Genomic DNA, 72,089 nt, shown 5'->3' on the forward strand with positions numbered 1-72,089 from the left:
TACTTTTCTAAGAATTTGTCCATTTCTTCCAAGTTGTCCATTTTATTGGCATATAGATCCTGATAATAGTGTCTTATGATTCTTTGAATTTTTGTGCTGTCTGTTGTGATCTCTCCATTTTCATTTCTAATTTTGTTGATTTGATTTTTCTCCCTTTGTTTCTTGATGAGTCTGGCTAATGGTTTGTCAATTTTATATACCTTCTCAAAGAACTAGCTTTTGGTTTTGTTGATTTTTGCTATGGTCTCTTTTGCTTCTTGTGCATTCATTTCTGCCCTAATTTTTAAGATTTCTTTCCTTCTACTAACCCTGGGGTTCATAATTTCTTCCTTTTCAAGTTGCTTTAGGTGTAGAGTTAGGTTATTTATTTGGCTTCTTTCTTGCTTCTTGAGGTATGCCTGTATTGCTGTGAACCTTCCCCTTAGCACTGCTTTTACAGTGTCCCATAGGTTTTGGGTTGTTGTGTTTTCATTTTCATTTGTTTCTATGCATCTTTTGATTTCTGTTTTGATTTCTTCCGTGATTTGTTGGTTGTTCAGCAACGTGTTGTTCAGCCTCCATGTGTTGGAATTTTGAATAGTTTTTCTCCTGTAATGGACATCTAATCTTACCGCATTGAGGTCAGAAAAGATGCTTGGAATGATTTCATTTTCTTTTGAATTTACCAAGGCCAGATTTATGGCCCAGGATGTGATCTATCCTGGAGAAGTTTCCGTGTGCGCTTGAGAAAAAGGTGAAATTCATTGTTTTGGGGTGAAATGTCCTATAACTATCAATTAAGTCTAACTGGTCTATTGTATCATTTAAAGTTTCTGTTTCCTTGTTAATTTTCTGTTTAGTTGATCTATCCATAGGCGTGAGTGGGGTGTTAAAGTCTCCCACTATATTTTTTTTATTTTTATTAGTTGGAGGCTAATTACTCCACAACAAGTCTCCCACTATTATTGTGTTATTGTTAATTTCCACTCTCATACTTGTTAACATTTGTCTTACATATTGTGGTGCTCCTGTGTTGGGCGCCTATATATTTATGATTGTTGTATCTTCTTCTTGGATTGATCCTTTGATCATTATGTAGTGTCCATCTCTATCTCTTTGTACAGCCTTTGTTTTAAAGTCTATTTTATCTGATATGAGTATTGCGACTCCTGCTTTCTTTTGGTCTCTATTTGTATGGAATATCTTTTTCTAGCCCTTCACTTTCAGTCTGTATGTGTCCCTTGTTTTGAGGTGGGTCGCTTGTAGACAACATATATAGGGGTCTTGCTTTTGTATCCATTCAGTCAGTCTTTCTCTCTTGGTTGGGGCATTCAACCCATTTACATTTCAGGTAATCATTGATAAGTATGATCCCGTTTATTGTTTTGGGTTCGAGTTTATACATCTTTTCTGTGTTTCCTGTCTCGAGAAGATCCTTTAGCATTTGTTGGAGAGCTGGTATGGTGGTGCTGAACTCTCTGAGCTTTTGCTTGTCTGTAAAGCTTTTGATTTCTCCTTCATATTTGAATGAGATCCTTGCTGGGCACAGTAATCTGGGCTGTAGGTTATTTTCTTTCATCACTTTAAGTATGTCCTGCCGTTCCCTTCTGGGCTGAAGAGTTTCTGTTGAAAGATCAGCTGTTATCCTTATGGGAATCCTCTTGTGATTTATTTGTTGTTTTTCCCTTGCTGCTTTTAATATTTGTTCTTTGTGTTTGATCTTTTTTAATTTGTTTAATATGTGTCTTGGGGTGTTTCGTCTTGGGTTTATCCTGTTTGGGACTCTCTGGGTTTCTTGGACTTGGGTGATTATTTCCTTCCCCACTTTAGGGAAGTTTTCAACTATTATCTCCTCAAGTATTTTCTCATGGTCTTCCTTTTTGTCCTCTTCTTCTGGGACTCCTATGATTCGAATGTTGGGGTGTTTCACGTTGTCCCAGAGGTCTCTGAGATTCTCCTCATTTCTTTTAATTCTTCTCTTTTCTCCTCTCTGTTTCATTTATTTCTACCATTCTATCTTCTACCTCACTTATCCTATCTTCTGTCTCCGTTCTTCTACTGCTGATTCCCTGCAGAGTGTTTTTGATCTCATTTACTGCATTATTCAGTATATATTGACTCTTTTTTATTTCTTCTAGGTCTTTGTTAAACCTTTCTTGCATCTTCTCGATCCTTGTCTCCAGGCTATTTATCTCTAACTCCAATTTGCTTTCAAGATTTTGGATCATTTTCACTATCATTATTTGGAATTCTTTATCGGGTAGATTCCCTATCTCTTCCTCTGTTGTTTGGTTTGGTGGGCATTTATCCCGTTCCTTTACCTGCTGCGTATTTCTCTGCCTTTTCATCTTGTGTATATTGCTGTGTTTGGGGTGGCCTTTCTGTATTCTGGCAATTGGTGTTTCCTCTTTATTGTGGAGGTTCCTTGCTGTGGGTGGCGTTGGACAGGTGGCTTGTCAAGGTTTTCTGGCTAGGGAAGCTTGTGTCAGTGTTCTGGTGGGTGGAGCTGGATTTCTTCTCTCTGGAGTGCAATGAAGTGTCCGGTAATAAGTTTGGAGATGTCATTGGGTTTGGCGTAGCTTTGGTCAACCTGTATATTGAGGCTCGGGATTTGTTCCTGTGTTGCTGGAGAATTTGTGTGGTACATCTTGCTCTGGAGCTTGTTGGCCCTTGGGTGGTGCTAGGTTTCAGTGTAGGTATGCAGGCGTTTGATGAGCTCCTATCGTTTAATGTTCCCTGGATTTAGGAGTTCTCCGGTAGTCTCAGGATTTGGACTTAGTCTCCTGCCACTGGTTTTCAGTCTTATTTGTACAGTAGCCTCAAGACTTCTTCATCTATACAGCGCCAATGATAAAACATCTAGGTTAATGATGGAAAGTTTCTCCACAGTGAGGGACACCCGGAGAGGTACACAGAGTTACGTGGAGAAGAGAAGAGAGAAGAGGGAGTTAAAAAGCTGACCAGGAGGAGCAGAAGGGGTATCAAAAGGGGAGAGAGCAAGCTAGCCAGTTATCGCTTCCCTATGTGCTCTCCACAGTCTGGACCCCTCGGAGAGTTTCACTGAGTTACACAGAGAGGAGAAGAGGGAGGAAGGAGACAGAGGCAGCCAGGAGGATCAAAGGGGGAATCAAAAGGAGAGAGACAGATCCAGTCAGTAATCAGGTCCCTAAGTGTTCTCCACAGCCTGGAACATACAAAGAGATTCACCAAGTTGGGTAGAGAAGAAAAGGGGGTGGGGGAGATAGAGGCGACCTGGTGGAGTAAAAGGAGAGTAGAAACGGGGAGAGAGCAATCAGGCCAGTGATCCTGCTCCCAGGTAAAAATGGGTACTGAAGATTGGGTTCTTAAAGGTACAAAGTTGATAACCAATACCAAAAAGCAAAGATTAAAAATCCTGAGTAGAGGTTAAATTACCAAAAATACAGTAATTTTTTTTAAAAAGAAATAGGAAAAATGCAAAAAAAGAGGAAAAAAAGCAAAAAATCAAACCAGTGAACAAACAAACAAAAGACAAAGTAAGAGAAATTATAAAATATGTATATGTGAAGTTTGTTTTAAAAATAGGGTCTTTTTTTGGCAAGGTAATGTTAGGTTATAAAAATGAAAATTAAAGGAATAATGGGAACTTAAAAATAAAAAGATAAAATAAAATTAAAAAGACAACAAAGTAAAAAATAAAATTTTTTTATTTTAATTTTTTTTCTAATTTAAAAAATGATAATAGTAAAAATATATCTGAGACTTTCTCTGGAGCTGTTGCGGACAGTGTGGGGTCAGTTCATCTTCAGAGAGCTCCTTGGTCCGGCTTGTATTTCCCAAGGTCTATAGGCCCCTTCCTATGTAGCCGGTGCTAACTCCAGGGTTTTAATCTATTGCACCTGTCACTTCCAAAGCGGTTCCCTCTGTTTATTTTAGCTTCTGTTTGCTGGTCTCTTCAGTGTCTAATTTCTGCCCTGCTCCAAGGGGCGCGGTGGTGTTCCCTTTTATTTCCTTTTTTTTTTTTTTTTTTTTTTAGGCTCGCTTGTTTAGTCGTGCTTTGGGGAGGGAGGAACACTGTGAACAAATATCACTGGCGTGTGCTCACAGTGATTCAGCCACACAGGGTTTGCCCCCGCTCACGCCGTGTGTGCTTCCCCAGTCTACACTGCCCAGACTCTAGGTTGCTCTGCCGGGAACTGTCTGATGCAGACTCTGGTTTACATGCACTTCTGAGGCCTAAGCTGCTCAGGTTCAGGTTCTCAGGTACTGCACAAAGGCGCAGACTTGGTTGGACCTGGTTTTGCGCCCGACCCAGGCCCGAGCAGCTCAGGTGACCAGGGGCTTGGCGCGCGTATCCACCCCCAGTTGGAGGCTGCGGCTTACCCCCTCTCCCGTTCCAGCCGCTTGGTTTTCTGGGTGTGCAACAAGTGCGCCTTCTTAGGTGTGCCGTGTGTCTATTCTGGGGAGCTGGTCTCTGGCTGCGACCCTCCTAGCTAGTCGATCGTCCAGAGTCCCAAGAAGTCTTGGTTAGCAGAGAAATCTGCTTGCATTTGGTATAGGGTGCCTCTCTGGGGTCGAATGCCCGCTTCCGACTCTGGCTGCCCTCGCCTGCCTGTCTCCGGCGGGGGATGGGCCGGTCTGCAGCCGGCTAGCTCTGCTCAGTGCTTTGTTCTGTGAGCGTGCCTGGCGATGTCTTAGGTTAGGGCTTTTCGCGTGATCACAGGATAGCTACCCCACAGTCTGGGTTGCTATCTCAAGCTAATCCCCTCAGATTGCCCTCAGGGCATTCAGGCCTGGATCTTACCCTAAGCAATGCAGCCCACTCCTCCCTGTCCCTCCCCTGCTTGCTAGTGGGGGATGCGAGTGTCCGGGCTGCTGCTCCACTGGAAGTGGCTGTTAGGCACGTAATCTGTGGGTTTTAATTATTTATTTATTTATTTTTCCTCCCCCTTATTTTGTCCTCTGAGATTCCAAGGCTCACCACAGACCCGCCTGAGAGCGTGTTTCCTGGTGTTTGGAAACTTCTCTCTTTTTTAAGACTCCCTTCCCAGGACGGATCTCCGTCCCTACCTCTTTTGTCTCTGTTTATCTTTTCTATTTTGTCCTTCCTCCTTTCGAAGACAATGGGCTGCCTTTCTGGGTGCCAGATGTCCTCTGCCAGCAATCAGAAGTTGTTCTGTGGAATTTGCTCGGCGTTCAAATGTTCTTTGGATGAATTTGTGGGGGAGAAAGTGGTCTCCCCGTCCTATTCCTCCGCCTTCTTAGGACCGCCTCCCTTGAATTGTATTCTTAATGTCCTTTTCAAATTGTTCTTTGTTAGTGTATAGTAACACAACTGAATTGTTTTTGGATTTTCTGTCCTACAACTTTGTTGAATTTGTTTATCAGTTCTACCAGTTTTGTGCGTGCGTGTGTGTGTGTGTGTGTGTGTGTGTGTGTGTATGGGTGTGTGTAATCTTTTGCGTTTTGCATGTAAAAAGTGATGCTATCTTCAACAGAGATAACTTTACTTCTTTCTGATGTGGATGCCTTTTATTTCTTTTGCTTTCCTAACAGCTCTGGCTATTACTTCCAGTTGTTGAGTACTAACATAATAGTGAGAGCAGGCATCCTTGCCTTGTTCCTTACCTTAGAAGAAGAGATTTCAGTTTTTCACCACTGAGTATGATGTTAGTTGTGGCCTTTTTTATGTCGAGGTCACTTCTTTCCACTCCTAGTTCTTTGACTGTTTTTTCTCGTGAAGGAGTGTTGAATTTTTTATGCATCTATGGAGATGATCATGTGATTTTTGTCCTTCATTCTGTTAATGTGTTTTCTTACATTGATTGATTTTTGTATGTTAAACTATCCTTGCACCCAAGGGATAAATCCCTTTTGACCATGGCACATAGTCCGTCTAATATGCCGTTGAATTGTTTTGCTAGTATTTTGTTGAGGAGTTTTGCATCTGCATTCATCCGGCAAAGCGGCCTGTAGTGTTCTTTGCTTTTGGTGCCTTTGATATCAGGATAGTGCTGGCCTCATAAAGTGAGTTTGGAAGTGTTCCCTCTTCTTCAGTTTTTTGGCAGCATTTGAGGAAGGTTGGTATGAATTCCTTGAATGTTTGGTGGAATTCTCCAGTGAAGCTATCAGTTCCTGATTTTGGCGGGGGGCGGCGCAGAGGGGAGGTTTCTCATTACCGATTCAATCTCATTACTGGTCTGTTGGGTTTTCTGTTTCTCCTTGATTCAGTTCTGGTAGATTGTGTGTTTCTAGGAACTTATTCATTTCTACCAGGTTGTCCAATTTCTTGCCACAATTGTTCATAGTATTCTTTTTTTTCCCATTTATTTTTATTAGTTGGAGGCTAATTACGTTACAATATTGTAGTGGATTTTGCCATACATTGACATGCATCAGCCATGGATTCACATGTGTTCCCCTTCCCGATCCCCCCTCCCGCCTCCCTCTCCATCCCATCCCTCTGGGTCTTCCCAGTTCACCAGCCCTGAGCACTTGTCTCATGCATCCAAGCTGCACTGGTGATCTGTTTCACCCTTGATAGTATACTTGTTTCAATGCTGTTCTCTCAGAACATCCCACCCTCTCTTTCTCCCACAGAGTCTAAAAGTCTCTTCTGTACATCTGTGTCTCTTTTTCTGTTTTGCATATAGGGTTATCGTTACCATCTCTCTAAATTCCATATATATGCGTTAGTAAGCTGTATTGGTCTTTATCTTTCTGGCTTACTTCACTCTGTATAATGGGCTCCAGTTTCATCCATCTCATTAGAACTGATTAAGATGAATTCTTTTTAATGGCTGAGTAATATTCCATGGTGTATATGTACCACAGCTTCCTTATCCATTCGTCTGCTGATGGGCATCTAGGTTGCTTCCATGTCCTGGCTATTATAAACAGTGCTGCGGTGAACATTGGGGTGCACGTGTCTCTTTCAGGTCTGGTTTCCTCAGTGTGTATGCCCAGAAGTGGGATTGCTGGGTCATATGGCAGTTCTGTTTCCAGTTTTTAAAAAATCTCCACACTGTTCTCCATAGCGGCTGTACTAGTTTGCATTCCCACCAGCAGTGTAAGAGGGTTCCCTCTTCTCCACACCCACTCCAGCATTTATTGCTTTTACACTTTTGGATAGCAGCCATCCTGACTGGCGTGTAATGGTACCTCACTGTGGTTTTGATTGGCATTTCTCTGACAATGAGTGCTGTTGAGCATCTTTTCATGTGTTTGTTAGCCATCTGTATGTCTTCTTTGGAGAAATGTCTGTTTAAATCTTTGGCCCATTTTTTGATTGGGTCATTGATTTTTCTGGAATTGAGCTGCAGGAGTTGCTTGTATATTTTTGAGATTAATCCTTTGTCTGTTTCTTCATTTGCTATTATTTTCTCCCATTCTGAAGACTTTCTTTTCACCTTGCTTATAGTTTCCTTTGTTGTGCAAAAGCTTTTAAGTTTAACTAGGTCCCATTTGTTTATTTTTGCTTTTATTTCCAATATTCTGGGAGGTGGGTCATAGAGGATCTTGCTGTGATTTATGTTGGAGTGTGTTTTGCCTATGTTCTCCTCTAGGAGTTTTATAGTTTCTGGTCTTAAATTTAGATCTTTAATCCATTTTGAATTTATTTTTGTGTGTCATGTTAGGAAGTGTTCTAGTTTCATTCCTTTACAAGTGATTGACCAGTTTTCCACAATTGTTCATAATATTCTTGTGTGATCCTGTTTGTTATTGTCACATTGGTTGTAATATCCCCTCTTTTTTTAATGATTTTAGTTACTTTACTCTTTTTCTCTTAGTTAATCTAGGTAAGTATTTTTAAAATAAAATTCTCTGTGTATAACGAAGTTCACTCACAACAGTGCTGTTTATAAGGGCAAAAAGCCCTGACTGCTACTTATATTTTCATCGCAAAAGCTACTAATATCTGTTGAAACTTTACTATGTGCTAGGCCCTCATACATGCATTATGTCATTTAATTCTCACAACAGCCATGTGAGGTAGACACGAATCTTACCCCTAGTTTATATACGAGGCACAAACATGTGATAACTTGTCCAAAGTCAAACATCTAGTAGGTGGTGGAATCAGGATTTAAACTCTGGTCTTTGGGTTTATATAGATACAAATCCGTGTTATGCAACTATTAGCAAAGGAAGTATGTTGCAATAAAAGATATACTGCACTCTTCCAAGGAAGAACTCAAGAAATCTGCAAGTACCTAAAAACGTTGTATTGAAACATGTATGTCCAGGATGGGTTTCTGGCAACCAGTGGGTCCAAAGGCTCTGAACCTTTTTTTGGTTGTGGGCCCTGTGTTAGTCTATTCCAGTCACGAAACCAAATACCACAGGCTGGATGGCTTAAACAAAAGGCGTTTATTTTCTCATAGTTTGGGATACTAGAAGTCCAAGATCAAGGTGCCAGCAAGTTCAGTTCCTGGTGTAGGCACTCCTGCTATATTGCAGTTGGGAACCTTCTCTCTGTTTCCTCACATGACATTTCCTCTCTGTGTGTATGGAGACAGAGAGAGAGAGAGCGAGAGATCTGGTAACTCCTCCATTTATAAGGATGCCAGGTCCTTTGGGATTAGGGCCCCACTCTTACAACCTCTGTGTGTGTTGTGCTTGGTCGCTCAGTTGTGTCCGACTCTTGGTGACCCCATGAACTGAGGCACACCAGGCTCCTCTGTCCTTGGGAATTCTCCAGGCAAGAACATTGGAGTGGGTTGCCATGCCCTCCTCCAGGGGAACTTCCCAGCACAGGGATGGAACTCAGGTGTGCCACACTGCAGGTGGGTTCGTTACCGTCTAGCCACCAGGGAAGCCCAAGAATACTAGAGTGGGTAGCATATCCCTTCTCCAGGGGTACTTCCCGACACAGGAATTAAAACCTGTATTGCGGGCAGATTCTTTACCAGCTCCCTCAATGAACCCTGATTACCTCTCTAAAGGCTCCATCTCCAAATTCAGTCACATTGAGGGTTAGGGCTTTAAGAAAGGAAATTGGGGGCAACACAATTCAGCCCATAATAGGACTCCTTTGAGAATCTATTGGAAGCTCTACACACCCTCCTAAGAAGACTGTATACATGCCTCCCACAACTTTGCACACAATTTCAGGAACTTCTTGGAACCCAGGTTGAGAGCCACTGTTCTAGGTCACCTTCCTCTTTTCCCAGATGGGGAAACAAGAGGTTCAGAAAGGGGAAGGGCTTTTCAGCAGGTTAGGAGAGAAGTAGGTCTCCTGATTCCTCATCAAGTGCTTGCCCTACCTTACTCTGCCTTGTGTTAGGCCTGTTAAGTCAGCAATCCACAGTGACCCCAAAACACTAGGGATTCTGTGGATGCAGTGAAGGGGATTGCTTCACCTGGGGTGCTCAAGTGAGTGAACAAGGCTCTAGCTACAACTGACAGCAAATGGGGCAGATTTCATTGTTTCAAATCAGTCAGGAGGTTGGGGAGAAGCTGCACCAAGTTCAACATACACACACAAGAGTTCTGAGTGTGAGGCGATGGAGGTGCTTCTGTCCTACCAAACAGCAAAGTGGGGACTGAAGAGGTATAGTTGAACTGTCTGCTGGCCTTGCCATGGGGCTGTCCCTCTACTCTCAGATTCCTCATTTGTACACCCCTGAGGAGTAGACCTGTTAGATTTCTACATGAGATTATCTAGCTCTAATATTCTGTACATCTGTGATTCTGGGGCAGGAACCATGCGGGAAAAATCAGTTGAGGCATCTGGGTCCTCAAATCATGGGCAAAACAAATTTTTTTTTTTTTCCCAAAATGTCTTCCGATGGCGTCAAAGAATTAGCAATAAAGCACATGTAGTTTAAAGAGATGAAAAATCCCTGATAAGCACGAGAAGACCCTTTACATACTCAGTCATTTAAGGTAAAGTCCCAAGAGAAATGTTACCTCAATTTCGGTTTCAAGTCCATCCTTTAAAAGGGAGGTGAATTATAATAGCTGGAATTCCGAACAACCAGGTTAGAAGATGGAACAGAATTTATAATGGGAAAAGTTATGTTATCTTTAGGCAGAGGGGTGGCCCCAGAAAATGACTCTTGTTTCATTTCATCAATCAATGAGATTTTAAAAGAACATGACATTCTTCCTGTTGACCCTATCAATGCCACAAACCAGTGTGGAGCCTTCACTTGGGCCACAAGACTAGAGACAAAAGCAGGGGCACTCACTGTGGGGTGGCGGCTAACACTTAAGGAAAATTCTTTCAGCTTTGCCCCCTACAAAGAACTAAGGAAGGGCTTGAAGGGTTGTGCACACCCACCTACTGCTTCTGTGCCAGTGAAAGGTGGGAGCTCACCCAGTCTAGCACATCAAAGGTCTCAGTTGCTGTCTGAGGAGAAAGGGGGAGAAAAGAGCTGCTGCTGCGGGGAGCAGGGGTGAAGGCTGGTGTTAAGATAGAAGTGCCAAACGGGCAAGGGAGATGCCACCCATCCAACCACCAGCACCAGCACCATCACCACCATGTTGGCTCAAATAAGCCCCTTAGTCTCAGGGCTTCATAGACTAATCACAAAGAACAGGAGGGACTCCAAAGGCATGGCATCTGGCCCTTCCCAACAAACAGCCTTAAACCATACTGCCCTCGGCTGGTCAAATCGGTGTATTACAATGCAGACACAGCGCTCTGGGTTTTTTGCCTTCATTTCTTTTTCTCAGGTTCTTGGTGCTCCACCTCTGAGAGGAAGTGGATGGGGAGGGGAGAAGTCTCTGAGAAATTGTATCCAAGTACATCACTTCTGTGAGTTTCAGCACAAGTTCACAATTAAATTCTGAATGATAATGTACTACCCAAATATGAACTATTTATTAAAAAGTGAGATTGATATTATAATTATGTAAGCGTCACTTTATTATTAAAAAAGGTATGAGTTCTCAAAATTATAGCTATTAGTGTAGATGAAATAAGATTACTAAGCTCATTTAGAGATGTTATAAAGAAAGAAAGTAACTTTGGTGCTACTTCTGCTTAGAACATAGTTACAATATGCTTACACTGGGATGTTATTTCCTTCGGCATTATATTTTTCTCCAATTATACTGAAACGTAAGATAGAGAAAAAGTCACAATATATGCGTTGAGTTTAATAATTGATTATGAAGTGTATACCCCCAAGTCACAGAAGGATAGTGTCGGCTACCCCCAACACTCCTATAGTTTCCCTGTCTTATCTTAGGCCCGTTCCTTCTTCAAGGAGAATAGGCACACTCTTACTTATGTGCCATCCTTTCTTCCCTTTTCCTCAAAGATTTTATAGTATATACATACAAATATATATATATACACACACACACACACATATATAATGTTGTGAGTTAGTGCTGACAGCTACTTACAGTTATATGAATGGAATTGTTAAATATATCTGTGTTCCTTCTTGGTTTTTCAATCTATGTTAAATTTGTGAGATTCATGCCTATTCTGTGTAGTAGTACTTTGTATATTTTTCCTAATGAAATTGTATTTTTTCACATGAAGAGGATCTGCAAGAGCTTTTGGATTTGAAGCCGGCAGGGCTTAATTTTGAGAGAGCCAGAGAGCCGTGGGTAATAGACTCCACTCTTAAAGGGGGCATACAAAATCTCACATGCTCCAGGACCCAGGGCTGAAGCAATAATTTGAAGGGAGCCTGGGTCAGAGGCAGCTGCTGATCTTGGAGAGCCTCCCAGAGAGGCAAGAGGCAGCTGGACTCACCCTGGGGGCATCGACCCTGGAAGCAGCCATTCTGTGGAGCTCCTTCCACCACGTGGACACTGGCACTAGCCACTGCCGTTTTGGAATCCTCCCTCTACTTACTAGCACCAGTGCCCAGACCTACCCATCAGCCTGTAGGCAATAATACTGGGGCAGGACAAGCTACTAGCCAGGCAGAGGTGCAGCCCCACCCACAAGCAAGCCTGCTGTCTTAAGAGTCCCTGGAGCTGGACCTGTCAATCAGAGGCCCTGACATACCACACTGGCCCTGTACACCAGTAAGAAGGCATTAAGCCAGGACTCCAGGGTCCTGCAGTCAGAGACCCTGGGACCTAGTTCCTGCCCACAGCAGGTCATCACTAGCCCCAGGACCAGTTATACCCATCAGTGGTTAGGCCCCAGCCCTAGGATGCCCTGGACCCAGCCCCAGCCACCAATGGCCCAAAACACCAACTCCTGGACCCCTCCAGAGCCCTGAAGCCAGAGAACCCAAGAACCAGCTCCACACACCAGCAGGCAGACAACAGCAAGCGGAGTAACTCCAACCCTGCAGCCTGCACTACAGGAAATAGGTCACCCACCAGCAGGCCCACCCCAGCCCCGAGAGCCACTGAGTCCCAGCACAGTGTACCAGCAAGTCGACACCAGGTCTGGGACACTTTGGAGCTCTCAGCCAGCAGCTCTGCAATCTGTCCCCACACTGCAGTGTGTGGAAGCCCCCTTTGGGACATCTAGGATCCCACAGGCAGCCATGTGGGGAACTGGCCCCACCCAACAGTGAACTGAGACCAGCCCTGCAGCTAGAGACCCAGGAACAGAAACAGAGCTCCACCCACCAGTGAGCTGGCACTAGCCCCAGGACACCCTGGGCCCCAAACCCAGTCAACGGCAGGACAAACCAGCCTCAAGACACCCTGGCATGTCAGCCAGCTGCCCCCAGAAACAGCCACACTCACCAGCAAGACAAGGCGAACTTTGGGACACCTAGGACCCCCTAGCCAGCAATGTAGGAGCGAGCGCTAGCTACGTCAGCAGGAGGCTATGCTTATTCATTTGATGTTGATTCATAGTGGGGAGACAAGAATGTTTTAGGCTTGCAGGATTATATGCAATAGAATTTATTGTTGTTTAGTAGCTCAGTCGTGTCCCACTCTTTGCCACCCATGGACTGCAGCACGCCAGGCTTCCCTGTCCTTCACCGTCTCCCAGAGGGTGCTCAGACTCATGTCCATTGAGTCAGTGATGCCATCCAAACACCTGATCCTCTGTCTTCGCCTTCTCCTCCTGCCTTCAATCTTTCCCAGCATCAGGGTCTTTTCCAATGAGTCGGCTCTTCCCATCAGGTGGCCAGAGTATTGGAGCTTCAGCTTCAGCATCAGTCCTTCCAGTGAATGTGCAGGGTTGATTTTCCTTTGGCTTGACTGGTTTGATCTCCTTGCTGTCCAAGGGACTCTCAAGAGTCTTCTCCAGCACCACCCTTCAAAGGCATCAATTCTTCGGCACTCAGCCTTTTTTCTTGTCCAGCTCTCACGTCCCTACATGACTGCTGGAGAAACCATAGCTTTGATTACAAGGACTTTTGTAGGCAAAGTAATGTCTCTGCTTTTTAATATGCTCTGCTGTCTAGGTTTGTCATTGCTTTTCTTCCAAGGAGCAAGTATCTTTTTTGGCTGCAGTCACCGTTCACAGTGAGTTTGGAGCCCAAGAAAATAAAGTCTGTCACTGTTTCCGTTGTTTCCTCATCTATTTGCCATGAAGTGATGGGACCAGATGCCATGATCTTCATTTCTCGAATGTTGAGTTTTAAACCAGTTATTTCACTCTTCTCTTTCACCTTCATCAAGAGGCTCTTTAGTTCCTCTTCACTGTGTGCCATAAGGGTGGTGTCATCTGGGTACCTGAGGTTATTGCTGTTTCTCCCCGCACTCATTATTAGAAAATGTAAATCAAAACTATGACGAGGTATCACCTCACACCGGTCAGAGTGGCCGTCATCAGGATATCTACAAACAATACACGCTAGAAATGATGTGGAGAAAATCGAACCCTCTTGCACTGTTGGTGGGAATGTAAATGATACAGCCACTGGAGAACAGTATGGAGAGTCCTTGAAAAAACTAGGAATAAACAACCCTAAGGGCCGACAATCCCACGAGTGGGCACGTACCCTGATGATTCCATAATGGAAAAGGACACATGTATGCCAGTGTTCACTGCAGCACTATTCATAACAGCGAGGAAATGCAAGCAACTCAGATGACCATTGACAGATGAATGGATAAAGAAGTTGTGGTACATATATACAGTGGAACTACACTCAGCCATAAAAAGAAACACATTTGGGTCCATTCTATTGAGGTGGATGAACCTAGAGCCTATTATGCAGAGTGAAGTAACTCAGAAAGAGAGAAACAATTATCGTATATTAACACATATGTATGGAATCTAGAAAGGTGGTACTGACGAACCTATTGGCAGGGCTGCAGTGGAGACACAGACATAGAGAACAGACTTGTGAATGCAGTGGGGGAAGGAGTGGGTGGGACAAATGGAGAGAGTAGCATGGAAACACATACATTACCATATGAAAAACCAGTAGCCATTGGGAAATTGCTGTATGATGCAGGGAACTCAAACCTCGTGCTCTGAGACCACCTAGATGGATGGGGTGGGGTGGAGTGGGAGCTGGGAAGGAGGTTCAACGGGGAGGGGATATATGTATACCTATGGCTGATTCATGTTGATGTATGTCAGAAGCCAACATAACATTTTAATGCAATTATCCTACAATTAAAAAAAGTTTAAAAAGAACCAAGAACAGAGAATCTAAAGGAGAACGAAACAGAGATGAAGAGTACAATAAGTGAAATAAAAAAATATATACTTCAATGGTAGGTGAGATGACACAGAGGAACGGATCATGAAGCTGGAAGACAGAATAGTGGAAATCACTGAAGCGGAACAGAAAAAAAGGAAGAATAAACAGAGATGAGGACAGTTTCAGAGACCTCTGGGACCAGGTCAAGCATAGAAACATTTGAATTCTAGGGGTCCCAGCAGGAGGAGAAAGAGAGAAAGGGGCAGCGAGCATATGTGGAGACACACTAGCCGAACACTTTGCTAACCTGGCAAAAGACGTGGGTATCCAGGTACTGGAACACAGAGAGCCCTACACAGAAAGAAAACCACACCAAAACACATTGTAATCACAATGGCAAAAAGTAAAGCTACAGAGGGGTATTAAAAGCAGCAAGGGAAAAGCAACACGTTACAAACAAGGGATTTTTCAGCAGAAACACTGCAGGCCAGAAGGGAGTGGCATGATATATGTGAAACGGTAAAGAGAAAAGCCTACAACCAAGAAGACACTACTGTGAAGACTGTCACTCAGATTTGAAGGAGAGGCCAAAGTTTGACAGACAGGAGAAAGCTACAAGAGTCCAGCATCACCAAACCAGCTTTACAGGAAATGTCAAGAGGACCTCTCCCAGCAAAAAAGAAAAGACGCAACTAGAAACATGAAAATGATGAGAGGAGAAAGCTCACTGGTAAAGGCAAATATGCAGGAAAGGTAGCACATCACTCACTTACAAAGCTAATGGGAAGGTTAAAAGACAAAAGTAGTAAAATCATCTTTATCCGCAGTGAGTAGTTAAGGGAGCATTGCTATTGTTTAGTTGCTAAGTCATGTCCGAGTCTTTGAAAACCCCATGGACGTAGCCCGCCAGGCTCCTCTGTCCATGGGATTCTCCAGGCAAGTATATTGGATTTGGTTGCCATTTCTTTCTCCAGGGGACCTCCCCGACCCAGGGGTTGAACCCATGTCTCCTGCATTGGCAGGCAAATTCTTGGCCACTGAGCCACCAGGGAAGCCCCTTAGTTAAGGGATACACAGAAGAAAAAGGTGAACAATATGGTGTCAGATACAGTAAACGCGAGGAGAGGAGTAAAAATGGGGGGTGGTTAACATGCATTTAACCTTAAGAGGTCAGCAGATTAAAGCAATCAGATAGAAAAAGAGACAGGCATAGTGTAGGGAACAGAGTCAATAACTATGCCCTATCCTTGTTTGGTGGCATATCATAACCGGAATTACGGTGTTGAACATTTTGAAATGGATAGAAATAATAAATCACGATGTTGTATACCAGGAGCTAACATAGTGTTGTAGGTCAATTATGCTTCAAAACAGACAAGCAAGCAAACAAACAAGGATGTGGAGGAAAAGAGATAAGCTTTGCACTTACCAGAGGGTAGGTGTGGGGGAGGGGAATTGGACAAAGGTGGGCCAAACAGACACACGTCCAGTTATTAGATAAATAAGTACGAGGGCTGTAACGTACAACATGATAACTACAGTTGACACTGGTGTATGTTATCTATGAAAGATGTTAACAGGGCAAGTCCTAAGAGTTCTTGTCACAAGAAAAATATTTTCTTTCTCTTTAATTTTGTATCTATATGAGATGAGTGTTTACTAAACTTACTGTGATAATCATTTCATTTCATGATGTATATAAGTCAAATCATTATGCTGTACACTTTAAATTTACACAGTGCTGTATGTCAAATATATCTGAATAGAATTGGAAGACTCTAAAGAATATCCTGATGCCATGCACGGAGACGGACAGGACATCAACTTTGCAGTATTCCTGCCAAAACGTTTAACCTGAATGGATCAGGAAGCAGCAATCAGACAAATTCAACTGGAGAAGATTTCTGAAAACCACCTGGATTGGATCTTTAAAAATGTTAATGTCATGGAAAGCCAAAAAGAATCTAGGGAAATGTTATCGTTTACGGGACACTAAAGACGCTTGACAACTAAATGCATCATATGGCCTTTATTTGGAAGCAAAGCTTATTTTAGAAATCAGGTAAGAAAACAATATTGGGACAATCAGACATTTTGAGTGAGGATCATATAGTAGGTAATTGTACTGTCTCAAAATTAAATTTCCTGAGTATGATAATTGCATTAAGACTTTGAGGCAGGCTAATCTTTTTCTTTAGAGATACATACTGGAATATTGAGAGAAGGTACACCACAACGTCTTAAAGAAACTCCAATGATTCAACAAAATAGAGAGAGAATATGGCAAATGTGGCAAAATATTAATAGTGGATCAGTCCAGGTGAAAGATCTTTGGGTGTTCTGTGCTATTCTCTTGCAACTGCTATCTGTAGGAGGAATACCCTTGGGGTCCAGTGGTTAGGACTCATTGGAAAAGACCCTGATGCTGGGAGAGAGTGAGGGCAGGAGGAGAAGGTGGTGGGGACAGAGGAGGAGATGGTTGGATGACATCACCGAGTCAATGGGCATGAGTTTGAGCAATCTCCAGGAGATAGTGGAGGACAGGGCAGCCTGGTGTGTTGCAGTTCCTGGGGTCAGAAAGAGTTGGACACGACTTAGTGACTGAACAACATCAACAACTACCTGTAAGAGAGATATTTCCAAAAATAGAATTTGGGGGCAAAGAGGGCATCATGGGCCACTTTATTCCAATCTGCTTGAAAACTTAGGAAAATATGACCAATTTTTAGAAAAACAAACAAGAAAAAACCTTCCCAACGCTGACTCCAGAAAGAATAGCCAACCTGAATTGCTCCAGGTAACCGTAAAGAAATATATCAGTAGTCAAAGCAACTTTTGCAAAAATCCTCCAGGCTTCCCCCACTGAATTCTGACAAACATCCTAGGCATAAATATTTTCAATTTCACACAAAGTCTTAGGAAAAATATAAAAGGTGCGATACTCCCAAAGTCATTTTCCTGAGGATGAAATAACCTTGATATTAAATCCTGTCAAGGACAGTTTGAGAAAGGAAACTCTCAGGTCAGTCACACGCTCAGGGCATAAAAGGAAGAACCAGAAACAGAATATTAGCAAACTGAATCCTACAGAATATGAAAAGGGGAGACACATAGTGTGCCATGAGTAGGTTCATCCCAGGGCTTCCCTGGTGGCTCAGACGGTAAAGAATCCACCTGCAATGCGGGAGACCTGGGTTCGATCCCTGGGTTGGGAAGATCCCCGGGAGGGGGGCATGGCGACCCGCTCCAGTATTCTTGCCTGGAGGATCCCCATGGACAGAAGAGCCGCTGGTCTACAATCCATGGGTCGCAGAGAGCCAGACAGGACCGAGCGACTGAGCGACTAAGCACAGCACAGCACACAGATTCACCCCAGGCATACAAACTTGATTTAATTTAAGGTGATATAACATTCCACCTTATCAGACTATGGGAGAAAATCATGTTCAGAAGAAGTAAGTGGTGTCAATATCTGCTCATAATGTACTTTTGATAATATTTGTTTTATTTTTTAATTGGAGTATGGTTGATTAACAACGTTGTGTTAGGTTCAGGTGTACAGCAGAGTGATTCAGTTATACATCTACATCTATCCATGTCTTCTCAGATTCTTTATCCATAAAGGGTATTACAGAATGTTGAGTAGAGTTCCCTGTGCTATACAGAAGGCCCTTGTTGATTATCTATTTCACATATAGTAGGGCGTATCTGTTAATCCCGAACTTCTAATTTATCTCTCCCCTACCTTTGCTCTGCCTTTCCCTTTTGGTAATCATAAGTTTTCAAAGTCTGTTTCTGTTTTGTAAATAAGTTCATTTGTACAGTTTTGTAGGTGCCACACATAAGGGACATTTGTCTTTCTCTTTCTGACTTTCTTCACTCAGTATGACAATCACTACATCCATCCATGTAGTGGCAAGTGGCAGTATTTCATTCTTTTTAAGGTTAAGTAATATTCCATTGTATATATGTACCACATATTCCTTATCCATTCCTCCGTCGATGGATATTTAGGTAGCTACCGTGTCCTGGCTGTTGTAAAGAGTGCTGCAATCAACATCGGAGTGCATGCATCTTTTTGAATTATGGTTTGCTCCGGATATATGCCCAGGAGTGGGATTGCTGGATCTTTTGGTAGTTCTACTTTCAGTTTCTAAGGAAACTTCATACTCTTCTCCATAGTGGTTGTACCAATTTATATTTCCACCAACAGTGAATAAGGATTCTCTTTTCTCCACACTTTCTCCAGCATTTGCCATTTGTAGATTTATGATGATGGCCATTCTGATAGGTGTGAGGTGATATCTCATTGTAGTTTTGATTGGCATTTCTCTAATAACTAATGATGTTGAGCATCTTTTCACGTGGCTTTTGGCAATCTATATGTCTTCTTGGAGAAACAGAACTTCTATCCCTTTTTATAAAATATATTGGGCCTTAATATATATATATTTATATATGTATATATACATATGTATATTTATGAGATGAGCTTCATAGTGCTTGTATATTGGAAAGTAATCCCTTGTCTGTCACGTCATTCTCAAATATATTCTCCCATCCTGAGGGTTGTCTTTTCATCTTGTCTGTAGTCTCCCCCAGGCCCCTGCCCCGCTGCATTTACTGTACAAAAGCTTCTAAGTTTAATTAGGCCCCACTTGTTTATTTTCGTTTTTATTTTCTTTACTCTAGGAGGTGGATGCAAAATCATATTGCTGTGATTTATGTCACAGAGTGTTCTGCATGTGTTTTCCTCTAAGAGTTTCATAGTGTCTTGTGTTACATTTAGGTTCTAATCCCTTTTGAATTTATTTTTGTGTATGATGTTAAAGAATGTTCTAATTTCATTCTTTTCTGTGCAGCTGTTTTCCCAGCACCACTTACCGCAGAGACTGTCTTTTCTCATTGGTATGTTCTTGCCTCCTTTGTCAGAGATTAATTGACCATAGGCGCATGGGTTTATTTCTGGGCTTTCTATCCTGTTCAATGGAACAGCATTTCTGTTTTTGTGCCAGTACCATACTGTTTTGATGACTGTACCTTTGTAGTATTGTCTGAAGTCCAGGAGCCTGATTCCTCCAGCTCCATTTTTCTCGCTCAGGATTGCTCTGGCGATTGATGGTCTTTTGTGCCTGCATACAATCTTTGGGAATTTTTGATCTAGTTCTGTGAAAAATACCATTGGTAATTTGATAGGGATTCAATAGCATCAGTAGGTTGCATTGGGTTGTATAGTCAATCTGCCAATATTGATTCTTCCAATCCAAGTGATGTCAGAGAGGCAGCAGTGAGCTGTGGTTTAAGTTTGCCCCTTTGAAAAATGCATTTCTCAAGGAGGCAAAATCTGTTAAAAAAAAAAAAAAAGAGGTACAGAGTTTATTGTTAGAGACACAGCACAACAAGTAGGAGAGCACACAGAGAAACAGTTTGTTTAGTTAAGACAGAGAAGGCAATGATACACACTTGGAGAGAAAAATGTGTGGGCATCTGTCCTACTGAGGAGAAGTGCAGTAAGAGGAAGTTAAGTCATTTTTATAGGACAGTCCTTTGGGGTCTTTGTTTACGTTTGGCCAGTTATCTTGTTTCTTTTCTCCCACATGACCTGTCCTGGGACCCTCCCCAACATGCATGAGCATCTCTATTCCCAGATGCATGCCAGCCCGGAGACCTATGGGGGAGACGTGGCATCACACATTATGGGGTGGGGCCCCTTTGTTTTTGACCCCCAAGGAGCCTTTCTTCCCATGTGCAGTGTCTCTCCTGCCCTGAGAACGGGACATATGTGACCTCTTGATGTTTTAGTCAAACAGAGAGTAGCCCCTCTGTCTCTGCCAGAGCTGTTGTCCTAAATTGTCCTCAGGAGACAAAGCCTGACTATTTACCCTGTTACTCTTATTCGTTCTATTTCAGAGTGCAAGCTGGAGACTGACTGTAAGTACCTGGACTCAAGCCCACTTGCCTCCTTCCTTAGGAAGTGTAAAGCAGAGGCTAGTTGTAAATGCTTGGCCTCACAAGCATATAATATTTCTTTCCGTCTGTTTACATCATCTTGAACATCTCTCATTAGGATGTTATAGATTAGGATCTTTATCCCTTTCCTACCTCTGCCTTTCCCTTTTGGTAATCATGTTTTCAAAGTCTGTTTCCATTTTGTTAGTAAGTTCATTTGTACAATTGTTTAGGTTCCACATGTAAGGGACATTTGTGTTACTCTTTCTGACTTTCTGCACTCAGTATGGCAATCACTACATCCATCCATGTTGCCTCAAGCGGCATTATTTCATTCCTTTTATGGTAAAGTACTATTCCGCTGTATATATGTACCACATATTCTTTATCCATTCCTCTGTCGATGGATATTTAGGTAGCTACCGTGTCTTGGCAGTTGTAAATAGTGCTGTAACCAACATTGGGGTGGATGCATCTTATAGATTTGTGAGTACAGCTGTTTGGTCTCCTTAGGTTTATTCCTTGGCATTTTATTCTTTTTGATGGGATGGTAAGGGGGATTGTTTATTTAATTTCTCTTTCTGAAATTTCATTGTTAGCATGTAAAAATGCAAGAGATTTCTGTGCATTCATTTTGTATCCTGCAGCTTTACTGAATTCATCGATGAGCTCTAATAGTTTTCTGGCAGCATCTTTAAGGTTTTCTATGCACAGTATCATGCAAACTGCAAGCAGTGACAGCTTTATTTCCTTTCCAACTTGGATTCTTTTATTTCTTTCTCTCTGATTGCTGTGGTTAGATCTTCCGTAACTATATTGAATAAAAGTGGTGAGAGTGGCCATCCTTCTCTTCTTCCTGATCTTAGAAGAAATGCTTTCTTCTTTTTACTATTGAGTATGATGTTATCGGTAGGTTTGTGAAATGTGGCCTTCTTAATGTTCAGATAGGGCCCCTCTATGCCCACTTTCTGGAGAGTTATTATCACAAATGGATGTTGGACTTTTTTCTAAAGCTTTCTCTGCATCTATTGAGATCTATGGATTTGTGGATATTGAAAAATTCTTGCATCACTTGGATGAATCCCACTTGATCATGTTGTGTGGTCCTTTTAATGTCTTGCTGGATTTGGTTTGCTACTGTTTGGTTGAGAATTTTGTGCCTATGTTCATCATTGATATTGCCCTGTACCTTTCTTTTTTGGTGGTATATTTGTCTGCTTGTGGTATCAGGGTGATGGTGGCCTCATAGGATGAGTTTGAGGAGTGTTCTCTCCTCTGCAAGTTTTTGGAATAGTTTCTGAAGGATAGGTATTGACTCTTCACCAAATGCCTGACGGAATTTGCCTCTGAAGTCATCTGGTCCTGGCCTTCTGTTTTATGGAAAATTTTAAATCAGAGTTTCAATTTCAGTACATATGATATGTTTCCTTGTAGTTTCTATTTCTCTCTGGTTCATACTTGGAAAATTGTACCACTCTAGATGCAGATCCAGAAGCAACAGTTAGAACTGGACATGGAATAACAGACTGGTTCTAAATAGAAAAAGGAGTACGTCGAGGTTGTATATTGTCACCCTGCTTATTTAACTTACAGGCAGAGTACATCATGTGAAATGCTGGCCTGGAAGAAGCACAAGCTGGAATCAAGATTGCCGGGAGAAATATCAATAACCTCAGATATGCAGATGACACCACCCTTATGGCAGAAATTGAAGAGCAACTAAAAAGCCTCTTGATGAACGTGAAAGTGGAGAGTGAGAAAGTTGGCTTAAAGCTCAACATTCAGAAAACTAAGATCATGCCATCTGGTCCCATCACTTCTTGGGAGATAGATGGGGAAACAGTGGAAACAGTGACAGACTATTTTTGGGGGCTCCAAAATCGCTGCAGATGGTGACTGCAGCCATGAAATTAAAAGACACTTACTCCTTGGAAGGAAAGTTATGACCAACCCCGATAGCATATTGAAAAGCAGAGACATCACTTTGCCAAGAAAGGTCCATCTAGTCAAGGCTATGGTTTTTCCAGTGGTCATGTATGGATGTGAGAGTTGGACTGTGAAGAAAGCTGAGCGCCGAAAAATTGATGCTTTTGAACTGTAGTGTTGGAGGAGACTCTTGAGAGTCCCTTCGACTGCAAGGAGATCCAACCAGGCCATCCTAAAGGAGATCAGTCCTGGGTGTTCATGGAAGGACTGATGCTGAAGCTGAGGCTCGAGTACTTTGGTCACCTCATGCGAAGAGTTGACTTACTGGAAAAGACCCTGATGCTGGGAGGGATTGGGGGCAGGAGGAGAAGGGGACGACAGAAAATGAGATGGCATCACCGACTCGATGGACATGAGTTTGAGTCAACTCTGGGAGTTGGTGATGGACAGGGAGGCCTGTCGTGCTGTGATTCACGGGGTTGCAAAGAGTCAGACACGACTGCGCGACTGAACTGAACTGAAATGAATAATTGGTCCATTACTTCTATGTTGTTCATTTCATTGGCAAATATTTGCTTCCTGTATTCTCTTACAATCCTGTGTATTTCTGTGATATCACTTGCAACTTACTTCTCCATGTCTAATTTTATTGAATTTAACCCTCTCCCTTTTATTCTTTTTTTTCTTTTCTTTTGGGTTTCACTGGCTCTGCTTTTAAATCATCATGGCTTTCTCTTCCATTCTGGAGGGGAGGGGTTCAGAGGGTCCAGTCGGCGGGACGACTTTGGTTCAGTCCCTGGTTTCTTGCTGCATAGAAGAGGCTGGGGTGCGAGGAGGAGACGTGGTCGCGTTTTCTGAGGTCCCTGGCTGGCGGGACCAGAGCCCTGGACAGTGTGCTACCTCATTCCACCACCAGGAGGCGACTGTTCCCTCTGGGATTTCTTCCTGTGGGGATGCTGACAGCGTGCGAGGGGGGGGCGGGGTGGAGGGGGGGATGCAGGAGTGTAGTGTAGGGTCACAGAAGGTAAAGCAAGACCTAGGCCTGAGACTGGCGTCGGTGGAGAGCACCATCTCTCCGCGGGGAGTCTGGGGCTGAAGGGGCGGGGGGAGGAATTTCAGGACCTGGGTCCCCCTGACAGAAGTCTAGGGGAAGGAAATCATGCGGCCCAAGGCAACAGTTAATGCAACACAGTGGGAGATGTTCCTTCTCTACCCTGCCAGGCAACCTCTTCCCCCCAGTTGGGAAGGGGCAAGATTTTTGGAAAACACTGCTGCCTGCTTGGGTCTGCGCACCACCCTGGTGGGGCCAAACTCTAGAATTCGCTTGCAGTGGAACTGGGGGAGACAGCCAAGCTGGGTTAACTGCATAGACGGGGACAGCTCCGAACTCTCTCCTCCAGCCCCCAAATGGACGAGCTCCGGATGCCCGAAATTCCTGGAGGGACCCACCAAAACGAAAGGGAAAGGGACTAATAAAACTAGGTTTGTCTTTCCCTGTCCCAAGCCCCCTGGCCCCCTTCCCGCTGGGCGCCCCCTGCAGGCCGCGTCCTCAGCACTTCTTCAGCACCAGTTGCAGATGGAGGCGCACTTCGGTGGCATTTTCCCAGGGTACCACGCTGGCGCGGAAGGAGCTGGGCTCAGCCTTCTGTGCCTCCTGGATAAGGCGGTGCATGGGGTAGCCGCGGCGAGGGAAGGCCACATCGCCACCGGCCAGCAGCCCCGTGGGACAGAAGTCGTTGGCGCCGTCACCCACGTAGGAAAGGCGCTCGAAGTGCACGCGGTCGTGGGCCCGCTCGCGCAGGTAGTCGCTGAGCACCTTGTGCTTGCACGTGTTGGCCGGGCAGCGCGCGCAGCTGTGTGAGTGGAAGGGCTGCAGCGCCAGCAGCCCCCGAGCGTCGGGCCTGGAAGGGTTGCTGAAGATGCGGCGGAACAGGCCTTGGTGGCCGGCGGCGCGCAGCGCGCTCTCCACGCCAAAGGTGTTGGCATCTGAGATGAGAATAACCTCAAAGCAGGAACCCTGCTTGGCCACAAACTGCAGCATTTTGCCCATGCCGGGCGACAGCGGGATGGACTCGTAGAGCACGCGCAGGTCTCGCGGCCGCACGCCCTGTTCACCCAGGTACTGGAAGACGCGCTGCATGTACTCGTTGTAGAAGCCTTCGCGGTAGGTGGCACGCAGGCTCTCTGGGAACTGTTTTCGTCCACGATAGTCTCATCAAAGTCGAAGGTCAGGAGGAAGCGCAGCGAGCCCTGCACAGCCATCCCGCTGTCCCTAGACAGGCATCGGAGGCCAGCAACTGGAAAACACCCGCTCACTGTCAGTACATCACCCTGAGCACCACCTGTAGGGATTGTTGGCCTCCAGCTGTCGGTCCAGAGCTCCTGACCACCATACAAGGTCTATATGAGGGTGCCCAGCCAGGTGGCTTTGTTTCCACCACTAACATCCACCTGATCCTATCCCCTCTCCTGAGCCCCAGGAACCACTCAGTAAAAACAGCCCATCAATAAGCTAAGGACCACAAGGCCCTTGCTAGGCATCCTCTTAACAATCCCTCATGATGCTGGAAAGGTTACAGATATTATTGAAGACCTAGAAAGGGTAACCAACTTGTGCAAACATCACCCACTATATATGGCAGAGACAGACCTCAAAACCAGATCTCAGAGTCTGAGACCAGTGTTTTTTTCTCTATATGTTCATTGCCCCTTTCTTGTGTATGGTACATCATGGCTTACAAATCAGCTTCACTCATATTCTGTCCTTGCTCAACACAATTCCATGGATCCAGCAGATGAAAAGGACTCGAGAGATTAAATAACTTGCCCAAGGCTACCATGTTTCTATTGGGCAAAGCCTGGTTCATGAACACTTGGTCACAGCCTTGCCTGCCCTCTGTCCTCAAAAGGGAAGAGGCAGATGCCCAGGGCTGGGCATCCACTGCAGCTGAAGGGCTAGGACCCCTGGGTACCACAGGTGATCTAGGACTGTCTCACTCAGTGGTGCTTCTAGAGACTGGCAGTCCGCCAAGAGTCAGGTTGATATTTCTGCCAGATTTTGCTATGTGACTTTGGGGACAGGATTTGGCTTCCTGGGGCCTTCACCAATGCTGCTTCAAACCTACAACTCCCAGTTGCTCCCCTCCACCCTGGGTTTAAATGAGAAACTAGATGCAGCTGGGACACATCTGGACCACTACTGCGAGCCAGACTAGACAGGGGCAGGAGCAAACGTCTGGCTGGCTGCTGCCCTCTGGTGGTGAGAGTGGGTTGACACTGGGTACCCCTCTGACTTTGTCAAGGTGACTCTCCCCAGACCATCCCAGGACAGCAAGGAAAATCAACAGCTTCTCAAGAGAGAGACTGGGACTTTGCAGGAGCAGGGCACCAGTCAGAGGAAGGGCTCCCTCCATCTTGAGGTACCCCATCTGTCCCCACTCCCTGGCTACACATGGAATGTGGGTTTCAGCCTTTTCCCTAAGCATTTGTAGTCTAGGAATCTAGTTGTGGCCAAAGCTCTGGAAGCTTTCTCCTGAGTGACTGAATCCTCTTGTGGTCAGCAAATAGTGTCTCTCAGAGGAAAGGGGGACAGGACCTCTGAGCTTTTCCAGCCGGGTGGGAGGCGGCGGCGGCAGAGGTCTGTCCCGGCTGAGTTTGGAGTGTGAAGAGTAGGGGTACACGGGCTAGCTGAGGTGTTTGGGCTCAGGATGGAGCAAGGGGTGCTTACGGGAATTGGAGGGGATGCGGTGTCTTATCCACCCCCGGATTTCTGGGCTTCGGCTCTCACGAGTCCCTCCAGTCCGGAGGGGCCGTGGATGACGTGCGTCTGGGCCGTCCCCTCCACTTGCCCCCCATCCCCCCTCCCTTTTATTCTTGATGGGTCTGGCAAAAGGTCTATCAATTTTGCTTATCCTTTCAAAGAACCAGCTTTTAGTTTTATTCACTTCAGTTCAGTCACTCAGTTGTGTCTGACTATTTGCAACCCCATGGACTGCAGCACGCCAGGCTTCCCTGTCCATCACCAACTCCTGGAGCTTACTCAAGCTCCTGTCCATCGAGTCAGGGATGTTCTCCAATCATCTCATCCTCTGTTGTCCCCTTCTCCTCTCACCTTCAATCTTTCCCAGCATCATGGTCTTTTGCAATGAGTCAGTTCTTCACATCAGGTGGTCAAAGTAGTTTCATTGATCTCATCTGTTGCTTTCTTAATCTCTATTGCTTATATCTCTGCTCTGATCTTTGATTTCTACCCTTCTGCTAACTTTCCATTTTCTTTGTTCCTTTTTCTCTCATTGCTTTAGGTGTAAGGTTAGGTTGTTTATTTGAGGTTTTTCTTGTTTCCTGAGGTAAGTTTGTATTGCTACAAAATTCCCTCTTAGAACTGCTTTTGCTGCCTTCCATAGGGGTTGTGTTTTCCCTTTCATTTCCCCATAGGTATATTATGATTTGCTCTTTGATTTCTTCACTGACTTCACCTCCACATGTTTGCTTTTTTCTACAGTTTTGTTTTTTGCTGCAGATGATTTCTACTTTTTATCACTGTTCAAGAATATGGGTTTGTTGTTGATGTTCAGCCGCACAGTCGTGTCTGACTCTTGGCGACCCCATGGGCTGCAGCTTGCCAGGCCTCCGTGTCCCTGACCATCTCCCGAAGTTTGCCTAAGTTCATGTCCATTGCATCGGTGATGCCATCCAGTCATCCCATCCTCTGATGCCCTCTTCTCCTTCTGCCCTCAGTCCTTCCCACCATCAGGGACTTTTCCAATGAGTCAGCTGTTCACATCAGATGACCAAAATAATGGAGTTTCAGCTCAGCATCATTCCTTCCCAATGAGGATTGTTGATTCTGCTTAAGATTGACTGGTTTGAATTCCTTGCTGTCCAAGGGACTCGCAGGAGTCTTCTCCAGCACCACACTTTGAAGGCATCGATTCTTTGGTGCTCCACCTTCTTTACACTCCAACACTCACAACCATATGTGCCCACTGGGAAGACCATAGCCTTGACTATATGGATCTTTGTCAGCAGAGTAATGTGTCTGATTGTCAACACACTGTCTGGGTTTGTCATAGCTTTCCTGCCAAGAAGCAAACGTCCTCTGATTTCGTGGCTGCAGTCACCGTCCGCAGTGATTTTAGAACCCAAGAGGAGGAAAGCTGTCAACATTTCCACCGTCCCCTCCTCTATTTGCCAGGAAGGAAAGGGATGGAATGCCATGATCTTATTTTTTCCCCCCAATATTTAGTTTTAAGCCGGCTTTTTCCACTCTCCTCCTTCACCCTCATCAAGAGGCTCTTTAGTTCCTCTGCCCTTTCTGCCATTAAATTGGTATCATCTGCATACCTGCGGTTGTTGAGGTTTCTCCTGCCTGTCTTGATTCCAGCTTGTAAATCATCCAGCCCGGCATTTCTCATGATGTGCTCAACATGTAGATTAAACAAACAGGGTGACAGCAGACAGCCCTGTCATACTCCTTTCTCAATCCTGAGCCAATCAGTTGTTCCATACAGTGTGTGTTTCTTCTTGACCCACATACAGGTTTCTCAGGAGACAGGTAAGATGGTCTGGTATTCCCATCTCTCTAAGAGCTTTCCACAGCTTATCATGATCCACACAGACAAAGACTTTGGTCTAGTTGACAAAACAGAGGTAGATGTTTTCCTGGAATTCCTTTGGTTTCTCTATAATCCAGCTAATGTTGGCAACTTGATCTCAGATTTCTCTTCCTTTTCTGAACCCAACTTGGACATCTGGATGGTCTTGGTTCGCATAATGCTGAAGCCTAGCATGCAAGATTTTAAGCGTTTCCTTACTAGCATGGCAGGTGAGTGCAATTGTCTGATGGTTAGCACATTCCTGGTGCTACTGTTTTTGGGAATTGGGATGTGGATTGACTTTTTCCAGTCCTGTGGCCACTGCTAGGTCTTCCACATTTGCTGGCATAGTGAATGCAACACTTTGATGGCATCATCCTTTAGGGTTTTGAGAAGTTCTACTGGAATTCTGTCACATCCACTAGCTTTATTAAGAGCAGTGCTTCCTAAGGCCCGCTTGACTTCACTCTCCAGAATAGGTTGCTCTGGGTGGTGACCACACCATCACAGTAATCCAGTACATTAAGATCTTTTTTGTACAGTTCTTCTGTATATTCTTTCCATATCTTCTTGATCTCTTCAGCATTCACTAGTTCTCTTCCGTTTCTGTCCTTTATTGTGCCCATCTTTGGGAAAAAATATTCCCTTGATATCTCCAATTATCTTGAGGAGATCTCTAGTAATTTCCTCTTCTGTTTTTTCTTCTAGTTTTATACACTATCCATTGAAGAAGGCTTTCTTGTCTCTCCAAGTTGTTCTTTTGAAATGTCGGTTTAGTTTGATATACCTGTCCCTTTCTCCCTTGATCTTTGCTTCTCTTCTTTCTTTAGCTATTTGTAAGGCCTCCTACCACTTTGCCTTCTTGCTTTTCTTTTTCATTTGGATGGTTTTGTTCACAGCCTCCTGTACAGTATTACAGACCTCAGTCCATCATTCTTCAGACACAGTGTTGGCAAGTTCTAATCCCTTGAATCCATTTGTTGCCTCTGCTGCATTATCATAGTGGATTTGCCTTAGGTCGTACCTGACTGGTCTAGAAGATTTCACCACATTTTTAGGTTAGCCTGAATTTTGCTATGTGAATCTGAAGATCCAAGCCACAGTCAACTCCATGTCTTGTTTTTTTCTGACTATATACAGATTCTACATCTTTAACTACAAAGACTGTAATCGATTTGATTTTGGTATTGACCATTTAGTGATGACCATGCGCAAAACTGTCTCTGGTGCTGTTGAAAAAGCATATTAGTATCACAATAATATGGAATTATTGAGATGCAATTTACTTACAAGGTCTCTGGCCGCTGTAAGCACATACTCTTCTGGTACCACCACCACAATGGAAATAAAAACCGTTTTCATCACCTGCAAAATTGCTTCTGGTTTCTTGTCATTTAACCCCTTTGTCAAACCCCAGACACAGGCAACACCCCATCTGTTTTCTCTATATATAGTTTGGCCTCCTCAAGAATGTCAAGTAAATGGAATAGGTCGACTTATCCATGAGGATTCTGTGAGGCAAAAGGATATACAGGTGACTCCTGGATGTGCAATGTACATGTCACCTGAGTATAGTGAAATGGGTTGATTGTTACCTACCTATTCATCAGATTGAAGGCTTACCCTATCTATAATGTGTATATGTGTTGTCTGTTTAACTCATATTAATTCAATGCAATTTCTCTTCTATGTTTGGGTGTTTTTTTTTGTATATATATATATATATATATTTTTTTTATTTTTCAGTGGGTTTTGTCATACATTGATATGAATCAGCCATAGAGTTACACGTATTCCCCATCCCGGTCCCCCATTCCACCTCCCTCTCCACCCGATTTCTCTGGGTCTTCCCAGCCCACCAGGCCCGAGTACTAGAATCATGCCTCCCACCTGGGCTGGTGGTCTGTTTCACCACAGATAATATACATGCTGTTGTTTCAAAACATCCCACCCTCACCTTCTCCCACAGAGTTCAAAAGTCTGTTCTGTACTTCTGCGTCTCTTCTTCTGCCCTGCATATAGGGCCATTGTTACCATCTTTCTAAATTCTGTATATATGTGTTAGTATGCTGTAATGTTCTTTACCTTTCTGGCTTACTTCACTCTGTATAATGGGCTCCAGTTTCATCCATCTCATTAGAACTGATTCAAAAGAATTCTTTTTAACAGCTGAGTAATATTCCATGGTGTATATGTACCACATCTTCCTTATCTATTCATCTGCTGATGGGCATCTAGGTTGCTTCCATGTCCTGGCTATTACAAACAGTGCTGCGATGAACACTGGGGTGCACGTGTCTCTTTCAGATCTGGATTCCTCAGTGTGTATGCCCAGAAGTGGTATTGCTGGGTCATATCGTAGTTCTATTTCCAGTTTTCTCTTCTATGTTTGGAAGGGTTGTTTTATGAATTAGAAATGGTAAATCTTTTGAAAGAAAGTGAATCTTCTTTGTAAAAGTCCTCCATCTGCATCTGAGCAGTACTTACCAGGATGTCAACATTGATTGCACAAGCACAGGTACAACAAGCACACTGTAGTCACTCAAACGCTGCTCCCTGGGTCACACAGGGACAGTCCACCTGGCAACCCTGGCAGGCCCAGAGTACCTGGCCAGACCTGCCCATTGGAGGTGAGAGTGTCCCCACTTTAAGTCAGCTGAGTAGCAGCCTTTATTGCATCTGCAAGCTTAACCAACTGCTATCATGCAAAGGAACATATAAGCCAACTGCAGGGATTAGGACTTGGACATTTTGGGGCATGATTACTGTGCCCACTGCAGCTAGCGCTCTCTTCAGGGCTCACCTACTGTAAATTCTTTGTTTGTGCCAGTGTCCCTCAATAGTCCAGAGAAAGCGGTAGACCTGGGGCTGGTGCTGGTGGGCTGGGGGTGTGATAGGGAGGGAGCGTCTTCCCTGGAGTTGGACAGGCAGCAGAACCAGGCAGGATGGGGCCTAGGGCTCTCCAAGGCTGAAGGGGAAAGGCAACAGGGATGCCCTGAATGAGGCCGGGCTACTGCATTCCTCCTACCCCCTGGGGCCCAGATGGATTTCTTTAACCTGTGCCTCAGGCCCTGCCACAGATTTCCCACTGGAAGTGGAAGGCTTGGGGCTGAGCCAAGGCCTGTGATGTCTATGTTTCCAGCAACATTATAGTGAGGTAGTTGGTCTGAACTGTGTGCTCAGAGGAGGAAAGGGGGCCTGGTAAAAAGTGAAGGAGGGGTTATGTTCATGCCATTGCACCTCCACTTCCATGAGCTTCTCCACTTCCTCACCCTGGTGACCACACTCCCGGGCCCCTCTGTGCCCAAGGGTGGGGCTGATGCTGGTGCTGGACTCCCCGGGCACAACTTACCTACATGTCTCAGTGGCCAGAGACCTCAGCTGGACGGTCTCTGCAAAATTTACTCACTCGGACAATAGCTAGAAGTGCTACACCACCAGGCAATAACCACTGGGTCACCTCTAAACTAAGTGATCAAGCCCACCTGCTCCAGGGAGGAGTCTGAGAGTGGAAGGAGTAAGTCGCACCCATGTTCTTTTCTGACCCTGAGGTGTCTACTATTCCAACCCGCACGTAGACTGTCCACCTCACCTCATTCCAAGAGGCCTGGAAGGGAATCAACGTGAGAATATGGGCGCAGTGTTCCCCATTGTCCAGGTGCAGTCACTCCTAAATTCACTTCCTCATGGCACCCTTCTTGTGCCTGCCTCGGTTAAATCATCTTGGGCGGTCTCCTATTTCCAAGATGAGCAGCAGTATCCCTGGTGCTCTCCAGAGCCACCCTTCCCATTTTCAGTCATCCACACCCTCAGCAGTTGGCAGATATCATAGAATGGCAAGGTAGGATCCAGAGCCTCCTCCAGCGACTCCAACTCTGTGAGAGTCCCAACACCCTGTCCTGAGGTGTGCTGACTCCTGCATCATCCCTGTCCTACATTTTGGGAACATGACAACACCCCTTGAATATTGGGGGTCCGACCCTGGCTTCTGCTCACTCAATGCCTTACAGAATCTGGACCAGTCTCTACTTTCTTTTCTCCGCAAATCATATCCTTATGCCTCAAGGGCATTATCCTTGCTGACATTTATTCACACAGAGAGATATCCAGGCACCAACTCTGAATGTGCTACCTTCCATCATACTCCCTTTTGTGTAATAAAACCCTGGTCTTTCAGGAATGGTGTCAGGCAGAACCTACCCTCAGTTCACTCAAACACAGATCTCTCTGAGTCTCAGGCTGGCACAGTCCTGGAGTGCTGGTTGAGGGAAACAAAGTGCTCCCCAAATTCCAGTGAGGGGGAAATTGAACACAGTGTTCAGACTCATTGTCATGTTCCCTAAAGTACTAGTCCGGGGTACTGAGCTGGGATACTCTGGGAAATATCATTTGTTGAAAGATTTGTGTCATGGGTCTGGAGGAGCATTATTTGACAGGGACCCGGCAAGAACAGAGACTTACTAACCACACTTGCCATAGAGCATGATGGGCCCATTTCCACTCAAGCGTATAGAGAGGCTCAGGCTGGAGATGAGGGTGGTCAGCTGGCTAGGGCAGGAAGGATGTGAAAACACAAAAGACCACCATCCATCTCTAGCTGCCAGGGTGCAGTCTGACCCAGGTTGGCACCAAACAGATGCGTCTCCTGACCTCCAGTCCAGAGACTAGCCTGTCTCCTGTGTTTCCTGTACCTTCCCTCCTGCTCCCCAGGTCACTGGGTCCAGGCTTCATGCCAAAGTCCTTCATTGAATCCAAAGGAGAAGCGAAACTATTGGTGCCTGAGTCTCAGGGGTGAGGGATAAAGCGGAGACGAAGACTGTGTGCAGGTTCCAGCGTGCAAGGTGGGAGTGGGGTGGGGGTGGGGATGGTACGGGCAGTAGGGACTCCAATGAGAGGGCAGAGCCTGGGAAGGGAGAGATGAGGGCACCTGTGCCTGTTTTCACCTGCTGAAATACAGGTGCACGCATGGTCACCAATGGCAATTGAGGGGAGGGATCGAGGGTACTCCAGTGGAAAATAGAGTGGTCAGGGTAATTGGGACATGAATCCAGTGTGGCAAGCAGGATGGGATGGAGCTCTGTGAGTCATGAGTTCCTTCCAATGGGGAGGCAGAATGTCAACGATGGATGGGAACCGGCAAATCCCAGAGGAGCGAATTTAAAGAACTAGAAGAAGCCTTTAAGGGAATGGGAGGATGGGTCAATGTGGCCATACAAGGCCCTCAGTGAACCCAGACCAGCGGCACTCTGGTGCCCTGCTGGCCTGGATGGTAGCAGAGGCTGACCCAGAATCCCCACCGCAGGACGCCAGAAGGACTGCTCTGCAACAGGCTCTGATATGAGTGGCTCCCCCCCAGGCCTTGCCCCACTCCGCCTACCCCTACCTCCCAGAGAGAGGGTAGAGCACAGAATATGAGAAGTCCTTTAATCAAAAACTGCTGTGAAACTGGGGCAGAGAGGGGGCAAACAAGGGCAGAGGATGCCCTGGTGGAGGCAGAACGAGAGGCAACAAGCTTAGCCGCAGCTCGCCGGCCCGGGAGGTAACAGCTGCTCCTCTTGCAGGAAGATACTGGGCTCAACCTGTAAAACAGCAGAGTCAGGGAAGAGCCTCAAGCCAGGGCAGCCCACAGCCCTGCTCAACAGCCAGCATTGTGGGAAGGGGTATGCAGTGTGTAACACTCACTTCAAACGATCTGGAACTTGTCAGCCAGGTACTGCATGGAGGCTGCAACAGGGAGAGGCATAAACAGGTGCTCCAGACAGACAGACAGAGAAGCCTGTGCCCCTGTCCCGGTGGGGAACCACCTAGCCCTGCAACCTGAAACGCACATACCCCCAGCCCCAATGCAAAGAGCTCTGGGCCTGATCACTCCCCGCCAACGGAATTTAATGTGGAGCCATTTCCTCAAAGGAAACAAAATGTGCCAGCAGCTCTCAAGCTTGGGGCCACACACAAACCATTCAAAAACTGTCTCGTAAACAATCCAGCAAGACTCTTAGAGGCCACACCAGATCAACAAGGCATCTCTAAAGTCCTATCAGAAGGAGGTCTCTAGGACTTCCTGGCTGGCAGAGTGTGCACACAGTCCACGCAGTACTTTGCTACTTGTCCACATCTGCAGCTGAATATGCACCGCACGCTCCAGCGACAGGCTTGATAGGTTCTCCTCCCCACAGGAATGCTAATCCCTATAAGGCCCCCTGCACCTGCAGCCCACCTCACCCCAAGGGCCCACCCCAATTCTGCACTAAGAACCCGCTGCTCTCTGTCCCTGGTTCCTCATACCAAGTTGCTCCTTAAGGTCGTCTATTTCTCTCTGTAGCACCAGACACTAGGCCAGCAGACAAAGGAGGAACAGAAATGGTTAGTATACACCCGCCTCCCCTCTCCTCCTCCTCTCCTCTTCCCCAGGTCCTCATCCCAAACCAGGTGTCTAGACTGGCAAGGGAAAGACATTCCTCAGTGGAATGGAGGTGGGCTCCCTCCCTGGGGTGCAGGATAGCGGCAGGGGTGGGGGGGGCCCACACGTCAGTTGCACTTGGACTCAGATCCCAACATGGTGTTCGGGTGTGCATTCATAGGAGCCAGAAGAAACATTACCCGAGGACAGCCCTGCCTTCTGCGTGGCTGCTGCTGCCTTTTCGGTCTTGGGCCATGGTCAGTTGGTTCCTGGTCACCTGAGAGAGAAAGGACACACAATCCAGCTTCCCAGGTTCCCAGTGAGGTGGAAACCGCCAAGCAGGCTCTAAAGTGAGGTGAGGCAGTACCACCCTCTGCTAGCATCACGTCTCCCCTGCTCTGCCTGGGAGGCAGTGCAAACTTTCTCTCTGGGCCTGCCCCTCTATTCCTTAGGGCAGCCATTTCACCATGATGGAGGCTCTGCATTCGAGCCTCCCAGAGCGGCAGCCACAGCCAGCACCTGGGAGAGCAATGTGGGTGAACAGCACTTCACAGAAAAGGCTATTAGCCTGCAGGTCTACGCCCAGAGTAGCTGTTGGGGCACTGCCACCGATCACCCCTGCCAAACAAATTCTACACAGAAGGTGATGGGACCAGGTCCAGCCCTGGTGACACCCTGTTTCTCATGGGAGAAGTGGCCTGAGAGCAAGGCTGAGCCCCCAGAAGAGAGAGTGAGTCAGATACAGAGGTTTCTGCCCTCACCCCTGGCCTCCTCCCCTATATCAAAACCCAGGACACTCACCTGATGGGCCAGGCCCTCTGGGCCTGACTTCTCCCTTGTTCATGGCCACGGGCTCTGAGTTTCTTGAATCCTGTGTGCCTCTGATGTTGAGGTTGGCCCTGCCAGGTTCTCCATGATGCAGCGATGGAGAAGATGGCCATGGCCTGTCAGTGGTAAGCTACAAACAAGATTTCTCACTAATCTGGAGTAAGGATATGTGTGTGCGTGTGCATGTGTGTACCAGTGCATTTATATGTCTGTGTTTGTGAGAGCTCATGTGATTCAAGACAGAGCTGAGGCAGGGAATCGGAAAGAGTATTGAAAGGCTGATCTCTTTAGCACATTCTCTGTCAGTCGGCCCCAGGCCTGTAGGCAGAACTGAGCTGGGGACAACATGTGGCACTGAGAAAGCCTGGGGCCCCTGCAAAGAAGGTTTGGGGAAGAGCTAGGAAGTAGGATTCAGGAAAGTGATGTGTCTAAACACCGAAGCTCTGTGAAGCTTTTAAGGGGTCCCCTCAAATCAATTCAGCTACCAGCTCTCCCTTCCACTCCAGACCCAGCCTCGTGGAGGAGGCTGGAAATAGGACAAAGGTGGAACACCGAGCTCAGCACACCCAAAGTGCTACCTTAACTTTTGTCCCTAGTGAAAGGACACCAATCTGGCATCCTAATGACCCAGTGACCGAGGGTCACCCAATGACGACCCCTGAGGGATGGAGAGAAGGAGCACCGGGTGAAGACCTGTGCCCTGGGGAGGGTGGGAGGGGGAAGAGTGGGGAGAGAGGAGGGGTCTGGCCTACTCACTTGGCCTTTTGGGAATGGGTCTCTATTTGGGTCATTGTCTGCTCCTGACACCGCCACTGCTGCCACCGACTCCCGGGCCCGCCTAGCCACGGGTTTCTTCCCAGCGCCAGTGTGCTTGGACTCTTCAGCTCCCGAAGGGACCAAGGCATACTTCTTGGACCTCCCGAGTAGTGGGATGCCAGAGATTGGGGGAAAGGTGGCCAGTTCCAGGGGAGTGGCCGAGATTCCCTGCCCCCAGGAAGGGAAGGTTCTCTCCACAGCAGGTTTGGAGATGCCCCCAAGGGATTTCTTCTCCTGGACCCCCTTCCTCCTAGGAGTGGGCCGCGGCCTGCTGCCTGTAGAGGCAGCTGCAGTAACTGATACTACTGCCACTCCCGGGTAGCTGGGCAGGCTGCCCCCCTTCCCCCAGAGCACACTCTGCATTTTCTTAGGGGGAGAGGTGTCCTCCTGCTCTGCACCGCCCTGCCAGCCCTCCCTTTCCACAACCGAAATTAATCCTTGTGGAGCCGAGGACTGGCAAGTGCCTGGCACGTTAAGGAGATTCTCCCTGCCTTGGACATGCAAGCGTCTGGGTGTGTTCCCAGGATCCTCAGGGCTGTTGAGCATGGCCTGGCCTCCGTCTTTGGGATAAATGCTCACCCTCATCCGCTCTATCTCACTGAACTCATCAGAGGACTTGGGTTCGGACAGCAGCTCAGCTTGGCTTTCTGAGGGGGGCCACTGGCGATCCACAGCCACGTTCAACCTACTTCTAGTGCCTCTCTTAGGGTTCCCACCCACGTGGAGAGGGCCGGCCTCAGCCTGTGCCGCTTCCCCACACCTCTGGGTGGCACTGCCTCGACTGCGGGGACGCGCCTCGAGATTCCACAAGGCAGACACTTCGCCGACCACATAGCTCTCCTGGGACAGGTAACCGCGGGTGCCCAGCAAATTCAGGTTGGCCAGCTGCTGCAGGATGGCCGCCACTGACTCGTCAGCCAGCTGCAGGGTGTCCCCCTGATCGGCGGCCGGGGACCCAGGCCGGCCTTCGCAGCCCCACAGCCCTGGCCCTCCTGCTTCCAGCAGCTCCCGCTCTGACTCGAAGCCCTCAGGGTCTGGGGAGCCATCCCCGCCCTCACCCTCGCAGCTTCGCAGTGCCCCAGCCTCGGGGCTAAGGCTGGGTCCCTGCGGGCCTGCGGAGCCGGCCTCAAGGCCGCTGGTCTGCTCCCCACACTCTGAGCTGAAACCCGCTCCCGAAACAGACACCTCATCATCTGGGGAGCTCATGTCGCGATCTGGGTGGCCGCCGGACCTGGGGCAGCAACGATTTATCAACCGGGTCGCGGTGGCGGCGGTGGTGGTGGTCACGGCAGGTGAGGCGGGCGTCGACTGGAGCTCGCCGTCAAACACCAGGAGCACCACACGCAGGAGATGGCCGCAAATAACGCGAGACTTTCAGCGTGCCAGCCCTGCCGCCTCCTCATTGGTCCGGTTCCTGCCAACCAGCACACGCCTTGTTTGGCCGTCCCCTCGAGGTGTAACCAATGGGGTCGACAGCCTCCTCTGGCTTGCTGCCAAGCCCAAGGACCATCCCGGCAGTTTGGAGTTGGTGGGTGAAGTTGAAGCTGCGAGGATACGTCTGTCAAGCCTCTCTTCCCACCTCCTCCTGTCGCACCTCTGCTTTCTGGTTAGAGTCACAGCCCTGAGCCCCGACTGTGTACAAAATGGGTGGAGCGGGAGGCAGGAGGGTACTGAGGGCGCTGGTCTCCTGGGAGGTGAGGATGAAACGTCAGGATGGAGGCGCTGGACGCCTAGCACGTTCTGAAAGCATTTGCAGCCTCCCTTCCACCACAAGTCTTATGACCAATGGGAGAGTGGGCAGAGGAATCCCGCACTCAGTGGTGAGTGGTCGGCGTACTTCTCCCTAAGTGGCCAGAGGACAAAGGGATCGTAGTTTTGTTCTGTAACATCTCTGCCTCAACTGCTCCATCAAATGTTCTTGGCAGGCAGATTTGGGGGACAGACTGGGGTTGACCTTGCTCCCTGAGCTCTTTCTCCGATCTGAGGCAATTGAAAGAAGAGAGAATCTTAGTGTCCAGTTACAGTCGCAAAGGTGCTCATGGCTGCTGATTCTTGAGATGTAAACTAAAACAACTAATCAGGTTTCACACACTAGGAAGACAACCTTCCTAGAGGTTAACCCTTCTGAGAGTGGGAGAAGTTAGGAGCAAACCCCTGTGGCAGTGGTGCAAGAAATCTATTTGGGAGGTAATTTGGCAGAATCTATTAAAAGCAACTTATACAGCAGGGACCCTGTGCCTGGCACTCAATGGTTCCTTGTGATATTCCTAGGACTATAGTACCAGTGATTACCAGCCTCTTACAGGTGAGGAAACAGGTACTGAGAGGTCAGTCACTGAGCCAAGGTCATTTGGCCTGTGCAGATCAGTGGTAGCATTAAAACCAAGCAATTTGACTCCAGAGCCCTTGCTTTGATCCAAATATCTTAAAACTGGAAAAAAAAAAAAAAAGCTCCTTTTATTCTCTTCCAGCAAGTCTGCTGTCTGGCACATCCTCTATAAGTGAGGGTATATTTCTGAAATGTCTATTTTAGTCCATTGGTCTATTTGTTAATATGGCAGTACCACACAGTTTTGATTACTGTAACTTTGTAACATATTGAAATCAGGAAGTGTGAGTTCTCTACTTTTTTTCTTTTTCCACATTGCTTTGCCTATTAAAGATCTCTTTAGATTCTCTTTAAATTTTAGGATGAAGTTTTCTTTTTCTGTAAAACATGCCATTGAGATTTTGATAGGGCTTGCAGTGTGTAGATCAGTCTGGGTAGTATGTTGGAAGAACAGGTCCAATGGAGTGTGTGTGTGTGTGTGTGTGTGTGTGTGTGTGTGTGTGTGTGTGTGAAAAAGAATTGACTCATTCAATTATAGAGGCTGGTAAGTCCCAAGATCTAGAGGGTGAGTTGGCTAGCTGGAGACCCAGAAGAGCCAGTGGTTTAGCTCTAGTCCAGGTTAGAAGGCCTAAGAACCAAACCAATAGAGCTGATATTTCAGTTTGGCTCTCTAGGCAGTAAAAGAAGCTGATGTCCCAGTCCAAAGGCTTTCACATAGGAGAAATTCTCTTACATGAGGAAAGTTTGCCTTTTTTGCTTTATTGAGACTACCAACTGATTAGGTAAAGCCCACCCACATTATCCTGGGGAAATCTGTTCTATCCAGTTGATTGATTTAAATGTTAATCTCATGGAAAAGCACCCTACAGAAACACCCAGAATAATGTTTGCCTAAGTATCTAGGCACTCTGTGGACCAGTCAAGCTGACACATAAAATTAATCATCTCAGATAGCGTGGACCTCTTAACAGTATTTAGTATTCCAGTCTGTGTAGACAGATGTCTTTCCATTTGTTTGTGTTTCCATTTATTTGTATTTCTTTTTAATTTCTTTCAGCAATGATTTGTAGTTTGTAGTATACAAGTCTTTTGACTCCTTGCTTGAGTTTATTTCTCAGTATTTTATTCTTTTTTGATGCTAATGTCAATGGAATTGTTCTCTTAATTTCCTTTTCAAATTGTTCTTTGTTAGTGTGTAGTGATTAAACTGAATTTTGTTTCTTGATTTTGTGTCCTGGAACTTTGTTGAATATGTTTATTAGTTCTCCCAGGTGTGTGTGTGTGTGTGTGTGTGTGTGAGTGTAATCTTTTGGGTATTCCATGTACAAAATCATGCTATCTGCAAACGGAGATACTTTTATTGTTTCTGATTTGGATGCCTTTAATCTCTTCTTGTTTCTTAAGTGCTCTGGCTATGACTTCCAGTGTGTTGAATAGTAGTGGTGAGAGTGGGCTTCCTTGTCTTGTTCCTTACCTTAGAATAAGAGATTTCAGCTGTTCACCACTGAGTATGATGTTCATTGTGGACTTTACTTATATGGCTTTTATTATGTTGAGGTAATTTCTTTCTACTCCTAGTTCTTTGAGTGTTTTTATCATGAAAGAGGGTTGAATTTTTATGCCTCTATAGAGATGATGATGTGATTTTTGTCCTTCATTCATGTTAATGTGTTTTATTGCATTGATTAATTTTGTTAGTTAATTGTATGTTAAACTAACCTTGCATCCAAGGGATAAGCCCCATTTGACTGTATCACACAGTCCTTCTAATGTGCTGTTGAGTTCGTTTTGCTAGTATTTTGTTGAGGAGTTTTGCGTCTGCATTCATCTGGGAAACTGGCCTGTAATACTCTTTTCTTTTGGTGCCTTTAATATCAGGGTGAAATGAGTTTGAAAGTGTTACCTTTTCTTCAACATTTTTGGAATGATTTGAGAAAGATTGGTATTAATTCCTTAAATGTTTGGTGGAGTTCTCCATTGAAACTATCTGTTCCTGTTTTTTTTCTGTGTGTGGGGGGGGAGTTAGTGATTATTGATTCAATCTCATTATTGGCCTATCAGGTTTTCTATTTCTCCTTGATTCAGTTCTGGTAGATTGTGTGTTTCTAGGAATTGATTCACTTCTTCTAGGTTGTCCAGTTACTTTCCAAACAATGGTTCATAATGTCCTCTTATAATCCTATTTGTTTCTGGGGCATTGATTGTAATATCCCATCTTTTATTTCTAATTTTAGTTATTTTCATCTTTTTCTCTTAATCTATCTAAGTATTTGTCAGTTTTCTTGATCTTTTAAAAAGCAAATACAGTTATGTTGAATTTTTCCTGTTGTCTTTTCTGTAATTTTTTTTATCTCTGCTTTAATCTTTATTATTTCCTTCCTCTGCTGGCTTTGGTTTTCGTTTGTTCCTTTTCTAGCTCCTTGAGGTGTAAAATTATATAGTTGATTTGTGATCTTTCTTCCTTTTTAAGGTACGCATTTATAGTTATAAAGTCCCAGCATTGCTTTCATTGTACCCCGTAAGTTTTGTCATGTTGTGTTCTCATTTTTCCTGTCTCAAGATGTTTTCTAATTTCCCCTGTGGCTTCTTTTCTGACCCATTGATTGCTTAAGTATATGTTGTTAAACTTTGGTACATTTGTGGATTTTCCCATCTTCCTTGTGCTGTTGCCTTCTGGTTTCATTTACTGTGATCAGAAAAGATACTGTGGTGTAGTTTCAGTTTTCTTGAAGTTGCTAAGGCTTGTTCTGTGGTTTAACATGTAGTTCATGCTGGAGAATGTTCCATTTATATAGGAGGATGTGTATTTCACTGTTGTTGGATGGATTGTTCTGCATATGTTGTTAAGTTCAATTGGTCTGTAGCCTTGTTAGGTCCTCTATTTGCTTGTTGATCTACTGTTTGGTTGTTTTTATCCATTATTGAAAGTGGGATATCAAAGTGTCTTAGTGTTATTGTGTGGCAATCTATTTCTCCCTTCAAATATGTCAACATTTGCTTTCTATAGTTAAGAGCTCTGAGGTTTGGTGCCTAAATTTGTGTAATTGTTATATTATGTTGATGAATTGACCCTTTTAGAATTATATAATGTCCTTTGTCACTTATTGCTGTTTTTTATTTAAAATCCATCTTACCTGATATTAGTATAGCCATTCCTGCTCTCATGTTGCATGGAAAATCTATTTCCATTCTTTAATTTTCAGCCTCTGTGTGTTCTTAGACCTAAAGCGAATCTCCTGTAGACAGTGTATATGGATTCTGTTTTTTCCCTAATCATTCAGCAAATCTATGTATCTTGGGAAGTTTAATCCATTGACATTTAAGGTAATTATTGATAGGATGGACTTCACTACCAGTTTGTTAATTATTTTCCATATGTCTTGTAGCTTTTTTGTCCCTCCTTTCATCTCTTATTGCTTTCCCTCCAATTTCGTTGATTTTCTTTTTTGTAGTGATATGTATTAATCCCCTTCTTATTTCCTTTTTTATATATTCTACAGATATTCTCCATGTGGTTACCTTTGGAGTTATATAAAACCTCTTTAATTTATGCACTATTTTAAATGGCTGAAATCAGCTGCAGTTACATATAAAAACTGAATTCTTTCCCAGCTCGCTCCCTTTTTATGGTATTAATAACATACATCTTTATATATTGTATACCCTTTAATATAGGTTTATAATTATTATTTTTATGTCTTTCTTATTTAATTCTATTCACCAAAACTCTCATAGTGTTTGGTCCATGTATTTGTCTTTACCAGAGAACCTTATATTTTGACATGACTTCAGAGTGCTGTTTACCTTCCCTTTGTATCAATTGGAAGGACTTCCTTTAGCCTATCTTGTGGAGCAGGTCTAGTGGTAAAGAACTCCATCAGCTTTTGCTCATCTGGGAACGTTTCCAGTCTTGTGGAAGTGGGGCCCAGTATCTGAGATGGCTGTGCAATTGCAGTATTGGAGGGTTGTGTGGGTGAGGGTGTCTTCCTTTCATCTCTCTCTGTCTCTGCCTCTCTTCCTGTGTTCTCTTGCATGATAAGACTTTCTATGTAGAAAGAGTAAAATGCACATACGAACTTAAAAATAACCTAACTGCCCTAAACTACAGTTTTGGTTGGCACAGAACTCACTTTCTGAAGAACCACATACAACTGTTTGACCAAATGTTTCATCACCACATACCTAAGAGTAACAACTTTGCAACCTGCCATAGCTTTACCATTATGGCTCCCAGTCAATCCTTCCTATTCAGCCAATTCTAAAACTTTAGATTCTGTAACTTACAGCTTGCACTTTGAGGTACCAAATTCTAAATCAATTAGAATCTGAATTTAGCTCCAGTAACAGGAACTCCAAAAACAGTAGCTTAAACAAATTAAGTAAATTTTTTTTCTATTTGAGGAAAAGTCTGAAGATGGGCAGTCAAAGGCTGAAATAGTACTTCATGATGTTTTCAGAAATTCAGACTCCTTTTGTATTTCTGCTCAGTGTGAGAATGATCATTTATTTAGCCTTCACGAGATGGCTGTCTGAGCTTCATCTTTCACATCTGTCTTCAAGGCAGCAGAGAGGAAGAGAAGGTAAAGAACAAAAGGAGACTGGTCAACTGATTCAGCTCTCCCACTCAGGTTTCTTTGCCATAAAATATGTTTGTATCAGCATTTAGGTAGTTTTATTTCATTGCTAGTTTTAGCAGAGTATACCGTCAAAGAATGATATATCCAGTGTGGATTTGGCAGTGGTACATCAAAACAGATGTTAAACAAAGAGCACGCAATCTGCAAAGAGATTTATAATAATAATTTAAAGCTTCATGATCTAGGATCATTCCAATTTAAAACACTATGAAATGAAATCAACTTCTGATGGTAAGAAAAGAAATATAAGGCAAGAAGAAAACTAGCATTTGTTGAGTTAAGAGTATGAGCTTTCCATAAGATAGATATTATTCTTCAGTGGGAAACCTTGCAGATACAAAATAAAATCCAAATATTTGGTCATGTAATACAAATTTTACCTGAAATAAAGCCAAAGCCATAGATTCTGGCTCTGGCTTGTCAGCTATTCCTGGCACTAACATATCTGCAGAAGCATCTGACCAATTTGTACCTAGTGACCCTTTATGCATGCTAATGGGGTTCAGGTAAAATGAACCTGTGTACAGAGCATTCTCCACCCTGGGGGAGTTATCAGTATACAATAGGAGTTCATATTTTTGTTTCCTTATAGTAATTCAAATGTACCTCCTGCTGGGATTTTTATTTTGCAAAATGAATCTGTGTCCTCTACTTACACTTAACAACAACAACAATAATAATAGTAAAAACTCTAGCTTTAAAGAGTTGACATTTACCACTCAAGATGTGGGACATACTGAGGTCACATTGCTTTCTGAGGAATCTACCCCAAAGCTCTATGTACTCACTTCTAATTATGTCTCACTGGCCAGAATTTAGTCCTGTGCTTATACCTCTCTGAGGAAGCCTGGGAAATGTAACTTTTTAGCCTGCACATATTGCTGCTCTCAACAAAATCAGTTTGTTAACAAGGAAGAAGGAAAGAAAAGATCTCATGGGGGCAACTCTAACTAGTTGGGACAGAAGGGAATTTATCCCTTGCAGAATTGTTAGAAGGGCTATAGAAGAAACTTTGAGCAAAGCTCTCAGAAACATTGTTGCTTAATTGGTCTGAGTAACCTCAGAAACACTGCCTCTATTGCCATCAGTGCCACGGAAACCATGACCTCTGCCCAGCAGTTTCTTCATGTTACAAATCAAAGCCTTCTGCAGAAATGCCCTAATGGTGAGAACCACATCACAGGCATGCAACGGATATTGGGAAATGTAGAATAAGAAAATTATCTGAAGAAGATGGGATTCATAATAGTGGTGAGTGAGCATATTTCATTGATTCTAAGACAGGCCTTTTGTTTGTTTGTTTTGTTTACATTTTCATGTTTCTAAAGTGAGCTTACATTTGACAGTGCCAGCTGTTGGTGATCTGCCAGTTTTATGATGTAGTTTTCGTTATTTATACGTACATGAAACACTGGGAAGACCCAGAGTGATCAGGTAGAGAGGGAGGTGGGAGGGGGGATCGGGATGGGGAATACATGTAAATCCATGGCTGATTCATGTCAATGTATGACAAAAACCACTGCAATGTTGTGGGGTAATTGGCCTCCAACTAATAAAAATAAAAAAAAGAAAGCATCTCCACTGACACGGTGCAGATGGGGGTCTCAGTAGTTTGGAAGGAAATCCTGGACCCAGCAGTGAAGCACTCTTTACAAATGTTGCATGTGGTGCAAAACTAGCAATACTGATAATTCTGAGTTGAAAGGGACTAATAAAATTCTATACTAAATAGAAAGAACTCGTGGAAATGTTATAAAATTTTTTTGATTTTTTGTGTATTTCTAAGACATTTACAAAATAAATGTAAATGATATGCTTCAATAAGAACAAGATAAGAACATCTAACTGATAAGGGATTGACTCGGTTGTACCATGGTCAGGAATTGAGCCTGAGGAAATCATTTAAAAGAAAAAAGAATTCTCTGTGTATAAAGAAGTTTGCTCACAGCAGTGTAGTTTATAAGGGCAAAAAGCCCTGATAGATACTTACATTTTCATCACAAAAGCTACTAATTGAAAGTTTACTATGTGCCAAGCCCTCCCTCTGTCATTTCATTCTCACAACAGCCATGTGAAGTAGACACTAATCTTATCCCTATTTCATATGCGAGACACAAGCCTGTGATAACTTCTCCAAAGTCAAACAGCTAGTAGGTGGTGGAATCAGGATTTAAACTCTGGTCCAGGGGTTACAAATCTGTGTTATGCAGCTGTTAGAAAAAAGAAGTATGTTGCAATAAAAATAATATACTGCACTGTTCTAAGCAAGAACTCACGAAATCTGAAAGTATCTAAAAATGTATTAAAACATGAATTTACAGAATGCGTTTCAGGCAACCAGCAGGTCCAGTGGCTCTGGATCTTTCTTGGCTTATGGAACTTGTGTTAGTCTCTTCAAGCTGCCCAAACCAAATACCACAGGCTGGATGGCTTAAACAAAGAACATTTAGTTTCTCACAGTTCGGGATACTAGACATCCAAGATCAAGGTGCCAGCAAGTTCAACTCATGGTGAAAGCACTCCCTTGTATTGTAGTTCACCAACTTCTCTCTGTTTCTTCACATAACATTTCCTCTGGGTATGTATGGGGAAAGAGAGAGAGAGAGATCTCTGGAATCTCTTTCTCTTATAAGGATATCAGATCCTATGGGATTAGGGCTCCACTCTTACAACCTCTGTGTGTGCTGTGCTTGGTTGCCCAGTCGTGTGTGACACTTGGCACCCCATGAACGATGGCCCACCAGGCTGCTCTGTCCATGGGAATTCTCCAGGCAAGAATACTGGAGTGGGTTGCCATGCCCTCCTCCAGGGGATCTTCCCATCACAGGGATCGAACCCAGGTGTCCTGCATTGCAGGCAGATTCTTTACCATCTGGACACAATGGAAGTCCAAGAATACTAGGGAAGGTAGCCTATCCCTCCTCCAGGGGAACTTCCCGACCCAGGAATCTAACTGGGGTCTTCTGCATTGCAGGCAGACTCTTTACCAGCTCCCTTAATTAACCCTAATTACCTCTCTAAAGGCTCCATCTCCAAATTCAGTCACATTGAGGGTTAAGGCTTTAAGATAGGAATTTGGGGGCAACACAATTCAGCCCATAATAGGACTCCTTTGAGAATCTAATGAGCTCCTTACACCCTCCAAGAAGACTGTATACATGCCTCCCACAACTTTGCACAGAATTTCAGGACGTTCTTGGACCCCAGGTTGAGAGCCACTGATCTAGATCACCTTTCTCTTTTCCCAGATGGAGAAACAGAGGTTCAGAAAGGGGAAGTGCTTTTCAGCAGGTTAGGAGAGAGGTAGGTCTCCTGATTCCTCATCAAGTTCTTGCCCTACCTTACTCTGCCTTGTGTTAGGCCTGTTAGGTCAACAATCCACAGTGACCACAAAACACTAGAGATTCTGTGGATGCAGTGAAGGGGAGTGCTTCACCTGGGATGCTCAAGTGAGTGAACAAGACTCTAGCTATAACTGACAGTAAATGGGGCAGATTTCATTGTTTCAAGTAGTTGTGAGTTTGGGAAATAGCTGCACCAAATTCAACATACATCCACAAGAGGTCTGATTGTGAAGAGATGGAGGTGCTTCTGTTCTAACTAATGACAAAGTGGGAACTGAAGGGGTATAGTTGAATTGTCTTCTGGCCTTGACATGGCACTGTCCCTCTACTCTCAGATTCCTCATTTGTACACCTCTCAGGAGGAGACATACGAGATTTCTGCGTCAGATTAACTAGCCCTAATATTTTGTATGTCTGTGATTCTGGGGCAGGAACCATGTGGGAAATATCCGTTGAGGCGTTTGGGTCCTAGAATTATGGGCAAATACTTTTTTTCCAAATGTCTTCTGATGGTGTCCTAGAATTAGCAATAAAGCAAATGTCATTTAAAGAGATGAAAAATCCATAAGAAGAATCTGAGAAGATCCTTTAGATACTGAGTCATTTAAAGTAAAGTCTCAACATAAATGTTTACTCAATTCAGGCCCATCCTTATAAAGGGAGGTGAATTAAGATAGCTGGAATTTAAAACAACAGGGTTAGAAGATGGAACAGTTTTTTTAATAGGAAATGTTATTTTATTTTTAGGCAGAGAGGTGGTCCCAGAGAATGATTTTGTTTCATTTCATCAATCAAAGAGATTTGAAAAAATTACATTATTCCTATTGGCCTTATCAATGTCACAAACCAGTGTGGAGCCTTCACTTGGACTACAAGTCTAGAAACTAAAGGAGGCGCACCCAATGTGGGGTGGAGGGTATCATTTCAGGAAAATTCTTCCAGTTTTGCCTGGTACAAAGAACAAGGGAAGGGCTTGAAGTGTTGTGCACACCCCCCTACCACTTCTGTGCCAGTGGAAGGTGAGAGCTCACCATCTAGCACATCAAGGGTCTCAGTTTCTGTCTGAGGAGAAAGAGGAAGAAAAGAGCTGCTGCTGCGGGGAGCAGGGGTGAAGGCTGGTGTTAAGATAGCAGTGTCAAACGGGCAAGGGAGATGCAGCCCATCCAACCACCAGCACCATTACCATCACCACCATATTGGCTCAAATAAGCCCCTCAGTCTCAGGGGTTAATAAGCTAATGACAAAGAACAGGAAGATCTCCGAAGGCATGGCATCTGGCCCTTCCCAACAAACAGACTTAAACGATACTGCCCTCAGCTGGTCAAATAGGTATGTTACAATGCAGGCACATTACTCTGTATTTTTGGCCTTCATTTCTTTTTCACAGGTTCTTGGTGCTCCACCTCTGAGAGGAAGTGAATGGGAAGGGAGAAGTCTCTGAGAAATTGTAACCAAATACAACACTTCTGTGGGTTTCAGCACAAATTCACAATTAAATTCTGAGTTAAAATGTACTACCCAAATATGGAATATTTATTAAAAATTGAGATTTATATTATCATTATGTAAGCATCACTTTCTTATTTTTAGCAAACAGCTATGAGTTCTTGAAAACAAAGCTATTAATATAAATGATATAAAATTACTAATCTCAATTAGATATGTTAGAAACAAAGAAAGTAACTTTGGTTCTACTTCTGGTTAGAACATAATTACAATATGCTTATACTGGGATGTTATTTCCCTTAGCATTAGCTTTTTCTCCAATCATACTGAAATGTCACATGGACAGAGAAGAAGTTGCAATATATACGTGGAGTGTAATAATTGATTATCAGTTATATACCCCCAAGTCACAGAAGAGGATAGTGTTGGCTTTCCCTAAGACTTCTGAAGTTTCCCTGTCTTATATTAGCCCCATTCCTTCTTCAAGGAGAATATCCACACACTTACTTTTGTGCCATCCTTTCTTCCCTTTCCCTCAAAGTTTTGTATTGTATATATATCTTTAAATGATATGAGTTAGCGATGAGAGCTATTTACAGCTATATGAGTGAAATTATTAAATGTATCTGTTTAATTTCTTACTTTTTCAATGTTAAATTTGTAAGCTTCATGCTTATTCTGTATAGTTCTACTTTGAATATTTTTGCTGATGGAATTATATTTATTCATATGAAGATGATCTCCCAGAATATTGGGCTTTGATGGTCAGCACGAGTTACTTTTGGGAGGGCCAGGGGCCATAGGAAATAGACAGCACTCTTAAAGGGCACATACAACATCTCACATGCTCCAGGACCCAGGGCGGAAGCAATAATTTGAAAGGAGCCTGGGCCAGAGGCAGCTGCTGATCTTGGAGAGCCTCCCAGAGAGGCACGAGGCAGCTGGACTCGCCCTGGGGACATAGACACCGGAAGCAGCCATTTTGCAGAGCTCCTTCTACCACACGGTCACTGGTGCTAACAAGTGCCGTTTTGGAATCCTCCCTTAGCTTATTAGCACCAGTGCTCAGACCTGCCCATCAGCCTGTAGGGAGTAGTACGAGGGCAGGCCAAGCCACTAGCCAGGCAGAGACACAGCCCCACCCACAAGCAAGCCTGCTGTCTTAAGAGTCCCTGGAGCTGGCCCTGTCAATCAGAGGCCCCGACACACCACATGGCCCTCTACACCAGTAAGAAGGCATTAAGCCAGGACTCCAGGGTCCTGCAGTCAGAGACCCTGGGACCTAGTTCCTGCCCACAGCAGGTCATCGCTAGCCCCAGGACCAGTTTTACCCATCACTGGGTAGGCAACAGCCCTAGTACATCCTGGACCACAGCCCCAACCAAAAGTGGCCCAAAACACCAACTCCTGGACCACTCCAGGGCCCTGAAGCCAGCAAAGCCAAGAACCAGCTCCACCCACCAGCAGGCAGACACCAGCAACCACAGTAACTCCCACCTTTCAGTCTGCCATACCAGGAAAAAGGCCACCCACCGGCAGGGCCACACCAGCACCAGGAGCCACTGAGTTCCAGCACAGTGTACCAGAAAGTAGACACCAGGTCTGGGACACTTTGGAGCTCTCAGCCAGCAGCTCTGGAATCTGGCCCCACATAACAGCGTGTGGACACCCCTATGGGACATCTAGGGCCCCACCGCCAGCCATGTTAGGAACTGTCCCCACCCAACAGTGAACTGTGACCAGCTCTGGGACCCCAGGGCCCTGCAGCTAGAGACCCAGGAACAGAAACAGACCTCTACACACTATTGAGCTGGCACTAGCCCCAGGACACCCTGGATCCCAAACTCAGTCAACGGCAGGACAAACCAGCCTCACCATACCTTGGCCTCTCAGCCAGCTGCCTTCGGAAACAGCCACACTCACCAGCGGGACAAGCAAAGGTTTGGGATACCTAGGACCCCGTAGCTGGCAATGCAGGAACTAGCCCTACGAAACAATTGGCCTACGCTAGATCTGGGATTCCCAAGCTTGCAGCTATTCACAAGAGAAACAGGCTCAGAAATCCCTCAGGGACACAGAGCCAGCAGTACCATGATCCCACTGCACTCATAAGTGACTGGCAGACTCCACACAAAGCAGCGCCTGGCAAGCAGTCAGACCGGAGGCTAGCTAGCCCTATGAGACCATGCCTCACATACAGGGCATCCCTAGAGCATATAGCTCTGGTGACCAGAGGGGCGTGCACTGCAGAGACGCTTGGGATGTCTCCTACAGAAAGCCATTCTTCCAGGACTGGTAGATGTAATCAACCCACTAAACACATAGGATTAAAAATGCAAATTAGACAAAAAGAGGAGACAGAGGAATATGTTCAAACCAAAGGAGCAAGGTAAAACCCCAAAGAAGCACTAAGTGAAGTGGAGGCAGGCACTCTACTTGAGAAAGCATTCAGAGTAGGGTTCATAAACCGGATCAAAAAACTCAGGGCAAGATTGGATGGACAGGGAAAGGAGTTACAAGTTTTTAACTTAGAATTGAAAATCTAAGACAAGAAACTCTAAAGTTCCTAGAGGAAAACAGGCAGAGTATTCTATGACATAAGTCACAGCAAGATAGATTCTCTATAACACACCACCTAGAGTAATGGAAATATAAATAAACTAACTAACTAAACTTAAAAGCTTTAGCACAGTAAAGGAAATGATAAAAAAGGTGAAAATACAACCCTCAGAACGGGAGAAAATAACAGCAAATTGAACAGCTGACAAAGAAGTAATCTTCAAAAGATACAAGCAGCTCATGAAACTCAATACCAGAAAAACAGAAAACCCAGTCAAAGACTTGGCAAAGTATCTAAATAGACATTTATGCAAAGAAGACACAGAAGGCTAATAAACAGATGAAAGATGCTCAACATCACTCATTATTAGAGACATGTAAATCAAAACTATAATGAGGTATCACCTCACACCCGTCAGAGTGGTCATCATCAAAAAGTTATAAACAATAAATGCTGGAGGGGATGTGGAGAAAAGGGAACCCTCTTGCACTGTTGGTGGGAATGTACATTGATACAGTCAGTATGGAGGACAGTATGGAGAGTCCTTAAAAAAGAAAACTAGGAAGAAAACTACCACAAGACCCAGCAATCCAACTACTGGGCATATACCATAAGGGAACCATAATGGAAAAAGATACATGAATGGATAAAGAAGTTGTGGTACATATATACAATTGAATGTTACTCAGCCAGAAAAGGGAATGCATTTGAGTCAGTTCTATTGAGGTGGATGAGCCTAGAGCCTAGTATACAGAATGAAGTAAGTCAGAAAGAGAAAAACAAATATCAGATATTAAGGCATACACATGGAATCTAGAAAGGTGGTACTGATGAACATAGTTCAGGGATGAAATGGAGACACAGACATAGAGAAGAGATTTGTGGACACAGTGGGGGAAGGAGTGGGTGGAACAAATGGAGAGAGTAGCATTGAAACACATACATTACCTTACATAAAACAGATAGCCAGTGGGAATTTGTTGTCTGACACAGGGAGCTCAAACCTGATGCTCTGTGGCAACCTAGATGGGTGGGATAGGGTGGGAGCTGGGAAAGAGGTTCAAGAAGAGGGTACAAAAAACAGAGGAAAGGGACATATATATATATATATATATATATATATATATATATATATATATAACAGGCTGATTCCTGTTGATATATGTCAGAAACAAATATAATATCTTAAAGCACCTATCCTCCAGTTAAAAATAATAAATTAAATAGTTTAAAGAAAGCCAAAAATAAAAAATCTATAGGAGAACCAAACAGAGCTGAAGAGTACAATAAGTGAAATGAAAAATACACTTCAATGGTTGGTGAGATGATACAGAGGGATGGATCAATAACCTGGGAGACAGAATAGTGGAGACCACTAAAGCCGAACAGAAAAAAGAAAGAATAAAAAGAAATGAGGATGGTTTCAGAGACCTCTGGGACCACATCAAGTATAGAAACATTTGAATTCTAGGGGTCCCAAGGCGGGGAAAAAGAGAGAAAGGGGCAGGGTGTACACTTGAAGACATACTAGCTGAACACTTTGCTAACCTGGGAAAAGAAATGGGCATCCTGGAACACAGAGTCCCAAACAAGACCACACCATGACACATTGCAATTAGAACGGCAAAAATTAAAGCTAAAGAGGGGATGTTAAAAGCAGCAAGGGAAAAGCAACAAGTTACAAACAAGGGAATTTTCGGCAGAAACTCTGCATGCCAGAAGGGAGTGGCACGATATATTTAAAATATTAAAGGGAAAAACCTACAACCAGAAGATCCTACTGGTAATCTGTCATTTCTTCAAATCTGTCATCCAGATTTGAAGGAGATCAAAAGTTTTACAGACAGACAAAAGCTAAGAGTTCAGCATCATCAAACCAGCTTTACAGGAAATGTTAAGGGGACTTCTCCAAGCAAAAAGGAAAAGACACAATTAGAAATATGAAAATGATGAAAGGAGTAAGTTCACTGATAAAGGCAAATATACAGTTTACAAAGCTGTATCAATGGCTTAGAAAGCTAGTGGGAAGGTTATAAGACAAAAGGAGTAAAATCATCTATATCCACAATATGCAGTTAATGCATTATTGTTGTTTATTTGCTAAGTCGTGTCCGACTCTTTGAGATCCCGTGGACTGTAACCTGCCAGGCTCCTTTGTCCGTGGGATTCTCCAGGGAAGAATAGTGGAGTGGGTTGCCATTTCCTTCTCCAGGGGATCTTCCTGAACCGGGGATCGAACTCACATCTCCAGCACTGACCCACCAGGGAAACCCCTTAGTTAAGAAACATACAGGGGGAAAAAAAAGGGAAAATATGATGTCAGAAACAGTAAACATGAGGAAAGGAGTAAAAATGTCGGGATGTGAAAACGTGTTTACACTTAAGAGGTCAGCAACTTAAACTATTCAGATACAGAAAGAGTTATGCACAGTGTAGGAAATATAGCCAATAACTGTGTACTATCTTGCATGGTGGCACATTATAACTAGAATTATAGCGCTGACCATTTTGAAATATGCAGATAATAATTAATCACTATGTTGTGTACCAGGAGCTGACATAGTGTTGTATGTCAATTACACTTCAAAAACAACCAAACAAGCAAAAAACAAAGATTCACAGAAACAGAGTTCAGATTTGCACTTACCAAAGGGTAGGTGTGGTGGTGGGGACAGGGGTGGGCAGAAGGGACACACTTCCAGTTATTAGGTAAATAAGTACGAGGGATGTAATGTATAACATGATAAGTGCAATTAACATTGCTGTATGTTATATACGAAAGTTGTTAAGAGAATAAATCCCAAGTGGTCTCATCACAAGAAAAGTTTTTTCTTTATCTCTAATTTTCTATCTATATGAGAAGATGCATGTTTACTAAACTTATTGTGATAATCATTTCGTGATGTATGTATGTCAAATCATTATGCTGTACACTTTAATACATACAGTGCTGTATGTCAAATATATCTGAATAGAATTGGAAGAATCATAAGAAAATCCTGATGCCATAAATTCAGAAGGACAGGACATCACCTATGCAATATTCCTTCTGAAACGTTTAACCTGAATGGAATCAGGAAGCAGCAATCACACAAATTCCACTGGAGAAGCTTTCTGAAAACCACCTGGACTGGATCTTTACAAATTTCAATATCATGCAACCCCCCCCAAATATCTAGGAAAATGTTGTGGTTTAAAGAACACTAAAGACACTGATAACCAAATGCACTACATAACGTTTATTTGGAAGCAAGGTTTATTTTAGAATTCAGGTACGAATACAATATTGGGACAATCAGACATTTTGAATGAGGATCATATAGTAAGTTAATTATATTGTCTCAAAGTTAAATTTCCCGAGTATGATAATTGGATTAAGATTTGAGGCAGACTAATTTTTCTCTGAAGAGATACATACTGAAATCCTGAAAGAAGAAACACTGCAATGTCTTAAAGTAACTCCAATGATTCAACAACACAGAGACAGAAACAGAATATGGGAAATTTGACAAAATAATAATGGGTCAGTCAAGGTGAAGGATGTTTGGGTGTTCTGTGTTATTTTCTTGCAACTACTGTATGTAGGAGAAATGCTATTATTTCCAAAAATAGAATTTTAGAGGAAAGAGGACACTATGAGCTGTTTTATTCTAATCAGCTTGAAAACTTAGGCAAATTGACCAGTTTTTATTTTATTTATTTAATTATTTTACTTTTTATGTGGCCAAACATAGAAGATATTTTTATTCATCAAAAATATTTAAAATTGACAATTTAAAGCAGAACAATGATAATGTGTTTAGAGTTTATAATGTGCATAGATGCATTATATGTATATGTATATGTATATGTATATTATATGCATATGTATATGTATATGTATATGTATATGTATATATAAAATAAAGTAAAGTTGCTCAGTCGTGTCCGAATCTTTGCAACCCCCTGAACTGTAGCCTACTAGGCTCCTCTGTCTGTGGGATTTTCCAGGCAAGAATACTGCAGTGGGTTGCCATTTCCTTCTCCAGGGGATGTTCCTGACCCAGGGATTGAATCTGGGTCTCCAGCATTGCAGACAGATGCTTTACTGTCTGAGCCACCAGGGAAGCCCATATATATATGTATATATATATGTATATATATACATATATACAGAGAGAGAGAGAGGGAGAGGGAGAGAAGAGGGACAGAGAGACAGAGAGACAGAGAGATAGAGAGAGAGTTGCATGACCTATTTGCATATTTTGGAAATTAATCCCTTGTTGCTTACTTTGTTTGCAAATATTTTCTCTGATTCTGAGGGAGGCCTTTCATCTGGTTTCTAGTTTCCTTTGTTGTGCACAAGCTTTTAATTTTAATTATGTCCTATTTGTTTATTTTTGTTTTTATTTTCATTACTCTAGGAGGTGCATGAAAAAACATATTGCTGCAATTTATGTCAAAGCGTGATCTGCGTGTGTTTTACTCTAAGAGGTTTGTAGTATCTGGTGTTACATTTAGGTCTTTAATCCATTTTGAGTTTATTTCTTTCTATGACATTTGGGAATGTTTTAATTTCATTGTTTTACATGTAGCTGTACTGCTTTCCCAGCAGCACTTATTGTAGCGAGTGCCTTTTCTCTTTTGTATATTCTCACCTCCTTTGTCATAGATTAATTGACCATAGGTGCATGGGTTTATTTCTGGGCTTTCTATCCTGTTTCGTTGATCAATATTTCTGTTTCTGTGCAGTACCACACTGTTTTGGTGACTGCACCGTTGTAGTATACTCTGAAGCCCTGGAGCATGATTCCTCCAGCTCCATTTTTCTCTCTCAAGATTTCTTTGGCTATTCATGGTCTTTTGTGTCTCCATACAAACTTTGAGATTTTTTGGTTCTAGTTCTGTGAAAGATACCGTTGGCAGTTTGACAAGGATTGCATTGGATCAGTAGATTGCACTGGGTAGTATAGTCATCTTGATAGTTTTGATTCTTCCAATCCAAGTGGAGAGGCGGCAGTGAGCAGTGGCTTGAGTGAGATCTTAGTTCCCTGCCCAGGAATTGAACATGGGTAGCCTGGATGAAAACCAGGAACCCTACCCACGAGACTGAAAATGGCTAGAGGCTAGAAGCAAGTTTTCCCTAGCTCTTTCCCCATTGAAAAATGCGTTTCTCAAGGAAGTAAAAACTTTAAGTCAGTTCAGTCAGTTCAGCCACTCAGTCGCGTCCGACTCTTTGTGGCCCCATGGACTGGAGCATGCCAGGGTTCTCTGTCCATCACCAACTACCAGAGCTTGGTCAAACTCATGTCCATTGAGTCGGTGATACCATCCAATCATCTCATGCTCTGTCGTCCCCTTCTCCTCCTGCCTTCAACCTTTCCCAGCATCAAAGTCTTTCCCAATGAGTCAGTTTCTTCACATCAGGTGGCCAAAGTATTGGAGCTTCAGTTTCAGCATCAGTCCTTCCAATGAATATTCAGGACTGATTTTCTTTAAGATGGACTGGTTTGATCTCCCCGCAGCCCAAGGGACTCTCAAGAGTCTTCTCCAACACCACAGTTCAAAAGCATCAATTCTTCAGTGCTCAGCTTTCTTTATAGTCCACCTCTCACATCCATACATGGCTACTGGAAAAACCATAGCTTTGACTAGATGGACCTTTATCAACAAAGTAATGTCTCTGCTTTATAATATGCTGTCTAGCTTAGTCACAACTTTTCTTCCAAGAGTAAGGGTCGTTTTAATTTCACGGCTGCAGTCACCATCTGCAGTGATTTTGGAACCCCAGAAAATAAAGTTTGTCACTGTTTCCATTGTAAAAATAGGTACAAAGGTTATTATCAGTGATGCAGCACAACAAGTGGGAGAGCACACAGAGAAACAGTTTAGCTAAGACAGAGCAAGGCAAAGGAGAAAAGGAAAGCTATACCCATCTGAACGCAGAGTTCCAAAGAAGAGCAAGGAGAGATAAGAAAGCCTTCCTAAGTGATCAATGCAAAGAAAGAGAGGAAAACAATGGAATAGTAAAGTCTAGAGAGCTTTTCGAGAAAATTAGAGATACCAAGGCAACATTTCATGCAAAGATGGGCATAATAAAGGACAGAAACGGTATGGACCTAACAGACCCAGAAGATATTAAGAAGAAGTGGCGAGACTACACAGAAGAACTATACAAAAAAGATCTTAATGACCCGGAAAACCATGGTGGTGTGATCACTCACCTAGAGCCAGACATCCTGGAGTGTGAAGGCAAGTGGGCCTTAGGAAGCATGACTCTGAACAAAGCTAGTGGAAGTTACAGAATTCCAGTCGAGCTTTTTCAAATCCTAAAAGATGATGCTGTGAAAGTGCTGCACTCAATATGCCAGCAATTTTTAAAAACTCAGTTGTGGCCACAGGACTGGAAAAAGGTCAGTTTTTATCCCAATCCCAAAGAAAGGCAATGCCAAAGAATGTTCAAACTACCACACAATTGCACTCATCTCACACCATACCAAAGTAATGCTCAAAATTCTCCAAGCAAGGCTTCAACAGTTTATGAACCAAGAAATTCCAGGTGTTCAAGCTCGATTTACAAAAGGCAAAGGAGCCAGAGAACAAGTTGCCAACATCTGTTGGATCATCAGAAAAGCAAGGGAGTTCCAGAAAAACATCTACTTCTGCTTTACTGACTATGCCAGAGCCTTTCACTGTGTGGCTCATGACAAACTGGAAAATTCTTCAAGAGATGGGAATACCAGATCACCTGACCTGCCTCCTGAGAAATCTGTATGCAGCAAGAAGCCACTGACACGGAAAAACAGACTGGTTTCAAACTGGGAAAGGAGTACGTCAAGGCTGTATATTGCCATCTTATTTATTTAACTTATATGCAGAGTACATTATGCAAAATGCCAGGCTGGATGAAGTACAACCTGGAATCAAGATTTCCGGGAGAAATATCAATAATCTTAGGTACACAGATGACACCACCCTTATGGCACAAAGAGAAGAGGAACTAAAGAGCCTCTTGATGGAAGTGAAAGAATAGAGTGAAAAAGCTAGCTAAAAACTCAATATTCAAAACACCAAGGTCATGGTATCCAGTCCCATCACTTCATGGCAAGAGATGGGGAAACAATGGGCCATGACAGACTATTTTCTTGGGCTCCAAAATCATTGCAGATGGTGCCTGCAGTCATGAAATTAAAAGACACTTGCTCCTTGGAAGAAAAACTATGTCCAACACAGACAGTGTATTAAAAAGCAGAGACATTACTTTGCCAACAAAGGTCTGTCTTGTCAAAGCTATGGTTTTTCCAGTAGTCATATATGGATGTGAGATTTGGACCATTAAGAAGTCTGATTGCTGAAGAATTGATGCTTTTGAACTGTGGTGTTGGAGAAGACTCTTGAGAGTCCCTTGGACTGCAAGGAGATCCAACCAGTCCATCCTAAAGGAAATTGGTCCTGAATATTCATTGGAAGGACTGATGCTGAAGCTGAAGCTCCAATACTTTGGTCACCTGATGTGAAGAAGCGACTCATTGGAAAAGACCCTGATGCTGGGAAAGATTGAAGGCAGGAGGAGAAGGGAACAACAGAGCATGAGGTGGTGGGATGGTATCACTGACTCGATGGACAGGAGTGTGACCAAGCTCTGGTAGTTGGTGATGGACAGGGAAGCCTGGCATGCTGCAGTCCATGGGGTGGAAAATAAGGGGACACAATGAGTGACTGAACTGAAGGCAAAGGTACACACTTGGTGAGAAACAGTGTGGGCATCCGTCGTAATGAGGAGGAGTGCAGTAAAGAGTCAGTTAAGTCATTTATATAGGGCAGTCCTTCTGGGTCTTAGTTATGTTTGGCCAGTTATCTGGTTTCTTTCCCCACATCTGACTTGCCGTGGGACCCTCCCCAACATGCATGCACTACTCTATTCCAAGATGGGCGCCAGCCCAGAGACCTATGGGGGAGACGGCATCACATACTGTGAGGTGGTGCCCTTTTCTTTTTGACCCCCAAGGGGCACACTCTGCACATGTGCCGTGTCTCTCCTGCCCTGAGGATGGGAAATATGTGATCTCTTGATCTTTCACTCGAACAGGGTGTAGCCCCTCTCTGTCTCTGCCATAGCTATCATCTTACAGCCTCGTCAGGAGACAAAGCCTGACTACCCTGTTTCTGCTGTTATTTCTATTTCGAAGTGCAAGCCGGAATCTGATTTCAATATCTAGACTCAGGCCCACTTGCCTCCTTCCTCAGGAAATGTAAACTTTTTATTTAAATCATAAAAGGTTATTGGATTTTTCTCAAACACTTTTTGTGCATATAGAGACCTATGGATTTGTGAATATTGAAAAATTCTTGTATCATATGATAAATCCCACTTGATCATATTGTATGGTCCTTTTAATGTATTGTTGGATCAGGTTTGCTACTGTTTTGTTGAGGATTTTTTGCCTATGTTTATTAGTGATAGCGACATATAATTTTCTCTTTTGGTGATATCTTTGTTTGCTTTTGGTAACAGGGTGACAGTGGCCTGATAGAATGAGTTTGGAATAGATTCAGGAGGATAGGTATTGACTCTTCCCTTAATGCCTGATAGAATTTGCCTGTGAAGTCATCTGGTCCTGGACTTTTGTTGGCTTGCATGTTGTTGTTCAGTCACTCAGTCATGTCTGACTCTTTCCGACCCCATGGACTGCAGCATGCCAGGCTTCCTTTTCCTTCACCAACTCCCGGAGCTTGGTCAAACTCATCGAGTCGGTGATGCAATCCAACCATCTCATCCCCTGTCATTCCCTTCTCCTCCCACATTCAATCTTTCCCAGCATCAGGGTCTTTTCTAAAGAGTCGGCTCTTCACAACAGGTGGCCAAAGTATTGGAGCTTCAGCTTCAGCATCAGTCCTTCCAATGAATATTCGGGACTGATTTTCTTTAGGATTGACTGGATGGATCTCCTTGCAGTCCAAGGGACCCTCAAGAGGCTTCACCACAGTTCAAAAGCATCAATTCTTCAGCAATCAGCCTTCTCTCTGGTCCAACTCACACATCCATACGTGACTACTGAAAAAACCATAGCTTTGACTCGACGGACCTTTGTTGGCAAAGTAGTGTCTCGCTTTTTAATATGCTGTCTAGGTGTCTCATAGCTTTTCTTCAAGTAGCAAGCGTCTTTTAATTTCATGGTTGCACTCACCATCTGCAGTGATTTTGGAGCCCAAGAAAAGAAAGTCTGTCACTGTTTCCGTTGTTTCCCCATCTATTTTCGACATGAAGTGATGGGACTGGATGCCATGATCTTAGCTTTTTAAATGTTGAGTTTTAAGCCAGCGTTTTCACCCTCCTCTTTCCCCTTCATCAGGAGGCTCTTTAGTTCCTCTTCACTTTCTGCCATAAGTGTGGTGTCATCTGCATATCTGAGGTTATTAATAAATATTCTGGCAATATTGATTCCAGGTTGTGCTTAATCCAGCCTGGCATTTCACATAAGGTACTCTGCATTTAAGTTAACTACGCAGGGTGATGATATACAGCCTTGATTTACTCCTTTTCCAATTTGATAACAGCCCATTGTTCCATGTCCAGTTCTAACTGTTGTGTCTTCATCTAAATACACATTTCTCAGGAGGCAGGTAAGGTGGTAAGGTATTACCATCTCTTTAAGAATTTTCCAATTAAACAGAAGTAGGTGTTTTTCTGGAATTCTCTTGCTTTTTCTATGATCCAATGAACGTTGGCAATTTGATGTCTGGTTCCTCTGCCTTTTCTAAATCCAGCTTGAACACCTGGAAGTTCTCATTTGTGTACCATTGAAGCCTCGCTTTGAGAATTTTGAGCATTATTTTGCGAATGTGTGAATTGAGTGCAATTGTGCAGTAGTTTAAACATTCTAGGCATTGCCTTTTTTGGGGACTGGAATGAAAAAAAAACATACTTGTACAGAGATTATATGATTCTCAAACATGTAGTGGGGCTGACTGGTGTGTGTGTGTGTGTGTGTGTGTGTGTGTGTGTGTGTGTACTTTAATTTTATTTCATTAAGTCTCCTTTTGATCATTAATCTTTCAATAGAAAGCATTAGGTGATCAAATATTTCATCTCTCAATTGGCTCTTCACTTGCCCTGGGTCTACCATGTCCCTACCTGTTGGGTCCTAGGCCCAGCTCTCTGTTTCCTTTTAGAGGGTGGTAATAGTTAGGATGTCTAGCAAGAAATAAAGTCAACTCCACGTTGTCCAGTAGGACTACCCTAATTTTAACATACATGTGCATTATATGCATGCATTACTTTAAAGAGAACTATATATGTGATCAATAGTTTCAAGTTCTTTAGATATCATTATTTTACTAGGAACAGGTGATACATGGTGCAAAAATCAAGACACTATCACTTTATAAGATACACAAACTGTAATCAAAGTTGCCAATAAACAGGAGGATAGCAGTAAAGATTGAAACCAGTACCCACTTCAACCAAACCATTTTCCTAGCATTTCCCTTAAACTGGGAAGAGGATCATTCAGAGTGGAAATGTGACTTTTCATATACATCATAAAGGGGGTTGCATTAGAAGACTCATCAGGTATAAAAATACAGCATTCACTATGTATTATAGTATAAGGCCCCCTTGGGAAGCTGTTAGAATATTGAGGACCATGCATTCTGCAGGACTTCTTTTCTCATCATGGAAATTTCTGAATTGAGCAAAGTAATGGCTTGGTTACTATCATTAAAGGCTTCCTGGGTGAATTTTGTTAAAGCTTCTATATGAGTAGTGATACCTTCTATTCCAGCGGAAGGAACAAATATTGTGGCCAAATAATCATACCATTGGAGAACTGATTGAACCCAGCATGCCCACATTGAAGGTAGACTGAGAACAGCTGCTTTCAGGGTACATGTAGGCAATATTGAGCCTAAAGGAAACGTACTGTACACCTTCCTAACCAACCAGGGGAGATCCAAGGTCAAAACTTTGTTCCATACACCTACTGGATCCAGTTAGGAGCTATCAAATGTATTTCCCAGCCGGTGAAAAACACACTTCAGAACCTGAAACATACATACATTCAAAGGCTATCAAACACTAGATAGGATTCATTTGGGGTTTTAATAGATTTACAAACATGTATCCAACACCATCATCCTGCAACTTGCAGTATGAAGTCAGGGGGATGCTTTTGAAATCGATGATAATGGCCTGATCCATTCTTTTGGACTGCCACACTTGTATCAACTGGATGCTACACCATGTTGCATTGATCCCTTTGCTTACTGATGGGAATTGGGAGTGTTCTCAGTTTTTCCCATCACCAACACCACTGTGCATGTGTTTTTGACCACTACAAGTACCAGCGTGTCTCCAGAAGATATACCAGGTAGCAGACTTCCTGGAACAGAGAAAAAATAGTATTTTGTTTTTGTTTTTTTTTTCAAGATTTAAGACTTTCGGCTCAAAGCAAGGACTCTGGAGTCATATAGCTTGGTTTCAATTCTGCCACTGATCTGCACGGGCCAAATGCCCTTGGGCCAGTGGCTGAGCCTCTCGGAACCCGTTTCCTCACCTGTAAGAGGCTGGCAATCATTGGTACTATAGTCCTAGGAGCGTCACAAGGAAGCATTACTATTTATGTACAGCACTTAGAAGAGTTCCAGGCACAGGGGCCCTACTGTATAAGCTGCTTTCCATAGATTTTGCCAAGTTACCTCCCAAAAAGATCTCTGTGCAAGACAGTGGTGCACACTGTCACAGGGGTTTGCTTCTAACCTCTCCCACTCTCGGAATGGTTAAGCTCTTGGAAACTTGTTGTCCTAGAGTGTGAAACCCGATTCATGGTTTTAGTTTACATCTCCAGGATCAGCGGTGGTGAGCATCTTTGCGGGTGTAACTGGACATTGAGACTCTGTATTCTTTGAATTGCCTCAGAGTGGGGAAAGAGCTGAGGGAGTGAGGTCAACCCCAGTCTGTCCCCCAAATCTGCCTGCCAAGAACGTTTGATGGAAGCAGATGAGGCAGATTGCTTGCAGAACAAAAATAGGATCCCTTGGCCCTCTGTCCACGTATGGAGAAGTACGCCGACCACTGATCACTGACTGTGGGATTCCTCTGCCCAGTCTCTCATTGGGTCGTAAGGCTTGTGGTGGAAGGGAGGCTGGCAAATGCTTTCAGCACGTTCTAAGTGCCCAGCGTCTCCATTCTGACGTTTCATCCTCACCTCCCAGGAGACCAGGGCCCTCAGGACCCTCCTGCCTCCCGCTCCACCCAGTCTGTACAGAGTCAGGGCTCAGGGCTGTGACTCTAATCAGAAAGGGAAGGCAGAACAGGAGGAGGTGGGACGAGAGGCTTGACAGCGGTACTCATACCATCACTTTCACCACCAACTCATCAACTGCCCTGATGACCCCTGGGCTTGGCAGCAAACTGGAGGGGGCCTTTGGCCCCATTGGTTACTCCTTGAGGGGCCGGGCAAACAAGGCGCACACTGGTTGGTAGGAACCAGATCAATAAGGAGGCCATGGCTGGGGCGTCCCAGGCTTCCTGAAGCCTGGGGCAGTTTGCCACAATCTTGTGCATTCGGTGCCTGTGGTGCTTGACCGCTCGCTCCAGATGCCGCTGGCCTCACTTTCTGTGACCGCCACCACCACTGCCACCACAACTCGGTTGATAAATCATCGCCGCCTCAGGTGCGGGGGCCACCCAGATGGCTACATGAGCTCCCCGGATGATGAGGTGTCAGTTTGGGGAGCGGGTTTCAGCCCAGGGGGCAGGAAACAGACCCGCGTCCCTCAGGCCAACTCCACAGCCCCGCAGGCACCTGGACTGGGCTCCAAGGTGAGGACACTGTGAAGGTGAGGGTGAGGGTAGAGATGGGTACCCAAACCCTGAGGGATTCAACTCAGAGTGGGAGGTGCTGGAAGTGGGGGGCAGGGGAGGGCGGTGCTGTGGGGCCGCGAAGACCGGCTTGGTTCCCTGGCCGATGACAAAGGGGAGGCCCTGCAGCTGGCTGACGAGTCAGTGGCGGCCATCCTGTGGCAAGTGAGTGACCTGGACATACTGGGCGTCCGCAGATACCTGTCCCTGGAGAGCTATGCGATCACCGATGTGTCCTCCTTGTGGGCCGACCTCAAGGCGGGTACCAGCATTCGAGGCACAGTCCCCCAGAGTTGTGGGGCAGCGGTGCTGGCTGCGGCCGGCTCTCTCCAGGTCGGTGGGGCTGAGGCGGGCCGGGCCTGGGGGAACCCTAAGAGAGGCACTAAGAGTAGGTTGAACGTGGCTGCAGATCACCAGCAGCCCCCTTGGAAGGCTCGTTTGGGCTGCTGTCTGGCTCCGAGTCCTCTGATGACTTCAGTGAGATAGAGCTGATGAGGGTGAGCATTTATCCCAAAGGAGGCCAAGCTAAGCTCAACAGCCTCAAGGGTCCTAGGAACACGCCCAGACACTCGACTGTCTAAGGCAGGGAGAAGCTCCTTCTTAGCCTGCCAGACCCGTTCCTGTCCTCTGTTCTGCGAGGGTTCACTTCGGTTGTGGAAAGGCAGGACAGGCAGGGCAACGAAGAGCTGAACATCTTCCCACCTAAGAAATGCAGAGCAAGCTCTGGGGGAAGGGTGGCTGCCAGCAGAGCTACCAGGGAGTACCAGTAGTTGGCAGCTACTGCAGCTGCCACTACAGGCAGCCTGCCATGCGTCACTCCTAGGAGGAAGAGAGAGCAGGAGAAGAAATCCCTTGGGGGCGTCTCCAAACCTGCCCTGGGGAGAACCTTCCCTTCCTGGGAGCAGCGAACCTCGTCCACTCCCCTGGAACCGTCCCCTTTGCCCCCAGTCTCTGGCATTCCGCTGCTCGGGAGGTCCAAGAAGTATGCCTTGGTCCCTTGGGGAGCCAAAGAGTCCAAGCACACGGGCGCTGGGGTGAAATCTGTGGCCAGGAGGGCCCGGGAGGCCATGTCACCGATGGCGGTGGTGGGAGAAGACAACGACCCAAATAGAGACCCAGTCACAAAGGGCCAAGCGAGTAGGCCAGGCCCTTCCTCTCTCCCCACTCTTCTGCCTCCCACCCTCCCCAGGACACACGTCTTCACCCGTGCTTCCTCTGTCCATCCCTCAGGGGTCGTCATTGGGTGGCCCCTCGGTCACTGGGTCATTAGGATGTCAGATTGGGGTCCTTTTACTAGGGACAAACGTTAAAGTAGCACTTTGGGTGTGCTGGGCTCGGTTCTCCACCCTTGGACTGTTTCCAGTCTCCGCGAGGCTGGGACTAGAGAGGAAGGGAGGGCTGGGAGCTTAACTGTGTTAAGGGGACCCCTTAAAAGCTTCACACAGCGTCAGTGTTTAGATGAATGACTTTCCTGAATCTTACTTCCTAGCTGTTCCCCAAACCTTCTTTCAAGGGGCCCGGGCTTTCTCAGTGCTGCCCTGTTGTCCCCCACTCAGCTCTGCCTGCTGGCCTGGGGCCGACTGATGGAGAAAGTGCTCAAGGGGTCAGCCTTTCAATTCTCTTCCCATTCCCCTGCCTCAGCCCAGTCCCAACTCTCGCCTGCTCACACACACACAGACACAGACATATAAATGCACTGGTACACACATACATAGATACACACACACACACACACACACACACACACACACACACACACGTTAGTCCAGATTGGTGAAAAACCTTTGTTTTAGCTTCCCACTCACTGGGCATGGCCATCATCTCCGTGGGCACATCATGGAGAACCCAGCAGTGATGACCTCAACATCAGAGACCCCCAAAATCCAGGAAACTCAGATCCCTTGATCCTGAGCCCAGGAGAAGTCGTGCCCAGAGGACCTGAACCCACAGATGAGTGTCTTGGGCTTTGATATGGGGGGAGGAGCCCAGGGGTGAGGGCAGATACCTCTGTCTGTCTCTCTCTCTCTCTCTCTCTCTCTCTCTCTCTTCTGGGGGCTCAGCCTTGCTCTCAGGTAGCTTCTCCCATGGGAAACAGGGTATCGACAGGCCTGGCCCTGGCCTCATCACCTTCTGTGTGGGATTTGTTTGGCAGAGGTCATCGGTGGCAGTGCCCCAACAGCTGCTCTGGGCGTAGACCTGCAGGCTAATAGCCTTTCCTGTCAAGTGCTCTTCACCCACATTGCTCTCCCAGGTGCTGGCTGTGGCTGCAGCTCTGAGAGGCTCGAACCCAGAACCACAGTCTTTGGGGACCGCAGTGGTGAAAATGCAGCCCTTGGGGAACAGGGGAGGCAGGCCCATAGAGAAGGTCTAGCCTGCCAGGCAGAGCAGGGGAGGCTTGTTGCCAGCAGATCGAGGTGCTGCCTCACCTCACATTAGAGTCTGGTTGACCCTTTCCACCTCACTAGGAGCCTGGGAAGCTGGATTGTGTGTCCTTTCCCTCTCAGGTGACCAGGAAACAACCAACCATTCCCCAAGACGGGAAAGGAAGCAGCAGCCACCGGGAATGCTGGACTGTCCTCAGGTAAGGCTTCCTCTGGCTCCTGAAATGCACACCCAATCCTCATGGTGGAATCTGGATCCAAGTGCCACTGAAATGTGTGGGCCTCCCCGCCTCGTCCCCATCCCACACCCCTCAGAAGGAGCCCACCTCCTGTCCACTGAGAAAAGTCTTTCCCTTGCCATTCTAGACATCTGGTGTTTGGATGGATGGCCCTGGGGAGAGGAGAAAAAGGAGGCGATGGGAGGGCAGTCTATACTAACCTTTTCTCTTCCTCCCATGTCTACTGGCCTAGTGTCTGGTGCTACAGAGAGAAATGGATGACCTTAAAGAGCAATACAGTATCAGGAACCAGGGACAGAGAGCAGCGGGTTCTTAGTGCAGAAGCGGGATGTGCACTTGGGGTGGGGTGGGCTGCAGGTCAGGGGACCTCGTAGGGATCAGCATTCCTGTGGGGAGGAGAACTTATCAAGCCTGTCCCTGGAGCATGCGGTGCATGTTTAGCTGGGCGTGCAGACAAGTAGCAAAGTACTGTGTGGACTGTGTGCACACTGTCCGCCAGATGAGTCCTAGAGAGCTTCTTCTGACAGGACTTGTGGAGACACCATGTTGATTTTTCCCTTTAACTGCTGCTTGGTGTGGCCTCTAAGGTTCCTCTTAGATTGTTTGTTTGTGAACAATTTTTGAACTTGAGAGCTGCTGGCACATTTTGGTTCATTTTAGGAAATAGCTCCACATTGAACTCAGGTGGTGGGGAGTGATCAGGCCCAGAGCTCTTTGAATTGGGGCTAGTGGGGTGGGTTTCAGGTTGTAGGGCTAGGTTGTTCCACACAGGGACAAGGGGACATGCTTCTATATCCCTCTGTCTGGAGCACCTTCTTATGCCTTTCCCTATTGCAGCCGCCATGCAGCACTTGGCTGACAAGTTCCAGATCCTTTGAAGTGAGTGTTACACACACCATACCCCTTCCCACAGTCCTGGCTGTTGAGCAGGGTTGTGGGCTGGCCCTGTCTTGAGGCTGTTCCCTGACTCTGCTGTTTCATAGGTTGAGACCAACATCTTTCTGCAAGAGGAGCAGGTGTTACCTCTGGGGCTGGTGAGCTGTGGCCAACCTTGTTGCCTCCTGTTTTGCCTCCACCAGGGCATCCTCTGCCCCTTGATTTGCCCCCTCTCCGCCCCAGTCTCACAGCAGTTTTTGATTAAAGAACTTCTCATATTCTGTGTTCTGCCCTCTCTCTGTGGGGTAGGGGTTGGAGGAGTGGGGCAAGGCCTGGTGGGGAGCCACTCCATATCAGATCCTGCTGCAGAACAGTACCTTTGGCATCCTGTGTTGGGGACTCTGGGTCAGCCTCTGCTACCATCCAGGCCAGCAGGGCAACGGATACCCCTGGTCTGGGTTCACTGAGGGCCTTGTCTGGCCACATTGGCACATCCTCCCATTCCCCTAAAGGCCCTCTTCTAGTTCTCTAAACACCCTCCTCAAGGATTTGCCAGTTCCCATCCATCGCTGACATTCTTCCTCCCCATCGGAAGGAACTCATGACCCCCTTAACAGAGTTCCAACCCATTCTCCTTGCCACACTGGACTCATTGTCCTATTTACCGTGACCACTCTCTTTTCCTGTTGGAGCACCCTCGATCCCTCCCATGACTTGCCATTGGTGACCTTGCCTGAACGTGTAGTTCAGCAGGTGGAAACAGGCACAGGTGCCCTCATCTCGCCCTTCCCAGGCTCTGCCTTCTCATTGGAGTCCCTACTGCCCATACCATCCCCACTCCTGCCCCAGTCCCACCTTGCACGCTGGAACCTGCACACAGTCCTCATCTCCTCTTTAGCCTTCACCTGAGACTCAGGCACCAATAGTTTCCCTTTTCCTTCTTTGGATTCAATAAAGGGCTTGGGCATGAAGCTTGGACCCAGTGAGCTGGGGAGCAGGAGGGAAGGTACAGGGAACACAGGAGACAGGCTAGTCTCTGGGCTGGAGGTCAGGAGACGCATCTGTTTGGTGCCAACCAGGTCAGACTGCACCCTGGCAGCCAGAGATGGATGGTGGTGTCCTCAGTCTTTTCGCATCCTCCCTGCCCTAGCCAGCTGACCACCCTCGCCTCCAGCCTGAGCCTCTCTATACCCTTGAGTGGAAATGGTCCCATCATGCTCTGTGGCGAGTATGGTTAGTAGGTCTCTGTTCTTGCAGGGTCCCTGTCAAATACTGTTTCACCAGACCCATGACACAGATCTTCCAACAAATGATATTTCCCAGAGTATCCCAGCTCAGTATCCCAGACTACTTCTTTTTTTCCCAGTTATTTTTATTAGTTGGAGGCTAATAATTTTACAATATTGTAGTGGTTTTTGCCATACATTGATATGAATCAGCCATGGATTTACATGTGTTCCCCATCCTGAACCCCCCTCCCACCTCCCTCCTCATCCCTTCCCTCTGGGTCATCCCAGGCCACCATCCCCGAGCACTTGTCTCGTGCATCCAACCTGGACTGGCGATCTGTTTCACACTTGATAATATACATGTTTTGATGCTGTTCTCTCAGATCATCCCACCCTCGCCTTCTCCCATAGAGTTCAAAATTCTGTTCTATACATCTGTGTCCCTTTTTCTGTCTTGCATAGAGGGTTATCGTTACCATCTTTCTAAATTCCATATATATGTGTTAGTATACTGTACTGGTGTTTTTCTTTCAGGCTTACTTCACTCTGTATAATGGGCTCCAGTTTCACCCACCTCATTAGAACTGATTCAAATGTATTCTTTTTAATGGCTGAGTAATATTCCATTGTGTATATGTACCACAGCTTTCTTATCCATTCATCTGCTGATGGGCATCTAGGTTGCTTCCATGTCCTGGCTATTATAAACAGCGATGCGATGAACATTGGGGTACACGTGTCTCTTTCAGATCTGGTTTCCTCGGTGTGTATGCCCAGGAGTGGGGTTGCTGAGTCATATGGCAGTTCTATTTCCATTTTTTTAAGGAATCTCCACACTGTTCTCCATAGTGGCTGTACTAGTTTGCATTCACACCAATAGTGTAAGAGGGTTCCCTTTTCTCCACACCCACTCCAGCATTTATTTCTTGTAGACTCTTGGATAACAACCATTCTGACTGGTGTGTAATGGTGCCTCATTGAGGTTTTGATTTGCATTTCTCTGATAACGAGTGATGTTGAGCATCTTTTCATGTGTTTGTTAGCCAACTGTATGTCTTCTTTGGAGAAATGACAGACTACTTGTTTAGGGCACATGACAATGAGTCTGAACTCTGTGTTCAATTTCCTCATTGCTGGAATTTGCGGAGCACTGCCTTTCTCTCAGCCAGCACTCCAGGACTGTGCCAGCCTGAGACTCAGAGAGACAGATCTGTGTTTGAGTGAACTGAGGGTAGGTTCTGCCTGACACCATTCCTGAAACACCAGGGTTTTATTACACAAAAGGGGGTATGATGGAAGGTAGCACATTCAGAGTTGGTGCCTGGATATCTCTCTGTGTGAATAAATGTCAGCAAGGATAATGCCCTTGAGGCATAAGGATGTGATTTGGGGAGAAAAGAAAGTAGAGACTGGTCCAGATTCTGTAAGGCATTGAGTGAGCAGAAGCCAGGGTCGGACCCCCAATATTCAAGGGGTGTTGTCATGTTCCCAAAATGTAGGACAGGGATGATGCAGGAGTCAGCACACCTCAGGACAGGGTGTTGGGACTCTCACAGAGTTGGAGTCGCTGGAGGAGGCCCTGGATCCTACCTTGCCATTCTATGATATCTGCCAACTGCTGAGGGTGTGGATGAATGAAAATGGGAAGGGTGGCTCTGGAGAGCACCAGGGATACTGCTGCTCATCTTAGAAATAGGAGATCGCCCAAGATGAATTAACCGAGGCAGGCACAAGAAGGGTGCCACGAGGAAGCGAATATAGGAGTGACTGCACCTGGACAATGGGGAACACTGCGCCCATATTCTCACGTTGATTCCCTTCCAGGCCTCTTGGAATGAGGTGAGGTGGACAGTCTACGTGTGGGTTGGAATAGTAGACACCTCAGTGTCAGAAAAGAACATGGGTGGGACTTACTCCTCCCACTCTCAGACTCCTCCCTGGAGCAGGTGGGCTTGATCACTTAGTTCAGAGCTGATCCAGTGGTTATTGCCTGGTGGTGTAGCACTTCTAGCTATTGTCCGAGTGAGTAAATTTGGCAGAGACCATCCAGCTGAGGTCTCTGGCCACTGAGACATGTAGGTAAGTTGTGCCCGGGGAGTCCAGCAACAGCATCAGCCCCACCCTTGGGCACAGAGGGGCCCGGGACTGTGGTCACCAGGGTGAGGAAGTGGAGAAGCTGAGGGAAGTGGAGGTGCAAGGGCATGAACACAACCCCTCGTTCACTTTTTACCAGGCTCCCTTCCCTCCTCTGAGCACACAGCTCAGACCAACTACCTCACCATAATGTTGCTGGAAACATAGACATCACAGGCCTTGGCTCAGCCCCAAGCCTTCCACTTCCAGTGGGAAATCCGTGGCAGGGCCTGAGGCACAGGTTAAAGAAATCCATCTGGGCCCCAGGGGGTAGGAGGAATGCACAAGCCTGGCCTCATTCAGGGCATCCCTGTTGCCTTTCCCCTTCAGCCTTGGAGAGCCCTAGGCCCCATCCTGCCTGGTTCTGCTGCCTGTCCAACTCCAGGGAAGACGCTCCCTCCCTATCACACCCCCAGCCCACCAGCACCAGTCCCAGGTCTACCGCTTTCTCTGGACTATTGAGGAACACTGGCACAAACAAAGAATTTACAGTAGGTGAGCCCTGAAGAGAGCGCTAGCTGCAGTGGGCACAGTAATCATGCCCCAAAATGTCCAAGTCCTAATCCCTGCAGTTGGCTTATATGTTCCTTTGCATGATAGCAGTTGGTTAAGCTTGCAGATGCAATAAAGGCTGCTACTCAGCTGACTTAAGGTGGGGACACTCTCACCTCCAATGGGCAGGTCCGGCCAGGTACTCTGGGCCTGCCAGGGTTGCCAGGTGGACTGTCCCTGTGTGACCCAGGGAGCAGCGTTTGAGTGACTACAGTGTGCTTGTTGTACCTGTGCTTGTGCAATCAATGTTGACATCCTGGTAAGTACTGCTCAGATGCAGATGGAGGACTTTTACAAAGAAGATTCACTTTCTTTCAAAAGATTTACCATTTCTAATTCATAAAACAACCCTTCCAAGCATAGAAGAGAAATTGCATTGAATTAAATATGAGTTAAACAGAAAACACATATACACATTATAGACAGGTTAAGCCTTCAGTCTGACGAATAGGTAGGTAACAATCAACCCATTTCACTATACTCAGGTGACATGTACATTGCACATCCAGGAGTCACCTGTATATCCTTTTCCCTCACAGAATCCTCGTGGGTAAGTCGACCTACTGCCTATTCCATTTACTCGACATTCTTGAGGGGGTCAAAATATATATAGAGAAGACAGATGGGGTGTTGCCTGCCTCTGGGGATTGACATAAGGGCTTAACTGACAAAAACCCAGAAGCAATTTTGCAGGTGATGAAAACGGTTTTGTTTCGATTGTGGTGGTGGTACCATAAGAGGATGTGCTTATAGCGGCCAGAGACCTTGTAAGTAATTCCATATTATTGAGATACTAATACCCTTTCTCAACAGCACAAGAGACAGCTTTATGCATGGTCATCACCTCATGGTCAATGCCAACATGAAATTGATTACAGTCTTTGTAGCTGAAGATGGAGAATCTGTATATAGTCAGAAAAAACAAGACCTGGAGTTAACTGTGGCTCGGATCATCAGATTCACATAGCAAAATTCAGGCTTAACCTAAAAATGTGGTGAAAACTTCTAGACCAGTCAGGTACGACCTAAGGCAAATCCACTATGATGATGCAGCAGAAGCGACAAATGGATTCAAGGCATTAGAACTTGTAAACAGTGTGTCTGAAGAAGATGGACTGAGGTCTGTAATACTGTACAGGAGGCTGTGAACAAAACCATCCAAATGATAAAGAAAACCAAGAAGGCAAAGTGGTAGGAGGCCTTACAAATAGCTAAAGAAAGAAGAGAAGCAAAGATCAAGGGAGAAAGGGACAGGTATCAAGCTAAATGCAGATTTCCAAAGAAAAGCATGGAGAGACAAGAAGGCCTTCTTCAATGAACAGTGTATAAAACTAGAAGAAAAAACAGAAGAGGAACTACTAGAGATCTCTTCAGGAAAATTGGAGATATTAAGGGAATATTTTTCCCAAAGATGCGCATAATAAAGGACAGAAACAGAAGAGACCTAGTAGATGCTGAAAAGATCAAGAAGATATGGAAAGAATATACAGAAGAACTGTACAAGAAAGATCTTAAT

The 72,089-nt window shown here is 45.1% G+C and overlaps 1 protein-coding gene and 1 pseudogene across 1 annotated transcript; both read right to left on the reverse strand.

Annotated features, from left to right (window-relative positions):
• Positions 1 to 23,916: 23,916 nt before the first annotated feature.
• Positions 23,917 to 24,629, reverse strand: LOC136154323 (phosphoethanolamine/phosphocholine phosphatase-like; annotated as a pseudogene).
• An 8,845-nt stretch (positions 24,630 to 33,474) lies between these two features.
• On the reverse strand, positions 33,475 to 37,211 carry LOC136154496 (uncharacterized protein CXorf49 homolog). The gene is made up of 4 exons (XM_065916757.1): positions 35,946 to 37,211; positions 34,562 to 34,638; positions 33,676 to 33,685; positions 33,475 to 33,540 (listed from the first exon to the last, which is right to left on the reverse strand). The coding sequence occupies exons 1-4, from the start codon at positions 37,209 to 37,211 to the stop codon at positions 33,475 to 33,477; spliced, it is 1,419 nt and encodes a 472-aa protein (XP_065772829.1).
• Positions 37,212 to 72,089: the final 34,878 nt, after the last annotated feature.

This window comes from Muntiacus reevesi, chromosome X (assembly GCF_963930625.1).
Source record: "Muntiacus reevesi chromosome X, mMunRee1.1, whole genome shotgun sequence".
Classification (NCBI taxonomy): Eukaryota; Metazoa; Chordata; class Mammalia; order Artiodactyla; family Cervidae; genus Muntiacus; species Muntiacus reevesi.

Coding starts and splice junctions, on each gene's coding strand:
- LOC136154496 (XM_065916757.1), bottom strand. CDS start 37,211: ATGAGCTCCCCAGATGATGAGGTGTCTGTTTCGGGAGCGGGTTTCAGC. Junction 34,639..35,945: donor ACCCATTCCCAAAAGGCCAA/GTGAGTAGGCCA, acceptor TTTCTCTCTCAG/GTGACCAGGAACCAACTGAC.